Raw genomic sequence first — 72,089 nt, forward strand, 5'->3', positions numbered from 1 at the left:
CTACTGTGGAACTCTCGGTGGTCCCCCTCCAGTATACACCGAGTATTCCAAACATTAAGAACACCTTCCTAATATTGAGTTTCACCCCTCTTTTTGCCCTCAAAACATCCTCAATTCGTCGGGGCATGGACTCTACAAGGTGTCGAAAGCGTTCCACAGGGATGCTAGGCCATGTTGACTCCAATGCTTCCCACAGTCGTGTCAAGTTAGCTGGATGTCATTTGGGTTGTGGACCATTCTTGATACACACATGAAACTGTTGAGCGTGAAAAAACCCAGCAGCGTTGCAGTTCTTGACACAAACCGGTGCGCCTGGCACCTACTACCATACCCTGTTCAAAGGCACTTAAAAGTTTTATCTTGCCCATTCACCCTCTGAATGGCACACATACACAATCCATGTCTCAAGTCTTAAAAATCCTTATTTAACCGGTCTCCTCCCCTTCATCTATGCTGATTGAAGTGGATTTCAAAAGTGACATCAATAAGGGATCATAGTTTTCACCTGGATTTACCTGGTCAGTCTATGTCAGGGGTCTCCAACCCTGTTCCTGGAGAGCTATCCTCCTGTAGGTTTTCGCTCCAACCCCAGTTGTAAATAACCTGGTTCAGTTTATCAACTAGCTAATTATTAGAATCAGGTGTGCTAGATTAGGGTTGGAGTGAAAACCTACTGGACGGTAGCTCTCAAGGAACAGGGTTGGAGAGCCCTGGTCTATGTCATGGAAAGAATGTTTTGAATGTTTTGTATACTCAGTGTGTCAGACAGTTCTGTTTCATTGGGCCTTCCAGATAGGTATGTTTTCCTCATAAATTCACATTGCCTAATTGAGGACAGGCTCAATTATAGGACCCCTCAATGTAGAAATTCCAGACAGTTTTGGTTTCAGAATTGAATCACTTCACTTGAATATTCTTCATAAAATCTGCTGGTCTACACAGCTTTTCCTAACCAAAATCATAAAATGCATGTTATATATGAACATTATAAGTTATTACGGCAATATGCAATTTGTCAACCCAGGCTCCATTGTCACTTAACACACAGTTGCCAAGTTATAACACCATGCCAACAGAGTTCAAGATCCTTTTCATGTTCATATTACTATACATGTACTATCTATGTATTCAATTAAAATGTGTCTAAAATACAGTCCATTCAATTGCAAGATTTTTACACTTCCACCAACACTTTCACTACAACATTTAATACTCAGAAAAGATGACTGATTCAACTCGATACTGTTTAGCTATTATTGTGATAGCCAGGGAATTCCCATCAACGAGTATAAATATACTGGGTAAAGGCTATGATAGTATCTAACAACTTGTGTTCACTGGTCGGTCAATTGTATCAGCGAATTCCTTGAAGTGTCATCATCAACCCAAAGGCAATGAACATTCTGATTGGTGAGTAGTACAAGTCCCTCCTTCACTGTTGATAGACTGACTGCACAGCAACTGGATACGAGAAAGAAGGCAACAAGTACAGTAAAATGTGTCAAATTTTGGAATATATTCTAGTAGACAATTTATTAGAATGACAGCAATGTGTAACATTAGGGTGTTTTAACCAACATTTTAGACCAAGTCAAATATCTGATGGAATCAAGGCTATCATTGAGTTATCACTGTAAAAGATAACACAGTTTGAAGTTGTAGCTTTGAATCTATTTTTAATGTGGCAGGTATTTTTGACGGACAAACGGACGGGGGAGTTCATATTCCTCTGTTGCTATTTTTAACTAGGTTATACTCATGGGTAATGTGTGTAATTTGCTAGGGCAAAGGGGACAGATATTGCATATTCATATCAGCCAATAATCACACAGTTTCATCACACGGCCAACTTCGGAGCTATAACAGAGGCAACGTTGTTTTCTCTGCAGTTTTCGCCATTCTCTGCAACATGGCCAGCTACGGTCATAGCGCACCGATCTTGGAGTATTCTGGCGAGACCGGTCAACTAGTGGAGGATCCGGAATTCAACCTGTTAGTAGAAAACAGCCAGAGTTTGACCAAGAAGGTGTTGGATGCTATTCCTGAGACACACAAATCGTGCATTCATTCTGAGGTAAGTGGATCGGCCTCGGCTTAGCCCAATACTTCTGCCCGTGGCAGGCTGTACCAGACAGTACCGTTTCTGTCTCTCTGTGGGGAGAGTGAGCTGTATAGGCCTAATACAATCAGATGTCTCTCATTCTACACATGACAGGAAATTGATATTTAATAGCATACACTAACATTGAATACGCTATTACCATTCTGGACGATGTGTTTATGTCTGGTGGTCTGACCGTGCGCAAATTTTTTTTGCAACTGTAGCCTATATAGGCCTACTATTACGCACAAAATGTATCCATCATTTTTGATAGGTGGACTAAATGGTTTTAGTTGGAAATTCCACTCAATTTAAATGTAAATGTAACGTATTTAATGGACGTACAATAGGGCTCATTCTAAACATTGGTTTTCTAATAATGTCTTCTTTTGGCTCTCAGACCCTGATTCTTAACTCGACAAGTGAGAACAGGAAACTACAATACCTGGCGATCAACCTTGGCATCCCCTCTGCTCCCACACTCAAAGCCTTGACAGATAACTTTACCTTGGTGAGCATCAGACTCTGCACTATAGCCTCTATGCCTAATTCACGTGAATATGAAAACCAGGTTCAGGATGAAATATGTGGGGCCAGGAGTTTTGACTGACTCCCAAGAGTTACTACCTGGAGTCTATAGGACTATAGTGACTACTAGACCTGACCAGGAACAACTCTAGGCCCTGATTAGAAACTATAAGAAATATGGCATATGAAAATTATATAAGCCCTAGAAATAAGGCATTGCTTTGACATTTGAGGTCCCTCCATCAGGAGACCTGTCTGAGACGTATGTCGGAGGGACTGCAGCTGCACCAGGATCTGCTAAGAGCTGTCGTACAACGCCTGGCCAACACAGAGAGCCTCACTGCACTGCTGACTGATATCAGAGATCTCCGTGTCCAGATCAACAGGGTGAGGCTTCCTGTAAAACAACTTATACATCACGCACGCATACACAGTATTATAAAATCCATTGGATTCAAACACTGTTCAGACATAAATGCTGATTAATTAGAGTATTCTTTATCTCAGATGCTGAAAGCAGTCCAAGTGGTGGAGAGCCCTGTGGCGGTGCAGCCCACAGCCACAACAAGCCTGGCCTCTCATCTCACTGGGGACTATGAGGTTCAGGTAGCCACACATCTGACCCTGGTGCAGCTCCAAAGCTTTGGGCAGGACATAGTCCGCAGTCTAAGGAACATAGCCCAAGCCAATCGGGAGAGGGATTGACCCAAAACTGACTTGAAATTGCCATGTTTTTATGGTGATATATATTTTGTATTTATTTATTATCTATTTATTATTTAGTCTATTTATGATTAGATGTTTATTTATAAAAATGCTTGAAAAAAATAATTTAAATGCTTTTTAACACTTTTTGTTACGTTACAGTGTTATTCTAAAATTGATTAAATAGTTTTTTCCCTTAATCTACACACATAATACCCCATAATGACGAAGCAAAAGTATACAGACCCTTTACTCAGTACTTTGTTGAAGCACCTTTGGCAGCGATTACAGCCTTGAGTCTTCTTGGGTATGACGCTACAAGCTTGGCACACCTGTATTTGGGGAGTTTCTCCCATTCACTGCAGATCCTCTCAAGCTCTGTCAGGTTGGATGGGGAGCGTCGCGGCATAGCTATGTTCAGGTCTCGAGAGATGTTTGATCGGGTTCAAGTCCGGGCTCTGGCTGGGCCACTTGTGGACATTCAGAGACTTGTCCCAAAGCCACTCCTGCGTTGTCTTGGCTGTGTGCTTAGGGTCGTTGTACTGTTGGAAGGTGAACCTTCTCTCTAGTCTGAGTTCCTAAGCGCTCTGGAGCAGGTTTTTAATCAAGGATCTCTTTGTACTTTGCTCTGTTAATCTTTCCCTCGATCCTGACTAGTCTCCCAGTCCCTGCCGCTGAAAAACATCCCCACAGCATGATGCTGCCACCACCATGCCTCACCGTAGGGATGGTGCCAGGTTTCCTACAGACGTGACGCTTGGCATTTCATCAGACCAGAGAATCTTGTTTCTCATGGTCAGAGTCCTTTAGGTGCCTTTTGGCAAACTCCAAGCGGGCTGTCATGTGCCTTTTACTGAGGAGTGGCTTCCATCTCGCAACTCTACCATAAAGGCCTGATTGGTGGAGTGCTGCAGAGATGGTTGTCCTTCTGGAAGGTTCTCCCATCACCACAGGGGAACTCTGGAGCTCTGTCAGAGTGACCATCAGGTTCTTGATCACCTTGCTAACCAAGGCCCTTCTCCCCCGATTGCTCAGTTTGGCCGGGCGGCCAGCTCTAGGAAGAGTCTTGGTGGTTCCAAACTTCTTCCATTTAAGAATGATGGAGGCCACTGTGTTCTTGGGGACCTTCAATGCTGCAGAAATGTATTGGTACCCTTCCCCAGATCTGTGCCTCGACACAATCCTATCTCGGAGCTCTATGGACAATTCCTTCGACCTCATGGCTTGGTTTTTGCTCTGACATGCACTGTCAACTGTGGGACCTTATATAGACAGGTGTGTGCCTTTCTAAATCATGTCCAATCAATTGAATTTACCACAGGTGGACTCCAAGTTGTAGAAACATCTCAAGGATGATCAATGGAAACAGGATGCACCTGAGCTCAATTTCGAGTCTCATAGCAAAGGGTCTGAATACTAATGTAAATACGTAATATTATTTTTCTCCCCAATTATGATCTTGTCTCATCGCTGCAACTCCCCAACGGGCTCGGGAGAGGCGAAGGTCGAGTCATGCATCCTCCGAAACATGTGTGTAGATAAATTTAATATATTTTAGAATAAGGCTGTAACGTAATTTTTTTGGGAAAAAGTCAAGGGGTATGAATACTTAACGAATGCACTGCAAGCCTACTCAATTATTCGCCTGTATGCTTTGTGAGCAACCGTTGTAGTAAGCTTCATAAGCTGTTATCAACTTTTGTCCTAGGATGTCATTGAGGAACTATTTTTAGGGGTTATATAGTAGGACACACCTACTCATTCCATGGTTTTTCTTTACTATGAAATAACACATATGGAATCATGTAGTAAACAAAAAAGTGTTAAACAAATCAAAATATATGTTATATTTGAGATTCCTCAAAGTAGCCACCCTTTGCCTTGATGACAGCTTTGCACACTCTTGGCATTCTCTCAACCAGCTTCATGAGGTAGTCACCTGGAATGCATTTCAATTAACAGGTGTGCCTTCTTAAAAGTTAATTTGTGGAATTTCTTTCCTTCTTAATGCGTTTGAGCCAATCAGTTGTGTTGTGACAAGCTAGGGGTGGTATACAGAAGATGGGTCTTTTACCAAGTAGGGCTAAGTCCATATTATGGCAAGAACAGTTCAAATAAGCAAAGAGAAACAACAGTCGATCTTTACTTTAAGACATGAAGGTCAGTAAATCCGGAAAATGTAAAGAACTGAACGTTTCTTCAAGTGCAGTCGCAAAAACCATCAAGCGCTATATTGAAACTGGCTCTCATGGGGACCGCCACAGGAAAGTAAGACCCAGAGTTACCTCTGCTGCAGAGGATAAGTTCATTAGTTACCAGCCTCAGAAATTGCAGCCCAAATAAATGCTTCAGAGTTCAAGTAACAGACACATCTCAACATCAACTGTTCAGAAGAGACGCATATGATTCCATATGTGTTATTTCAGAGTTTTTCTACAATGTAGAAAATAGTAAAAATAAAGAAAAACCCTTGAATGAGTAGGTGTGTCCAAACTTTTGACTGGTACTGTATTTGAAAATATTTTGATACATGAATCCACCATTTGTATTACATAAGTTAGAAGAAAATGTACTGTTTTTATAGAGACAATTGCATGCAAGGATCTGTATGTTATACTTCATCTCGGAGTTATTGGTTGATTTTATTTTGTCAAATGCAATGCATTAGCTCTCACCAAATGTACACTGAACAAAAATGTAAACGCAACAAGTAAAGTGTTGTTCCCATGTTTCATGAGCTGAAATAAAAGATCCCAGAAATTTTCAATATGCACAAAAAGCTTATTTCTCTCAAATTTTTGGCACAAATTTGTTTACATCCCTGTTAGTGAGCATTTTCCTTTGCCAAGATAATCCATCCACCTGACAGGTGTGGCATATCAAGAAGTTGATTAAACAGCATGATCATTACACAGGTGCACCTTGTGCTGGGGACATGCTGACTGCAGGAATGTCCACCAGAGCTATTGCCAGATAATTGAATGTTATTTTCTCTACCATAAGCCACCTCAAATGTTGTTTTAGAGAATGTGGCAGTACATCCAACCGGCCTCACAACCGCAGACCACGTGTATGGCGTCGTGTGGGCGAGCGGTTTGCTGTTGTCAACGTTGTGAACAGAACGCCCCATGGTGGCGGTGGGGTTATAGTATGGGCAGGCATAAGCTACGGACAATGAACACAATTGCATTTTATCTATGGTAATTTGAATGCAGAGATACCGTGACACTATCCTGAGACCCATTGTCGTGCCATTCATCCGCTGCCATTCATCTTTCAGCATGATAATACACGGCCCCATGTCGCAAGGATCTGTACACAATTCCTGGAAGCTGAAAATGTCCCAGTTCTTCCATGGCCTGCATACTCACCCGACATGTCACCCATTGAGCATGTTTGGGATGCTCTGGATCGATGTGTACGACAGAGTGTTCCAGTTCCTGCCAATATCCAGCAACTTCGCACAACTATTGAAGAGGAGTGGGACAACATTCCACAGGCCACAATCAACAGCCTGATCAACTCTATGCGAAGGAGATGTGTCACGCTGCATGAGGCAAATGGTGGTCACACCAGATACGGACTGGTTTTCTGATCCACACCTTTTTTTTAAAGGTATCTGTGACCAACAGTGAGGGAAAAAAGTATTTGATCCCCTGCTGATTTTGTACATTTGCCCACTGACAAAAATGATCAGTCTATAATTTTAATGGTAGGTTTATATGAACAGTGAGAGACAGAATAAAATTCCACTCTAAAAGAGAGTGCTCCTAATCTCAGTTTGTTACCTGTATAAAAGACACCTGTCCACAGAAGCAATCAATCAATCAGATTCCAAACTCTCCACCATGGCCAAGACCAAAGAGCTATCCAAGGATGTCAGGATGCAGCGCCCGCAAGGTCCCCCTGCTCAAGAAAGCACATATACAGGGCCGTCTGAAGTTTGCCAATGAACATCTGAATGATTCAGAGGAGAACTGGGTGAAAGTGTTGTGGTCAGATGAGACCAAAATCGAGCATCAACTCAACTCACCGTGTTTGGAGGAGGAGGAATGCTGCCTATGACCCCAAGAACTCCATCCCCACCGTCAAACATGGAGGTGGAAACATTATGCTTTGGGGGTGTTTTTCTGCTAAGGGGACAGGACGATGGACGGGGCCATGTACCGTCAAATCTTGGGTGAGAACCTCCTTCCCTCAGCCAGGGCATTGACAATGGGTCGTGGATGGGTATTCCAGCATGACAATGACCCAAAACACACAGCCAAGGCAACAAAGGAGTGGCTCAAGAAGAAGCACATTAAGGTCCTGGAGTGGCCTAGCCAGTCTCCAGACCTTAATCCCATAGAAAATCTGTGGAGGGAGCTGAAGGTTTGAGTTGCCAAACGTCAGCCTCGAAACCTTAATGACTTGGAGAAGATCTGCAAAGAGGAGTGGAACAAAATCCCTCCTGAGATGTGTGCAAACCTGGTGGCCAACTACAAGAAACGTCTGACCTCTGTGATTGCCAACAAGGGTTTTGCCACCAAGTACTAAGTCATGTTTTGCAGAGGGGTCAAATACTTATTTCCCTCATTAAAATGCAAATCAATTTATAACATTTTTGACATGCGTTTTTCTGGATTTTGTTGTTGTTATTCTGTCTCTCACTTTTCAAATAAACCTACCATTAAAATTATAGACTGATCATGTCTTTGTCAGTGGGCAAACGTACAAAATCAGCAGGGGATCAAATACTTTTTTCCCTCACTGTATCTGTATTCCCAGTCATGTGAAATCCATAGATTAGGGCCTACTTTATTTATTTCAATTGACTGATTTCCTTATTTGAACTGTAACTCAGTAAAATCTTTGAAATTGTTGCATGTTGTGTTATATTTTTGTTCAGTATATTTATAAAAATTAGGTTTGCAATTGCCAAATATGACCAACAGGACAAGGGGTGTCTATTAAAAGCAGCAGTTCCTTAAAAGCCTTGTGTCTAGATGCTTGGTTGACCATATACAGAGGAAATGAAGGATGACGAGACAATGAGTAAGCATCTTCTGTAAACCAAAAGTAACATTTAGACTGTTACGTCTAATGATTTCACTTATTGCCCCCCTCATCAAGAGATTTAATTTAGGAAGTTATTTAAGGCTAGATGACTGATAAGCACGAGCTCACTAAGAATCACCAATGGGGTGTTCCTCCAAAGGCCTGGGGAATATCACTCACAGAGCATCACACCACCATGTGACAGTGAAGAGGTTGAACATGTGGGATTATTATGGTTACTTATTATGGTCTTTCGCAGGGTCGCATTCATTTGGCATCAAACGGAAGAAAACGGGCTGAAACAGAGAGACTACCAATAAGAAATGCTTGTTTTCATTTTCAGTTGCAAAACATTTTGCTACGATGTGCTCTAATGAATAAAGACCTGTATGTCTCAAAACAATGCCATGTGATCATCCGTCATGGGTAAGGCCCTGTGTTTTGGTTAATCATGTCATATGACCTAGATTTTTTCCTTTTCCAGAAATGAGAATTAGACCAAAAAAATCTGAGGATGGTGCAAGACCATCTGACATAAAAATGGGGACAGTTTGATGAAAAAGTTTTAAAAGGTTAAAATCCAGGTCATGTGACATGATTACCCAAAACACAGTGCTGGGATAGTGACATTCACCAGCCATATGTTTGATAACGACAAAAACAAAAGCAAGTAATGGGAGGAAGTCACTGTAAACAATGCTACAGGTAGGTAACCTATTACTCTCACAAGGAGTGCTGAAGGTCAATTAACGTATATACTTTGTATTTAAGTGAAAATATTAGAATTCTGAAAAATATCAGCATACTGAAAAAAAACCCTGAAAATATCTTTAAAAATAAATGTAGAAGGTATTTACATTTATTATAAAAATGACAATATGTACACCTTTTATGGATACTGATGCCAAGATAGTAATACAAAACAGTAAAAATGTAATGTTTTCACAGACCATAGAGACTATCAAAATGAAAGAAAACCTGCCTTCGAATGAATGATGACGCAATCAGGATTACATAACAGTTGTTAACCAACTCCGGAGTATGGTGAAACTGGCATTTCTATGCCAAACTGATGAAACACTATGCGGAGTCCCAATCTTTGAGGGGTGAATCCTAAACTTCCACTTTGTCAAATCTTCTCTTAGTCATGCATTAGTGTCAATGTGATACTATGTAAAATGCTGATTTAAGTGGAAGTGTGGTATCGACCCTGAGTGACTAGGGAAATATAATCCATGGAGAAGGCAGAGGTGGGTGAGCTGAGCCCTGGGCAGTGGAAACCATCAGGGGTCTATAAGGCTGAGATGGCCTTTGCTGCCACCCTCCTTCCCAGGGGCAGAGTCAGGTCAGTGATGCCCAGGACCACCTTGGGCTTGGCCAGTGCAGGAAGCTTCACAAGCTCTGAGACCTGGGGGAGGGCAGTCAGACACAGACACACACTTCTTACCAGCTGTGGCATTCTCCACATTCTTCAATTATAACTATTTATATAGCTCTTCAAATCATAAAATAATAAAAAATCAATAAAAGTACTAAAAAAAAGAAAGAAGAGGAAGGAGAAGTGAAGAAAAAAATGAATCATACATTAAAAAGCATCTTTATAAAAGTGTGGATGTAAGAACGAGGTCAGCTAGAGACTAGGGGACAGATCTACTCAAACAAAAACAAAAAATCAAACATAGAAGGTAGAATGAAATTGTTAACTTATCGTTATCAATTTTTTTTATATAAAATAACTAAAACTCATCATTGCGGGAATATGTCTTCCCAGAATGTGTTGAGTAAAAATCCCATGTCAGTGGTCACATATCTTACCAAAGTTGCGTAGAACTAACAATCAAAATATAATTATTGTAAAATTGACTGTGTCCATTAAATGTATATAGAATGTATAAGCTGGAAGTAGAGGCCTAAGCGTTGTTGTTCACTAGTTTACTCCAATTAGGGGAGGGGTGGTTGGGTTGGAAAGTAATAAAGGGAAATATATGTGGGAGTAAAAATAGTAAAAAATAAAGAAAAACCCTTGAATGAGTAGGTGTCCTAAAACTTTTGACCGGTAGTGTGTATATATACAGTTGAAGTCGGAAGTTTACATACACCTTAGCCAAATACATTTAAACTCAGTTTTTCACAATTCCTGACATTTAATCCTAGTAAAAAGTCCCTGTCTTTGGTCAGTTAGGATCACCACTTTATTTTAAGAATGTGAAATGTCAGAATAATAGTAGAGAGAATGATTTATTTCAGCTTTTATTTCTTTCATCACATTCCCAGTGGGTCAGAAGTTTACATACACTCAATTAGTATTTGGTACAATTGCCTTTAAATTGTTTAACTTGGGTCAAACGTTTCAGGTAGCCTTCCACAAGCTTCCCACAATAAGTTGGGTGAATTTTGGGCCATTCCTCCTGACAGAGCTGGTGTAACTGAGTCAGGTTTGTAGGCCTCCTTGCTCGCAAACGCTTTTTCAGTTCTGCCCACACATTTTCTATAGGATTGAGGTCAGGGCTTTGTGATGGCCACTCCAATACCTTGACTTTTTTGTCCTTAAGCCATTTTGCCACAACTTTGGAAGTATGCTTGGGGTCATTGTCCATTTGGAAGACCCATTTGCGACCAAGCTTTAACTTCCTGACTGATGTCTTGAGATGTTGCTTCAATATATCCACATCATTTTCCTTCCTCATGATGCCATCTATTTTGTGAAGTGCACCAGTCCCTCCTGTAGCAAAGCACCCCCACAGCATGATGCTGCCACCCCCGTGCTTCACGGTTGGGATGGTGTTCTTCGGCTTGCAAGCTACCCCCTTTTTCCTCCAAACATAACAATGGTCATTATGGCCAAACAGTTCTATTTTTGTTTCATCAGACCAGAGGACATTTCTCCAAAAAGTACGATCTTTGTCCCCATGTGTAGTTGCAAACCGTAGTCTGTCTTTTTTATGGCGGTTTTGGAGCAGTGGCTTCTTCCTTGCTGAGCGGCCTTTCAGGTTATGTCGATATAGGACTCGTTTTACTGTGGATATACAGTTAGGGAAAAAGGTATTTGATCCCCTGCTGATTTTGTACGTTTGCCCACTGACAAAGAAATGATCAGTCTATAATTTTAATGGTAGGTTTATTATAACAGTGAGAGACAGAATAACAACAACAAAAATCCAGAAAACGCACGTCAGAAATGTTATAAATTGATTTGCATTTTAATGAGGGAAATACGTATTTGACCCCCTCTCAATCAGAAAGATTTCTGGCTCCCAGGTGTCTTTTATACAGATAACGAGCTGAGATTAGGAGCACACTCTTAAAGGGAGTGCTCCTAATCTCAGTTTGTTACCTGTATAAAAGACACCTGTCCACAGAAGCGATCAATCAATCAGATTCCAAACTCTCCACCATGGCCAAGACCAAAGAGCTCGCCAAGGATGTCAGGGACAAGATTGTAGATGTACACAAGGCTGGAATGTGCTACAAGACCATCGCCAAGCAGCTTGGTGAGAAGGTGACAACAGTTGGTGCGATTATTCGCAAATGGAAGAAACACAAAATAACTGTCAATCTCTCTCGGCCTGGGGCTCCATGCAAGATCTCACCTCGTGGAGTTGCAATGATCATGAGAACGGTGAGGAATCAGCCCAGAACTACAAGGGAGGATCTTGTCAATGATCTCAAGGCAGCTGGGACCATAGTCACCAAGAAAACAATTGGTAACAACCTACACCGTGAAGGACTGAAATCCTGCAGCGCCCGCAAGGTCCCCCTGCTCAAGAAAGCACATATACAGGGCCGTCTGAAGTTTGCCAATGAACATCTGAATGATTCAGAGGAGAACTGGGTGAAAGTGTTGTGGTCAGATGAGACCAAAATCGAGCTCTTTGGCATCAACTCAACTCGCCGTGTTTGGAGGAGGAGGAATGCTGCCTATGACCCCAAGAACACCATCCCCACCGTCAAACATGGAGGTGGAAACATTAAGCTTTGGGGGTGTTTTTCTGCTAAGGGGACAGGACAACTTCACCGCATCAAAGGGACGATGGACGGGGCCATGTACCGTCAAATCTTGGGTGAGAACCTCCTTTCCTCAGCCAGGGCATTGACAATGGGTCGTGGATGGGTATTCCAGCATGACAATGACCCAAAACACACAGCCAAGGCAACAAAGGAGTGGCTCAAGAAGAAGCACATTATGGTCCTGGAGTGGCCTAGCCAGTCTCCAGACCTTAATCCCATAGAAAATTTGTGGAGGGAGCTGAAGGTTTGAGTTGCCAAACGTCAGCCTCGAAACCTTAATGACTTGGAGAAGATCTGCAAAGAGGAGTGGAACAAAATCCCTCCTGAGATGTGTGCAAACCTGGTGGCCAACTACAAGAAACGTCTGACCTCTGTGATTGCCAACAAGGGTTTTTCCACCAAGTACTAAGTCATGTTTTGCAGAGGGGTCAAATACTTATTTCCCTCATTAAAATGCAAATCAATTTATAACATGCTTTCTTCTGGATTTTTGTTGTTGTTATTCTGTCTCTCACTGTTCAAATAAACCTACCATTAAAATTATAGACTGATCATGTCTTTGTCAGTGGGCAAACGTACAAAATCAGCAGGGGATCAAATACTTTTTTCCCTCACTGTAGATACTTTTGTTCCTGTTTCCTCCAGCATCTTCACAAGGTCCTTTGCTGTTGTTCTGGGATTGATTTGCACTTTTCGCACCAAAGTACGTTCATCTCTAGGAGACAGAACGCGTCTCCTTCCTGAGCGGTATGACGGCTGCATGGTCCCATGGTGTTTATACTTGTGTACTATTGCTTGTACAGATGAACATGGTACCTTCAGGCATTTGGAAATTGCTCCCAAGGATGAACCAGACATGTGTAGTTCTACCATTTTTTTTCTGAGGTCTTGGCTGATTTCTTTTGATTTTCCCATGATGTCAAGCAAAGAGGCACTGAGTTTGACAGTAGGCCTTGAAATACATCCACAGGTACACCTCCAATTGTCAATTAGCCTATCAGAAGCTTCTAAAGACATGACATTTTCTAGAATTTTCCAAGCTGTTTAAAGGCACAGTCAACTTAGTGTATGTAAACTTCTGACCCACTGGAATTGTGATACAGTGAATTATAAGTCTGTAAACAATTGTTGGAAAAATTACTTGTGTAATGCACAAAGTAGATGTCCTAACCGACTTGCCAAAACTATAGCTTTTTAACAAGAAATGTGTGGAGTGGTTGGAAAACGAGTTTTAATGACTCCAACCTAAGTGTATATAAACTTCCGACTTCAACTGTATATACATATATATATTTGCGAAAAAAAAACCATAGGGGGGATTGGAAGTGATGCAGACAATTACATTGATGGAAGTTAGAATCTATCTGCAATATTAAAGCTGATCTACCCCCCCCCCAAAAAAAAAGAAAGAAGAAAAGACTACAAAATATTAAGAAACATACATAGAAAAATTAAATAAATGTTTTGAAAATGTTATCACGACTTAAACTTCTCTCCCTCCCCTAGACTACCACAGTTCATCACCCCCACTCCCATGCTCAACTCCCCTCTCTCCCACTCACCATGGTGAAAGGCATGAACTGCAGGATGCTCCCGCGGCTGCCCTGTTCCAGGCACTCTACACACTCCTCCATGAAGCTCTGCACAAACTGGGTGTGTGGCCCCGCTGTCTTGGAGCCCAGGATGGATGAGATCAGCAGGAACAGGTTGGCTTTAGAGGGAGAGAGAGAGAGAGAGAGAGAGAGTAAGGTGGATGGAGGGGCCAGATTTATTAAGCGTTTTTTTTAAATCACATTTTAACATTTTAGTCATTTAGCAGACGCTCTTATCCAGAGCGACTTAATCAAACATATAAGGTCGAATGAAATCGTTATGAGAAGCACTAAAACATTAAAGGCATGCCCTGGTAAGCCATACTGGTAAGCCACAATGCCTAATAGGTGCTAAAGATTTGAGACAGGTGCATGGTTCTAACCTAGGACGCGGTTGAGAGGGTCCCTCATGTTGACCGTGTGGAGCTGGGAGGCTGAGAGGGAGGTGGACATGGAGCGGTCACCTACAACACAAACACAGGAGACAGGGAAAAGATTAAAGTTTATTATAGTGACAATCATCGATAAAATGCAATTGTGTTCGTTGTCCGTAGCTAATGCCTGCCCATACCATCACCACCATGGGGCACTCTTAACAACGTTGACATCAGCAAACCACTCTCCCACACGACGCCATAAACGCTGTCTGCCATCTGCCCGGTACAGTTGAAACTGGGATTCACCCGTTAAGAGCACACTTCTCCAGCGTGCCAGTGGCCATCGAAGGTGAGCATTTGCCCACTGAAGTCGGTTACGACGCCAAACTGCAGTCAGATCAAGACTCTGGTGAGGACAACGAGCACACAGATGAGCTCCCCTGAGACTGTTTCTGACAGTGTGCAGAAATTCTTCGGTTGTGCAAACCCACAATTTCATCAGCTGTCCGGGTGGCTGGTCTCAGACGATCGCCGCAGGACATACTGCCAAATTCTCTAAAACGAAGTTGGAGGCGGCTTATGGTAGAGAAATGAACATTACATTCTCTGGCAACAGCTCTGGTGGACATTCCTGCAGTCAGCATGCCAATTGCACACATCTGTAGCATTGTGTTGTGTGTCAAAATGGTACATTTTAGAGTGGCTTTTTATTGTCCCCAGCACAAGGTGCACCTGTGTAAAGATTATGCTGTTTAATCAGCTTCTTGATATGCCACACCTGTCAGGTGGATGGATTATCTTGGCAAAGGAGAAATGCTCACTAACAGGGACGTAAACAAATGTGTGTACAACATTTGTAAGAAATAAGCTTTATGTGCGTATGGAATATTTCTGGGATCTTTTATTTCAGCTCATGAAACATGGGATCAACACTTTACATGTTGTGTTTATATTTTTGCAAGAAGAATGACTTCCCTAATAATCCTGTTTACATGGACACATCTGAAATCAGGCTACCTGACAGGTCTTTGATAAATGCCGAAAATAGGCAATAAAAATAAATGTTCTACCACAGCAACCATGTTATTTCTGTGAAAACTATTTGACTTTCCGATGACCCACTGACGGGAGAGGTTGTGTTTTCTCTAGCAGGAGGTAAGCTTGGCTTCTTATATGGTGTTGAGTAAAGCTTAAACCATGTATTTAGATTGTAGGTAGGTATTGTAGTTAGGTATTATAGGTAGTTTACTCAGGTAGTTATTGTAGGTAATTATTGTAGGTAAGGACTGTATTCGGCGGACCCCGGCGAAGCACGAGGCTAGCTTACCCACTACTTGGACCAACAAAGCTAGCTAGCTAGCGGGTAGCTACCGGTAACTTTTAGCAACTTTTAGCAACTGTGGTTAGCTGTTTCCAATGTTATTTCACGCTTAAGGGTGCCTGTAATTGAGCCAGCTAGCTGCCACCTTCAGCTGTTTTTCTAACCTCATTATCATTAACGTTAGGTGGTTGGTAGCTGCTGTACTTAATTTCGGCTACTGATTGCAGTCTGCCAGTTTGGCTTTATACATAGCTTGGGCTTTGTCGAGTAAGGCTTAAACTATGTATTTAGATTGTAGTTAGGTACTATAGGTAGGCATCGTGGGCTGTATATTATTAAGTAGTATAGGTAGGCATCGTGGGCTGTTGTGGATAGCTGTTGTGTAGTTATTGTAGGTTACTTTTGTATTCGGCGGTGCCGGGTGTAGCACGAAGCTAGCTAGCTAACTCACCTCCTGGATTAGCTGGCGAGTTGCTATTAGCAACGGTTGCAACTAAAAACAATATCCTTTTAAACAGCTACATTCGTTCGCAGCGACGCCGTTTTTCAAACAAAGTCAACACAGTAGCCATTGCTAGCCAGCCAACACTACCAGCTGGCTGTACTGTGGTAGCTAAATACAATATCTTTGTGCTAGCTACCCAACGTTTAATCATTGCTGCGTTATGAAAGGTAAGCTTGGCTTCTTATATGGTGTTGAGTTAAGCTTAAACCATGTATTTAGATTGTAGGTAGGTATTGTAGTTTGGTATTATAGGTAGCTTACTCAGGTAGTTATTGAAGGTTATTGTAGGTAATTATTGTAGGTAAGGACTGTATTCGGTGGACCCCGGCGAAGCACGAGGCTAGCTTACCCACTACTTGGACCAACAAAGCTAGCTAGCTAGCGGGTAGCTACTGGTAACTTTTTGCAACTGTGGTTAATTGTTTCCAATGTTATTTCATGCTTAAGAGTACCTGTGATTGAGCCAGCTAGCTGCTACCATTCAGCTGTTTTTCTAACCTCATCCGAGGCATTAACGTTAGGTGGTTGGTAGCTGCTGTACTTAATTACAGCTACTGATAACAGTCTGCTGTAGTTTACAACAATTCTAATTTCTAAAGTGGAAGTTGGGAGAGTTTTACTCGGGTGGTTCAGTGAAACAATTATAGTTTCTGAGGTGGAAGTTGGGAGAGTTATATATATATTTTTTTTTTGGTGAGGGAGGCCTGCTCTCTCCTTTCCCTGATGTTTAGTTCATTTCATTCCGATCTCCTCTGCATTATTGTAGCCATCTGCTGCAGCCTGTCAACTATGCCTCTGCCTATCCCTGTTCTCTCCTCTCCGCACAGGCTACACAAACGCCTCACACCGCGTGGCTGCTGCCTCTCTAACCTGGTGGTCCCTGCACGCACCACACACCTGGAGTTCCAGGTCTCAGGCAGCCTCTGGAACTGCCGTTCTGCCGCCAACAAGGCTGACTTCATCCCAGCCTATGCTACCCTCCAGTCCCTCGACTTCCTGGCGCTGACGGAAACATGGATTACCACTGAAAACACTGCTACTCCTACTGCTCTCTCCTCGTCTGACCATGTGTTCTCGCATACCCCGAGAGCATCTGGTCAGAGGGGAGGTGGCACAGGAATCCTCATCTCTCCCAAGTGGTCATTCTCAATTTTTCCCCTAACCCATCTGTCTATCTCCTCATTTGAATTCCACGCTGTCACAGTCACTAGCCCATTTAAGCTTAATATCCTTGTCATCTATCGCCCTCCAGGTTCCCTTGGAGAGTTCATCAATGAGCTTGACGCCTTGATAAGTTCCTTTCCTGAGGATGGCTCACCCTTCACAGTTTTGGGGGATTTCAACCTCCCCACGTCTACATTTGACTCATTTCTCTCTGCCTCCTTCTTTCCACTCCTCTCCTCTTTTGACCTCACCCTCTCACCATCCCCCCCCACTCACAAGGCAGGCAATACGCTTGACTTCATCTTTACTAGATGTTGCTCTTCTACTAATCTCACTGCAACTCCCCTCCATGTCTCCGACCACTACTTTGTATCCTTTTCTCTCTCGCTCTCCTCCAACACTACTCACTCTGCCCCTACACAGATGGTAATGCGCCGCCGCAACCTTCGCTCTCTCTCTCCCACTACTCTCTCCTCTTCCATCCTATCATCTCTTCCCTCTGCTCAATCCTTCTCCCTCCAATCTCCTGATTCTGCCTCCTCAATCCTCCTCTCCTCCCTTTCTGCATCCTTTGACTCCCTGTGTCCCCTATCCTCCCGGCCGGCTCGGTCCTCCCCTCCAGCTCTGTGGCTTGATGACTCATTGCGAGCTCACAGAACAGAGCTCCGGGCAGCTGAGCGGAAATGGAAGAAAACTAAACTCCCTGCCGACCTGGCATCTTTTCACTCCCTCCTCTCTACATTTTCTTCATCTGTTTCTGCTGCTAAGGCCACTTTCTACCACTCTAAATTCCAAGCATCTGCCTCTAACCCTAGGAAGCTCTTTGCCACATTCTCCTCACTGCTGAATCCCCCCCCCCCCCCCCCCTCCTCCCTCTCTGTGGATGACTTTGTCAACCACTTTGAAAAGAAGGTTGACGACATCCGATCCTCGTTTGTTAAGTCTAATGACACTGCTGGTCCTGCTCACACTGCCCTACCCTATGCTTTGACTTCTTTCTCCCCTCTCTCTCCAGATAAAATCTTGCGACTAGTGACTGCAGGCCGCCCAACAACCTGCCCGCTTGACCCCATCCCCTCCTCTCTTCTCCAGACCATCTCCGGTGACCTTCTCCCCTACCTCACCTCGCTGATCAACTCATCCTTGACCGCTGGCCATGTCCCTTCCGTCTTCAAGAGAGCGAGAGTTGCACCCCTTCTCAAAAAACCAACACTCGATCCCACTGATGTCAACAACTACAGACCAGTATCCCTTCTTTCTTTTCTTTCCAAAACTATTGAGCGTGCCGTCTTTAGCCAACTCTCTTGCTATCTCTCTCAGAATGACCTTCTTGATCCAAACCAGTCAGGTTTCAGGACTGGTCATTCAACTGAGACTGCTCTTCTCTGTGTCACGGAGGCTCTCCGCACTGCTAAAGCTAACTCTCTCTCCTCTGCTCTTGTCCTTCTAGACCTGTCTGCTGCCTTTGATACAGTGAACCATCAGATCCTCCTCTCCACCCTCTCCGAGCTGGGCATCTCCGGCGCGGCTCACTCCTGGATTGCGTCCTACCTGACCGGTCGCTCCTACCAAGTGGCGTGGCGAGAAGCTGTCTCCGCACCACGTGCTCTCACCACTGGTGTCCCCCAGGGCTCAGTTCTAGGCCCTCTCCTTTTCTCCCTATACACCAAGTCACTTGGCTCTGTCATATCCTCACATGGCCTCTCCTATCATTGCTACGCTGACGATACACAACTAATCTTCTCCTTTCCCCGTTCTGATAACCAGGTGGCGAATCGCATCTCTGCATGTCTGGCCGACATATCAGTATGGATGACGGATCACCACCTCAAGCTGAACCCTGGCAAGACGGAGCTGCTCTTCCTCCCGGGGAAGGACTGCCCGTTCCATGATCTCGCCATCACGGTTGACAACTCCGTTGTGTCCTCCTCCCAGAGTGCGAAGAGCCTTGGCGTGACCCTGGACAACACCCTGTCGTTCTCCGCTAACATCAAGGCGGTGACCCGATCCTGCAGGTTCATGCTCTACAACATTCGGAGAGTACGACCCTGCCTTACACAGGAAGCGGCACAGGTCCTAATCCAGGCACTTGTCATCTCCCGTCTGGATTACTGCAACTCGCTGTTGGCTGGGCTCCCTGCCTGTGCCATTAAACCCCTACAACTCATCCAGAATGCCGCAGCCCGTCTGGTGTTCAACCTTCCCAAGTTCTCTCACGTCACCCCCCTCCTCCGCACACTCCACTGGCTTCCAGTTGAAGCTCGCATCCGTTACAAGACCATGGTGCTTGCCTATGGAGCAGTGAGGGGAACGGCACCTCCGTACCTTCAGGCTCTGATCAGTCCCTACACCCAGGCGAGGGCATTGCGTTCATCCACCTCTGGCCTGCTGGCTCCCCTTCCTCTGCGGAAGCATAGTTCCCGCTCAGCCCAGTCAAAGCTGTTCGCTGCTCTGGCACCCCAATGGTGGAACAAGCTCCCTCACGACGCCAGGACAGCGGAGTCACTCACCACCGGAGACATTTGAAACCCCACCTCTTTAAGGAACACCTGGGATAGGATAAAGTAATCCTTCTACCCCCCCCCCCCCCCCCCCAAAAAAAGTATAATTGTAAAGTGGTTATCCCACTGGCTATAGGGTGAATGCACCAATTTGTAGTCGCTCTGGATAAGAGCGTCTGCTAAATGACGTAAATGTGCCCTTGAGCAAGGCACTTAACCCTAATTGCTCCTGTAAGTCGCTCTGGATAAGAGCGTCTGCTAAATGACTAAAATGTAAAAAATGTAAAATGCCATACTCGGCCTACTGTCATAATCAGTTTAAAATCTAATTATTAGCGTGCATGTACAGTTGAAGTCGGAAGTTTACATACACTTAGGTTGGAGTCATTAAAACTCATTTTTCAACCACTCCACAAATTTCTTGTTAACAAACTATAGTTTTGGCAAGTCGGTTAGGACATCTACAGTGGGGAAAAAATGTATTTAGTCAGCCACCAATTGTGCAAGTTCTCCCACTTAAAAAGATGAGAGAGGCCTGTAATTTTCATCATAGGTACACGTCAACTATGACAGACAAAATGAGAAAAAAATTCCAGAAAATCACATTGTAGGATTTTTAATGAATTTATTTGCAAATTATGATGGAAAATAAGTATTTGGTCAATAACAAAAGTTTCTCAATACTTTGTTATATACCCTTTGTTGGCAATGACACAGGTCAAAAGTTTTCTGTAAGTCTTCACAAGGTTTTCACACACTGTTGCTGGTATTTTGGCCCATTCCTCCATGCAGATCTCCTCTAGAGCAGTGATGTTTTGGGGCTGTCGCTGGGCAACACAGACTTTCAACTCCCTCCAAAGATTTTCTATGGGGTTGAGATCTGGAGACTGGCTAGGCCACTTCAGGACCTTGAAATGCTTCTTACGAAGCCACTCCTTCGTTGCCCGGGCGGTGTGTTTGGGATCATTGTCATGCTGAAAGACCCAGCCACGTTTCATCTTCAATGCCCTTGCTGATGGAAGGAGGTTTTCACTCAAAATCTCACGATACATGGCCCCATTCATTCTTTCCTTTACACGGATCAGTCGTCCTGGTCCCTTTGCAGAAAAACAGCCCCAAAGCATGATGTTTCCACCCCCATGCTTCACAGTAGGTATGGTGTTCTTTGGATGCAACTCAGCATTCTTTGTCCTCCAAACACGACGAGTTGAGTTTTTACCAAAAAGTTATATTTTGGTTTCATCTGACCATATGACATTCTCCCAATCCTCTTCTGGATCATCCAAATGCACTCTAGCAAACTTCAGACGGGCCTGGACATGTACTGGCTTAAGCAGGGGGACACGTCTGGCACTGCAGGATTTGAGTCCCTGGCGGCGTAGTGTGTTACTGATGGTAGGCTTTGTTACTTTGGTCCCAGCTCTCTGCAGGTCATTCACTAGGTCCCCCCATGTGGTTCTGGGATTTTTGCTCACCGTTCTTGTGATCATTTTGACCCCACGGGGTGAGATCTTGCGTGGAGCCCCAGATCAAGGGTGATTATCAGTGGTCTTGTATGTCTTCCATTTCCTAATAATTGCTCCCACAGTTGATTTCTTCAAACCAAGCTGCTTACCTATTGCAGATTCAGTCTTCCCAGCCTGGTGCAGGTCTACAATTTTGTTTCTGGTGTCCTTTGACAGCTCTTTGGTCTTGGCCATAGTGGAGTTTGGAGTGTGACTGTTTGAGGTTGTGGACAGGTGTCTTTTATACTGATAACAAGTTCAAACAGGTGCCATTAATACAGGTAAGGAGTGGAGGACAGAGGAGCCTCTTAAAGAAGAAGTTACAGGTCTGTGAGAGCCAGAAATATTGCTTGTTTGTAGGTGACCAAATACTTATTTTCCACCATAATTTGCAAATAAATTCATTAAAGATCCTACAATGTGATTTTCTGGAATTCTTTTTTTCAATTTGTCTGTCATAGTTGACGTGTACCTATGATGAAAATTACAGGCCTCTTTCATCTTTTTAAGTGGGAGAACTTGCACAATTGGTGGCTGACTAAATAATTGTTTTCCCCACTATACTTTGTGCATGACAAGTAATATTTCAAACAATTGTTTACAGATTATTTCACTTATAATTCACTGTATCACAATTCCAGTGGGTCAGAAGTTTACATACACTAAGTTGACTGTGCCTTTAAACAGCTTGGAAAATTCCAGAAAATGATGTCATGCCTTTAGAAGCTTCTGATAGGCTAATTGACATCATTTGAGTCAATTGGAGGTGAACCTGTGGATGTATTTCAAGGCCTACCTTCAAACTCAGTGCCTCTTTGCTTGACATCATGGGAAAATCAAAAGAAATCAGCCAAGACCTCAGAAAACAAATTGTAGACCTCCACATGTCTGGTTCATCCTTGAGAGCAATTTCCAAACGCCTGAAGGTACCACGTTCATCTGTACAAACAATAGTACGCAAGTATAAACATCATGGGACCACACAGCCGTCATACCGCTCAGTACGGAGACGCGTTCTGTCTCCTAGAGATGAACGTACTTTTGTGTGAAAAATGAAAATCAATCCCAGAACAACAGCAAAGGACCTTGTGAAGATGCTGGAGGAAACAAGTACAAAAGTATCTATATCCACAGTAAAACGAGTCCTATATCGACATAACCTGAAAGGCCGCTCAGCAAGGAAGAAGCCACTGCTCCAAAACCACCATAAAAAAGCCAGACTACAGTTTGCAACTGCACATGGGGACAAAGATCGTACTTTTTGGAGAAATGTCCTCTGGTCTGATGAAACAAAAATAGAACTGTTTGCCCATAATGACCATCGTTATGTTTGTCTTCCAAATGGACAATGACCCCAAGCATACTTCCAACGTTGAGGCAAAATGGCCTAAGGACAACAAAGTCAAGTAATTGGAGTTGCCATCACAAAGCCCTGACCTCAATCCTATAGAAAATGTGTGGGCAGAACTGAAAAGGCGTGTGCGAGCAAGGAGGCCTACAAACCTGACTCAGAAACACCAGCTCTGTCTGGAGGAATGGGCCAAAATTCACCTAACCTATTGTGGGAAGCTTGTGGAAGGCTACCCGAAATGTTTGACCCAAGTTAAACAATGTAAAGGCAATTGTACCAAATACTAATTGAGTGTATGTAAACGTCTGACCCACTGGGAATGTGATGAAAGGAATAAAAGCTGAAATAAATAATTCTCTCTACTGTTATTCTGACATTTCACATTCTTAAAATAAAGTGGTGATCCTAACTGACCTAAGACAGGGAATTTTTACTAGGATTAAATGTCAGGAATTGTGAAAAACTGAGTTTAAATGTATTTGGCTAAGGTGTATGTAAACTTCCGACTTCAACTGTAAATGTACTCATTGTATCATTGCGTCACTGCTCTGACATAACTTCCTTACTCAAAGAATCTCTTTACTTCTCAATTCTCTAATTTGCCCTAAATTGGGTCGTCACTAGTTACTACAGCCACAAAGTCATAATTATGGCTAAACCCCGCCTATTTCTACAATTTATCTTCTTAAAATCAGATTTTAAACCTAATCCTAACCTTAAATTAAGACCAACATTTTAGTTTGAATGAATTTTTTATAATATAGCCAATTTTGACTTGTGGCAGGCACCCTAAGTTTTCACTGGTCCTCTTCCCTTATAGATTTCAATTGAAGGACTGGTGTAAGAAATTAAAACAAAATGTCTTATCATATGAGTGAGTCTATAAGGACACTTCCTCCTATTTCAAGTCCATAGTGGGGAAAGACAAGTTTCTAAATGACCTTGTCCCCTCCAGTACTCTACACATGACATCCCACTTCATTTAAAGTGTGTGTTTTTCCTAAATGTCCTTCTACACCACCTCCTTGCACATTGGGTTTCTACCTGACACTAATTACTCCACTACACCTCGTCATTCAACAGAAGTGTACAATTGCTTTCCAGAGTAATGCAATATACTGTGTGATTTGACGCAGGGAAGTTTTGTTTCTATGCAGAGTGGCCACGATTGGTCAAATGTCAATGTACTCCGTGATCACAGTTTTTCCCAAATACCTTAAGGCAGGTTTAAATCATGTTAACGCAAGTCAATTACGGTTACCTAGTGGGGCTTTTGCAATTGCCCATATCACCCTGGTGACATTGGAAAAAAAGTTACCCTTTTTCTTTCGATATGAAAACCGTTGTTATTGTTGAGCACAGTTTTTTCCCAAAGTAACAAAAAGCTTTTGTTCGCCTGTCATTTGGTTTAGAGAACTTGTGTCTACTTGCTGTTGATGTCGGTTCAGAACCCTACTCTGTCTTAAAAACCTTAATGGAATGCAATCAACCCCTAAGGCACAGTAAAAAGTATTTTCAAACTTGGCTCTCCATAGATATGGAAAGTCTACCTTTTTCACATTTTGCTACCTTAAAATGTAATCTAACAAGGTATTAAATTATATATTTTTTCATACTGATCTACACAACCTCCTCCACATTTTCAAAATGAAAGAAAGTTATAGAAAATGTTCCCAATTTTTTGGGGGGATAACTCCATTAATTTCTACCAACTTTGCACAACTCATAGGGAAATATATAACCATTACTTTTGTCAAAATTGCTCAAGCTCATTAAATTTGGTTGGGAACATTGATGGATAGCAATATTCAAACCTTGACTCTGATTTTCAAGCACATTTAAGTCAGGACTGAGACTAAACAATTCAGGAACACTCAACACCCCTTTGAAAGCCATTCTGGTGTGTTTTTGGCATAAACAGTTGTGTAATTGTCTCGCTGAAAAATAAGATTTTCAGAAGACTGAGGCGAGGTTTCCTCTAACGTTTTACCTGGGCTTTGCTCCTTTCATATTTATTTTGATGATGACAAGCATACTAACAACATGCAATCACAATACTTGAAAATAGAGAGGGTTTCACTCTGTGTTGTATTGGATTTGACCCAACCCTGTAGTTTTTAATTTAGGCCAAAAAGTTAATTGATTTGCTGTGTTGTCTTGCAGTATTACTTAACAGCCTTGTTGCAAACATAATCAATGATTTGGAGTGGATTTCTTAACACAGGCCTCTTTCTTTTCACCTTGTCATAACGGCCAGTAATATGGAGTGAATGTAATGTTGTTGATCCCTTTGTATTTTCAAGTATTGTGGCGGCAGCATGTTCTATAACTTTCTTTCATAAAATGTATATCTGCAACATTCCACGTCTGCCTGCTGAACCTGTCCCTGCTGTACTTTGTTTGACACCAGAGGGCAGCAGACTAACCTGGACTAGAGAGGACCACCGGCTCGTCCTCGTTAGAGCTGAGCAGACGCATGAGCTTGGAGGGCTGTGTGTCGTCCAGAGGGAACAAGCTACTGTAGTCCTGGGGTTAACGAGAGGCATGTTAGACTACAATACCCATGGCACTGGGGAAACATGACAATATAGTGTGTGTGTGTGCGCGTGTATAAAGTGTGTTGTGACTTTGTTAAATTCACTTTAAATAAATTGTGATTTGGTCGGTTTGTCTGTCCGTCCGTCTGACTGTCTGTGGTGTTACCTCTATATCCTCCCGCTGCCTCTTGCGTTGTCGAGCCGAGGCCTGGCCTTTGTGGTGAGTGGAGAAGGAGCTGAGAGCACACCATACAGCCAGCCTGGAGAACAATTGGATAAAACTTTCAACTGGACATCAACAACGGAACACAGCCAAAGCCAACGACAGTAAAGATGCATTTGTTAAAATAAGGTTAAGGAAAAGCGACCTAACCGATTTATTCAGTAATTCATTACCTACATACTGTACAGCAGGGACTATCAACTAGATTCAGCCGCGAGCCAATTTTTTCTTGAGCGGATGGTCAGGGGGCCAGAACGTAATTACAAATAACTTGTAGACTGCAAATTGAACAGAAAACTTGGGGAGCCAAATAAAAACACCCGTGGGCCAAATTTGGCCCACGCTGCCAGTTGGGGAACCCTGCTGTACAGGGACCATGTATAACTAGGGCCGGCTTCCCAGGCACAGATTAAGCCTAGTCCTGGATTAATGGGGAATCTCAATTGAAAGTGATTTTTTGGCCAGGACTAGGTTTAATCTGTGTTCTGGAAAAGGGCCCCTACAGTCACCTATTAAGACAGGTAGCTAGTCCCTATGATTTAGCTAGCACATGGCACATTTCCATTGCATTGTCATTGAGAATCTGAGAAACTACACTAGGAGGACTCAGTCTTACTTGGCCAGGGCCTTGCCGGGCGGGTCTGCCAGGCTGTGCCAGTGGGCCGAGTCTGTGAGCAGGTTGGGCAGGATGTGGCCCAGCAGGGTGAGGGTGATCTGCTGGGTGTCCAGGCAGAAGATGCTGTAAAGCAGCTCCACCACCCGATTGGCCCACTCATGGCGAGTCTCCTTCAGCAGCTCCTGAGACACATAGAAAGTAGGAATGAGGAATGGATTGATACATACCCTAAATGATATACAGTTAGAGTAAATACACACACAGAGACAGAGACACACGTTCAAATAATTTAATATAAAAAAATTACTTTAATGACAAGTCATTTTTTGGGCGAAAAGTGTAGGCCATTTAAAAACATAAAAGCTTGGTCAAAATAAAAAAAATCTATATCCATGTGACTTTTGTTACATGCAAGGATAGACCATCCCATTACCAAAAAAAAAAAATACTACTTTTGAATGTAGTTATGACACGTGGCTTGGTTTACAATTAGGCTGCGTCTTTTGGTGGTTTTATACCACGTTCACGTGCTAGTTGGAACTTTGAAATGTCAGACTTGCTGACTGGTTGAACACGGCACGTGTATAACTACAACCAGTTAGCAAGTCGAACATTTCTGAGTTTCCTAGTTACGACTAGCACGTGAACGCGGCACATGTGCACACAATGCGATTGTGTTATCTTCAAGTTTATTTAAATTATCTTATGTTGTGTTTCACATGAAAAAGCAATGTATGTTTGTAGCGCATTTATCCCTCCAGTGAGGCCTGACACATTACAACTGTTTGATATTTTCACTCACTTCAAATAGAGGGATTAAATGACGTGCACCTAACTCAGTTTCCACAAAACTTTTGGGACAAATGCTAAACCATCGGCAAACATTCTATTCATACACTGTCGACTGAAATGCAACGCTACAGGCTTGCTAGCACTAGCAGCCACACAAAAGTAATTTAGTTAGCCAAGACAGGAACATAGGAAATGTTAGGCAAGAATATTAGCAGACAGAGTGCGACATGTTAAAAAGGTCTATCACGACGAACATCTGCTTCATTGTTTACAGCAACGCTATGACGTGCTCCTTTATTACAACAAGATGCTCGTCTTCAGAACACTCACATTTCAGAACTTAGACAGCAGTCGATGTACACAAGTTAACTCTTAATCAATAAAAAAATGATTGAAACTGTGTAATTTTGACATATCGACTTGAAATCAGTAAGCATAATCTAAATCAAAATCAATTGTATTATATTTCTCACGTTTACGAACACACATAAACCTAATGTCGATGCACAATGCCGTTGAATGAGTGGGAAAATGTAGGACGGAGATGGGCCGGCCACGGTGGGCCACAACATGGCAGTTCAGAACAGCAACAACGCCAAAGACAAGAACCTGAAGCGCCGCTCGCTCATCAAAATCAAGCGGAAGAAGTGCTCCAAGAAGGTGCAGCCCAACGAGAACAACCAGAACGTGATCCACCTCAACAACGAGACCCTGGAGAAGCCTCAGTCCTGCACCAACCTGTCCACCCTCACCCAGGATCAGTCAGAGCACCCCAGACTTAGTAAAGAGCTCTGACAACGACTCCTCACCGATCAAGAAGGCCCCCCTGAACAACTCATTTGAGGCCCCCGACACACCCAAGAGGGTGATGGTCCAGCTGCCTGGGTTAGTTCCTGTGCCAGCACTGCTACCGGCTCCAGAACCTGTCCCCCCAACGACCCAGGGCTGTGGCTGCAGAGCGTGGACCGCTTCCTGCTCGACCACAGCTAGGGAAACCAGAGCACCCTCGCCCCGGCCAACGTGGTTTTCGTCTAAATGCGCTGCCGCAACGTGGTCTCCTCGGAGGTGGCCACAGAGCACCAGCTGCAGGACGTGGTGATCACCTGCCTCTACCTGACTTGCTCCTATATGGGCAATGAGACCTCCTACCCACTGAGACCCTTCCTGGTGGAGAGCTTCAGGGAGATCTTCTGGGACAGCTGCCTGTCCATCATCAACCTGATGAGTGGCAACATGCTCCAGATGAAAACGGACCCGCACTATTTCTTCCAGCTGTTTGCCGACCTGAAGAACGAGGGCAAGCATGTCACCTATGCAACTAGAGGTGACAAAACTCTAGATTACTCTTTACAAGGCCCTCCCTCGCCCTCCATTTGGCAAATCAGACCATAGCTTTATCCTCCTGCTTCCAAGCAAAAACTCAAACAGGAAGTACTAGTGACGCGCTCAATACGGAGGTGGGCGGATGAAGCGGATGCTAAGCTACATGACTGTTTCGCTAGCACAGACTGGAAAATGTTCCGGGATTCATCCGATGACATTGCAGAGTTTACCACATCAGTCACCAGCTTCATTAATAAGTGCATCGACAACGTCGTCCCCACAGTGACCGTACGTACATACCCAAATCAGAAGTCATGGATTAGAGGCAACATCCGTACTGAGCTAAAGGCTAGAGCTGCCGCTTTCAAGGAGTGGGACACTAATCCGGACACTTATAAGAAATCCCGCTACGACCTCCGACGAGCCATCATACAGTCAACGCGTCAATACAGGACTAAGATCAAATCCTACTACGCCGGCTCTGATGCTCGACTGATGTGGCAGGGCTTGCAAACTATCACGGATCACGAAGGGAAACCCAGCCGCGAGCTGCCCAGCGACGCAAGCCTACCAGACGAGCTGAATGCCTTCTATGCTCGCTTTGAGGCAAGCAACAATGAACCATGCATGAGAACACCAGGTGTTAAGGACAACTGTGGGATATTGCTCTCCATAGCCAATGTGAGTAAGACCTTTAAAAAGAGGTCAACATTCGCAAGGACATGGGGCCAGACGGATTACCAGGGCGCATATTCAGAGCATGCGCTGACCAGCTGGCAAGGGTCTTCACTGACATTTTCAACCTATCCCTGACCCGGTATGTAATACCAACTTGTTTCAAGCAGACCACCATAGTCCCCATGCCGAAGAACGCCAAGGTAACCTGCCTAAATGACTATCGTCCAATAGCACTCACATCTATAGCCATGAAATGCTTTGAGAGGCTGGTCATGGCTCACATCAACACCATCATCATCCCAGACACCCTGGACCCACTCCAATTCGCATACCGGCCCAACAGATCCACAGATGACGCAATCTCGATTGCGCTTCACACTGCCCTCACCCACCTGAATAAAAGGAATACCTATGTAAGAATGATGTTAATTGACTACAGCTCAGCATTCAACACCATAGCTCATCACCAAGCTCAGGACCCCTGGGACTGAACACCTCTCTCTGCAACTGGATCCTGGACTTCCTGACAGGCCGCCCCCAGGCCGTGAGGGTAGGCAACAACATATCCCCCACATGCCCCTCAGGGGTGTGTGCCTAGTCCCCTCCTGTACTCCCTGTTCACCCACGACTGCAAGGCCACGCACGACTCCAACACCATCATCAAGTTTGCTGAAGACACGACGGTGGTAGATCTGATCCCTGATGACGAGGCAGCCTATAGGGATGTCAGAGACCTGGCAGTGTGGTGCCAGGACAACAACCTATCCCTCAACATCAGCAAGACAAAGGAGCTGATTGTGGACTACAGGAAATGGAGGGGCGAGCACGCCCCCATCCACATCGACGGGGCTGTAGTTTAAAAAAGTTCTACACTGCACCATTCAGAGCATCTTGACTGGCTGCATCACCACTTGGTACGGCAACTGAAAGTATGGCCCCAGTACATCACTGGGGCCGAGCTCCCTGTCATCCAAGACCTCTATACCAGGCGGGGTCAGAGGAACGCCCAAAAAATTGTCAAAGACTAGCCACCCAAGCCATAGACTGTTCTCTCTGCTACCGCATGGCAAGAGGAACCAGTGCACCAAGTCTGGAACCAACAGGACCCTGATGAACAGCTTCTATCCCCAGAGCTTGACTTTGGCCAGGGCTGTCCGGAGCGACTTAACGGCACCTGTAATTTTTGGGGAATTGTGTACCTGCTCCTCTATAATACAAAATAACTTATCGCCGGCCCAGATTCATACAGAGGCAAAAAAGTTTGATCAAAGCGGAATTAAGGCGGGATCTGCATTGAATAGCAATGAAGAGTGGGCATTCATTTCCTGATTCCACATTGTTCATGTTTATTTGCTGCTAAGTCTGAATCTGTGAGTGACAGTAGGCTGAATGAAGATTGCGCAGATTGAAAATGCGCTAGCCTGAATGCACATGATGCGCTGTTCCAAGTTGTCAAATTAGGATTTGTAAGGTCATGAAATGCCATGGAAATTAGTTTAATACATTTTGTTAATGTACAGTGCATTCAGAAAGTATTCAGACCCCTTGGCTTTTTCCACTTTGTTACATTACAGCCTTATTCTAAAATTGATTAAATTGTTTTTTTCCCCTCAGTCTACACACAATACCCCATAATGACAGAACAAAAACAGTTTATTTTCTATTTTTGCTAATTTATTAAGAAAGAAAAAAAAACAGAAATATCACATTTACATAAGTATACAGACCCTTTACTCAGTACTTTGTTGAAACACCCTTGGCAGCGATTACAGCCGCGAGTCTTCTTAGGTATGACGCTACAGGCTTAGCACACCTGTATTTGGGGAGTTCCTCCCATTCTTCTCTGCAGATCCTCTCAAGCTCTGTCAGGTTGGATGGGGAACGTCGCTGCACAGCTATTTTCAGGTCTCTCCAGAGATGTTCGATTGGGTTCAAGTCCGGGCTCTGGCTGGGCCACTCAAGAACATTCAGAGACTTGTCCCGAAGCCACTCCTGTTCAATGTGATTCCATCGCATTTTCAACTCCACCAATAGTATTGTCACAAAAACTGTTGCGTTACAGTGAGGGAAAAAAGTTTTTGATCCCCTGCTGATTTTGTACGTTTGCCCACTGACAAAGAAATTATCAGTCTATAATTTTAAATGGTAGGTTTATTTGAACAGTGAGAGACAGAATAACAACAAAAACATCCAGAAAAACGAATGTCAAAAATGTTATAAATTGATTTGACCCCTCTGCAAAACATGACTTAGTACTTGGTGGCAAAAACCTTGTTGGCAATCACAGAGGTCAGACGTTTCTTGTAGTTGGCCACCAGATTTGCACACATCTCAGGAGGGATTTTGTCCCACTCCTCTTTGCAGATCTTCTCCAAGTCATTAAGGTTGAGGCTGACGTTTGGCAACTCGAACCTTCAGCTCACTCCACAGATGTTCTATGGGATTAAGGTCTGGAGACTGGCTAGGCCACTCCAGGACCTTAATGTGCTTCTTCTTGAGCCACTCCTTTGTTGCCTTGGCTGTGTGTTTTGGGTCATTGTCATGCTGGAATACCCATCCAAGACCCATTGTCAATGCCCTGGCTGAGGGAAGGAGGTCCTCACCCAAGATTTGACGGTACATGGCCCCGTCCATCGTCCCTTTGATGCGGTGAAGTTGTCCTGTCCCCTTAGCAGAAAAACACCCCCAAAGCATAATGTTTCCACCTCCATGTTTGACGGTGGGGATGGTGTTCTTGGGGTCATAGGCAGCATTCCTCCTCCTCCAAACACGGCGAGTTGAGTTGATGCCAAAGAGCTCGATTTTGATCTCATCTGACCACAACACTTTCACCCAGTTCTCCTCTGAATCATTCAGATGTTCATTGGTTAAACTTCAGACGGGCATGTATATGTGCTTTCTTGAGCAGGGGGACCTTGCGGGCGCTGCAGGATTTCAGTCCTTCACGGCGTAGTGTGTTACCAATTGTTTTCTTGGTGACTATGGTCCCAGCTGCCTTGAGATCATTGACAAGATTCTCCCGTGTAGTTCTGGGCTGATTCCTCACCGTTCTCATGATCATTGCAACTCCATGAGGTGAGATCTTGCATGGAGCCCCAGGCCGAGGGAGATTGACAGTTATTTTGTGTTTCTTCAATTTACGAATAATCGCACCAACTGTTGTCACCTTCTCACCAAGCTGCTTGGCGATGGTCTTGTAGCCCATTCCAGCCTTGTGTAGGTCTACAATCTTGTCCCTGACATTCTTGGAGAGCTCTTTGGTCTTGGCCATGGTGGAGAGTTTGGAATCTGATTGATTGATTGCTTCTGTGGACAGGTGTCTTTTATACACGTAACAAGCTTAGATTAGGAGCACTCCCTTTAAGAGAGTGCTCCTAATCTCAGCTCGTTACCTGTATAAAAGAAACCCGGGAGCCAGAAATCTTTCTGATTGAGAGGGGGTCAAATACTTATTTCCCTCATTAAAATGCAAATACATTTATTACATTTTTGACATGTGTTTTTCTGGATGTTTTTGTTGTTATTCTGTCTCTCACTGTTCAAATAAACCTACCATTAAAATTATAGACTGATCATTTCTTTGTCAGTGGGCAAACGTACAAAATCAGCAGGGGATCAAATACTTTTTCCCCTCACTGTATATAGCAAATGTGCCTACTCTGGTCTTTGCACCTGCAAACCAGCCAACAGCTCGCAGATACAGTGTGGGTAGGCTATCTACATGAAGATATTATTATGGATAAGAGCAAGAATATTTTTATTTGTCAAACGTCAGTCAAGCATCGATCATGTCACCAGAATAAGACCCTCAATATTTATTGGAAAGCAGCATCAAGCTCATCACCGTGCACTTTCACCACCCTGTGAAGTTCATCATAACTTATTTCATCTGTAGCCTAATAAACTGTATGGTTTCCCAAGTGGGAGGACCACATACCATATCATCGCGTGACTCCAAATTTACTTTGATATATGATGGTTATTATATCAATATTTGCACAAAGGCGTTTCCAACGCACAACACATTTTATAGACACAAAAAGATCCCACCATGTCAAACAAACAAATTATCTGTCAGCATTTATAAAATTACACCGAAACTTCCCGTTTCCATCAGCTGTCGTGATTTGTTTTTTTTTATACGATATTACTTTACTCACATAAAAACTGTGGATGGAAACGTGGTTAATGTTGGCTTCATTTTTTATTAATCTACCAATAGGTGCCCTTCTTTGCGAACCATTGGTCTTCGTGGTTAAATCTGTGCTTGAAATTCACTGCTCAACTGAGGGACCTTACAGATCAATTTATGGGGTACAGAGATGAGGTAATCATTAAAGAAATCATGTTAAACACTATTATTGCACACAGAGTGGGTCCATGCAACATATTATGTGACTTGTCAAGCACATGTTTACTCCTGAACATATTTAGGCTTGCCATAACAAAAAGGTTGAATACTTATTGACTCAAGAAGTTTCAGCTTTTTATTTTTAATGAATTTGTAAACATGCCAAAAAAACATAATTCCACTTTGACATTATGGGATATTGTGTATAGATCAGTGACACATTTGAATACATTTTAAATTCAGGCTGTAACAACAAAATAAGGAAAAGGTCAAGGGGTGTGAATACTTTCTGAAGGCTCTGTAAAACACAAAGGACTACAGCTTTAAAACACCACTTTACACATTGAGCAGGCAAGGTGCTTTGGGGAGGTATGGTGCATCTAGAGGTCAAAACATTGACAGCCCTCCACTTCATTGCCACCATAGTTTTTACCCTAGCTTTAAACTCATTCAAAGAGACAAGCTCCTGTAATTGCATGTCATTTTGTAGCTTGTTCCAAGTGTAAGGGGCAGGCACAGTCAACAAAATACAGTCATGTGAGCGTAGGCGATTATTGTCAATTGTCTGCTAGACAATGTAGGTACACAGATAAAATGGGAGATGTCTGTGGAAGGCCAGCCCACTCTCATATAGAGGGTACAGTAATGGGTGAGAGCTTTGGAGTTCGTAACAAACCTCAGCTCCCCATGGAACCATAATAGACCATTTGATTACCAGGGAATTATTTTGTGTTTTTGTCTAAAGGTTGTGTCTAATCCATATTGTGCTATAAGCCATTAAGCATAAAAATGTATAACTAGTGCCATATCTTTGATGAAAATCTTGTAGGCTTGAAAACACTGAAAGACATCGTAGCCCATTGATTGTCACAGTAACTCCACTGTTGCATAGGGCAACCCCCACCTTCTGTTTACTTTCCCCTTCAATAACTAAGTTCACCATACGTCCGTCAAACAACATTCCCATAACGTTCACTAACCTTGACCAGGTTGTTGGTGAACCAGAACACCCCTCCCGTGTGCAGCAGGCTCTCGAAGAGGTGCAGCGCGTGGCTGTCCACCCAGCCCTTCCATAGTATCGAGCGGAACTGCTTTCTGAGGGCTTCGTGGATGGGCTCCTTGGCCGGGAGCAGGTTGCGGTAGGGGATGGGCTCCTGGCCCTCGATTGGCGGCCGCAGGGCCAGGCCTGTCTGCTGGAACACGTCAGCACACATGTGCTCCAGGATGGAACTCATGATCACCACCCTGTGGGAGGGAGGGAGAGAGGAAGGGTTAATGAACATGTCTTGAGCTTACATGATTTTCAGTCTGGCTACTATACACTGGTGGTGAATTATGTGAGCAGGGTTGGGGAGCAACGGATGACATGTCATCTGTTACATGTAAAGGATTACAACAACAAAAACGACCTGTAATCCGTTAGGTTACCAGCAAAAATGTGTAATCAGATTAACTAGATGATTACTTAGAGGATTAATTTTAAATTCCGAAAGGATGCTTGTGGAAAAAAAAAAATCGGACACTTCTCTGTTTTCTCAATGACATTCAAATCAGCATTGAAAAAAGGCGCAAGTTTAAGTTTGTTCCACCTCAGCGAGTCTGACCACAAGTTAGAGACCACTATGATGACACACCAAATGGGTTTGATGGATCGCGGGAAAATAGCAGGAATAGGCTTTTGTATGCTACAGTCCAAGCTATGTCTTCCAATGGTGCGACTGCTGTCGGCATCCAAAGATTATGCAATTTGACTAAACGCTTGAGGTAAGGATGACAGCAGTGGTGTAGTCTACGGCGATACGGATATCACTTATTATTGATATCTACATAGCGCATTGATGTGAATCACACTGCTGCGCTCTCATTTAGCTATTTGCGCCTTAGGGATTGTGGTTGTTGTGGATGGCTGTTTACGAATCTAAATGTGTATTTGAACCCAATAATGGTTGAATTCAAGAAGTTTAAGCTGCCTATCAATCATTGTTTTTGAAACCAGTGGACAGCCAGTGAAAAATGCGCTCTTGCAACAACTGCATAGTGTGGATCCCATCCTATGGAATACACACAGTACCAGTCAAAAGTTTGTACACCCCTACTCATTCAATGGGTTTTCTTTATTTTTTACTATTTTCTACATTGTAGACTAATAGTGAAGACATCAAAACTATGAAATAACACATATGGAATCATGTAGTAACCAAAAAAGTGTTCAACAAATCAAAATATATTTTATATTTGAGATTCTTCAAAGTAGCCATCCTTTGCCTTGATGACAGCTTTGCACACTCTTGGCATTCTCTCAACCAGCTTCACCTGGAATGCTTTTCCAACAGTCTTGAAGGAGTTCCCACATGTGAGCGTTTGTTGGCTGCTTTTCCTTCACTCTGCGGTCCAACTCATCCCAAACCATCTCAATTGGGTTGAGGTCGGGTGATTGTGGAGGCCAGGTAATCTGATGCAGCACTCCATCACTCTCCTTATTGGTCAAATAGCCCTTACACAGCCTGGAGGTGTGTTGGGTCATTGTCCTGTTGAAAAACAAACGATAGTCCCACCAAGCGCAAACCAGATGGGATGGCGTATCGCTGCAGAATGCTGTGGTAGCCATGCTAGTCAAGTGTGCCTTGAATTCTAAATAAATCACAGACAGTATCAACAGCAAAGCACCCCCACACCTCCTCCTCCATGCTTCACGGTGGGAACCACACATGCGGAGATCCTCCGTTCACCTACTCTGTGTCTCACAAAGACACAGCGGTTTGAACCAAAAATCTCAAATTTGGATTAATTTGTTTTTTGGCCCAAGCAAGTCTCTTCTTCTTATTGGTGTCCTTTAGTAGTGGTTTCTTTGCAGCAATTCGACCATGAAGGCCTGATTCACGCAGTCTCTGAACAGTTGATGTTGAGATGTGTCTGTTACTTGAACTCTGTGAAGCATTTATTTGGGCTGCAATCTGAGGTGCAGTTAACTCTAATGAACTTATCCTCTGCAGCAGAGGTAACTCTGGGTCTTCCTTTCCTGTGGCGGTCCTCATGAGAGCCAGTTTCATCATAGCGCTTGATGGTTTTTGCAACTGCACTTGAAGAAACTTTCAAAGTTCTTGAAATGTTCCAGATTGACTGACCATCATGTCTTAAAGTAATGATGGACTGTCGTTTCTCTTTGCTTATTTGAGCTGTTCTTGCCATAATATGGACTTGGTCTTTTACCAAATAGGGCTATCTTCTATATACCCCCCCTACCTTGTCACAACACAACTGATTGGCTCAAACGCATTAAGAAGGAAATAAATTCCACAAATTAACAAGGCACACCTGTTAATTGAAATGCATTCCAGGTGCCTACTTCATGAATCTGGTTGAGAGAATGCCAAGAGTGTGCAAAGCTGTCATTAAGGCAAAGGGTGGCTACTTTGAAGAATCTCAAATATAAAATATACTTTGATTTGTTTAACACTTGTTTGGTAACTATATGATTCCATGTGTGTTATTTCATAGTGTTGATGTCTTCACTATTATTCTACAATGTAAAAAATAGTAAAAATAAAGAAAAACCCTGGAATGAGTAGGTGTGTCCAAACTTTTGACTGGTAGTGTATATATATATATCCATTGATTCTTGAAGAATATAACTTATAAATGCCTCACCAGCTTAGTTCAACTGTCACACTCCATGAGAACCCAAAATATAAGCTTGTTTTTATCCAATGTTTGTAAACATTGTAAATATAAACAAACACTGTATAGCGTCATAACATGGTTAAAACAGTAATTTTGATATCATGGATGGTCAGTCCTTACATCCATAGCTCTGTCTATTAATCTGAGAGTGGTTACATTTCTCCAGGCCCATCCCTCAGCGTTTTACCAAAACAGAGGCAGGGCACCCGTTTGGTTATTGTTTCATCTGTGGATTTGCCCTTTAAACAGCTGCATATTATCAAGATATCAAAGTGTCACCAACAAAAAGGTAAACAATAGGCATATAGCAAATGGAATTCATTTTTCACATGTAAATAGCACTTTTCAGTAGTGCTCAAAGCATGCCATTCCATGATCGCAGCATTTATTTTTCAACTCGATTCAATGAGCCAATCAGTCCTCCATGACAACAAAATCATAAACAACAGAGTAGGGCTGGCTAATAAGTCCTTCGTTTTGGGGTTATGCTCATGTAAAACAATTTGGCTAATCTATACTTCCATGGGTTCGATTCCCACGGGGGACCAGTATGAAAAATGTATGCACTCACTAACTGTAAGTCGCTCTGGATAAGAGCTTCTGCTAAATGACTAAAATGTCAAATATTTCCAAGTCCTATTCTTGAAGATCAAGAAGTATAACATTTATTGGAATGACTGGAATTCTGATAGACTTTGGTTTTTAATGTAAAGATATAATTTAATCGTATTATTATATGTAGTAGAACGTGATGGGTTAGAAGAAGCCTACATAACCAACCCATAAAGTAAAACTTAACATCCATATATGGCCAGCTATGTAAACTTAAACATAGATTTATCCTGCAATAGATGTGGTTCAATTGGTAACATACATTTTTGTCTTCTAATGCCTCTTAAGGGGAAAGTAATCTAAAAGTAACAGAATGTAATCAGATTTCGTTACTGAGTTTGGGCAGCCCAAAAGTTACGTTACTGATCACAATTTTGGACAGGTAACTAGTAACTGTAACGGATTACATTTAGAAAGTAACCTACCCAACCCTGTATGTGACTTACCTGGTTAAGATGCGAAGCGGTTTGAACACTACGGAAGGCGCTATATAAATAATTGCACCATCTAAAATCGCTGTGAAATATATTTTTGATTTGAAAAACAAATGTTTTTACAGGTATTTGAAGCTGGTGGACCAAAACGAATGTTACTTTTGGTTTTGGTCCACCAGCTTCAAACTGCGGTTTTGGTCCACCAGCTTCAAACAGATGTAAAAACAATATTTTTTGTTATTGAAAATATATTTCACAACGATTTTGATCGTACAATAATTCCCTACACGATTCAGTAGAATTTTAGCAAGCAGGAAATTAGCAATTTCCACTACATAACACAGCCACAAAGTCAGAACAGATTTCCCAGTTTGATGGGCTCCCGAGTGGCGCAGTGGTCTAAGGCACTGCATTGTGCTAGCTGTGCTACTAGAGATCCTGGTTCGAATCCAGGCTCTGTCGTAGCCGGCCGTGACCGGGAGACCCATGGGGCGGCGCACAATTGGCCCAGCGTCGTCCAGGGTAGGGGAGTGAATGGCCGGCAGGGATGTAGCTCAGTTGGTAGAGCATGGCGTTTGCAACGCCAGGGTTGTGGGTTCGTTTCCCACAGGGGGACAGTATAAAAAAGAAAAAAAAGAATGTATGTACTCACTAACTGTAAGTCGCTCTGGATAAGGGTGTCTGCTAAATGACTTTAAAAAAAATTATAAATAAAAAATAACAGATTCCGCTCCGGCAGGAAAGATCAATAGGCGAATATCACAGCCAATCAGAACACTGGCGGGTACGTAATACTGTGAAACACTATCATTCCATTATTAGCGCCAGATATATATTTTTGAAATAATGCAAAAATTCAAAAAATGTGTAGCACCTTGGAGACATAATGCGCAGTTTGAGCTACTCCAGGAAGTGACATTGCAGGCTAGCTCAGTGCTGCCTCCTCTCATTGAGTAACTCAAGTCGAAGGCCGACCGGTGTACTGCAGGCTGCCATTAGCAACTAAATGATCCTTCTGTGTGCGATTTTTTGTATAATCGATTCAAGGACATACATCCGGTGTATTAGAAGCAATTATTGGTACCATGATTGTCTTCAATTATGTATTATTTTCACACGAAGATTGCAATTTTTCAGTTCACTATAATGGGCAAACAATGCCTGCAGTACCGCGGTCGGCCTTGAACTTCCATGGCTTCAATGAGAGGGGGCTGTCATTCTCCCCTGGTGTAAACAACTAGAATGTGGCTGGTTGATAAGACATCTGCTCAGCGGCTAAACAATAAGGCTAATGCTCTGGTTGTTAAACCATTGTACAGCGGCAGTGAACGTGTAGAGCGAGCTGTATGTGTGTGTCAGACCTGGGTTCAAATACTATTTAAAAGATCTCAATTACTTTCACATACATTTTGAAGTATTCAGATATGTTTAATTTGAATAGACAAATATATAGTTGAATATTGGAATGTATTTAGAAATACACTTGGAAAGTATTGGCATGTATTTGAAAATACTCAAATAAACTGACTCAAATACACTCCTATGCATTTAACCCAGGTACTATTGAAAATACTCAAATACACAGAAAATAAGTATTAAATAATAATCAAATACACATGTATTTGAGCCCAGGTCTTGTGTGTGTGTACCGAGCATCCATCCGTGTGTGCGTATGTGTACCGTTCGTTGTAGAACTGCAGTGTGTTCTCCGCGTACAGCGGGGTCATGAGCTGACGGATCATGGTCTGGGGCTTCTCCCTCTCGTCCAGCCCCAGCATCCTCACATGGGCTACCAGCCAGGCCACAGCACAGATAGCCATGCTGCACACCTTGCCCTTAATATTGTCTGTTATCTTCTACACTCAGGAAGGGGGTGGGGGAGAGGGCCAGAGGGGGAGGGGGAGAGAGGGGGAGGGGAGGGGAGAAAAGGGGAGGGGGAGAGGAGGGGAGAAAAGGGGGGAGGGGAGGGGAGAAAAGAAGAGGGGAAGATGACGTGTGAACTCTGAACATGCTTCCAGGCCGCTCATTCGACAAATGAATGAACTTTATGAATGGTTTAAATGAGGAAGTGACAAAAAATAACACACACGCTACCTCAAATCATGATGCCAGCAGAGTCATACGCTATGACCACTCATTTTCCCTATGGTAAGAGCAAGTTCACTTCTGTGATTCAACGGTTGACCGTCGACATGGTTTCGAGAGCAAAGTAGGCCAAAATAGACCATGACACATAATACTGGAATCACCTGCACGGCCTCCACAGACAGCACGCCGTTCTCCCAGGCGTTCAACACTTCCAAGATAGCCGCAGGTGTGCTGAGGCAGATCTCGTGCCACTTCATCTGACTGACACACACAGCGGAACAAAACAATCAGTACAGCTTCAGGAAAACAATGAGTCATGCCAATAGCTAGATTTCTACGAGGGAAAAGAGAAGGTGCAGAAAGGAATCACTGGTTTAAATTACGCTCATAAAAAAGAGTTTGAACATGGGGAACAACATTTTAACCATAGTCTGGGCTTCTTCCTTCCTCCTTATTCACCCAGCAGCTGAGAAACACTGAATGCCAGTCTGATTCTGACCCTAGAGTGAAAGATGACTCACACTAGCTTCATCTCAGTGGCGTTGTTGAGGAGGGCCACCAGGCTCTCCACCTTGCCAGACTCCGGCCTAAAGCAGGGGTGGTCTGGGTTCAGGGTCTTGCCCTCCTCCGGCATGCAGGTCTGCAGCCACGTCTCAAAGAACGGGGTCTCCCCCGAGGGGCTGGGGTCCGACAGGATCACCTGGAGGGGTCACAACGTAGATTGATATCATATAATAATATGGAGTGGGGGACATAACATCCATTTATATGAGGACAAGGTTTTGACCATGACACTTATGTTACATGAATCATACTACACATCATATAAATGTGGCAAAGACACTTGCAGCTGTGCCACTCAGATAGCACAGGCAGAAAGCTATTGGGTGTTTGGCCACCTAGTGGTGGTGTGCTGAAAGAGCAGGACAATGATGCAAACTCTTCAGGAAAAGTGTAATTGTTATTTGGCATGGACAGGAGGGACCTGATCCTACATACTTACCTACATCCCTATGATAGATAGCATTAGTACTAGGTGTGAGACCAACCTCTGATCCGTAGGTCTGCACCACGTGACATAGCATGAGGAAGGATATGTCGAACAGCAGGGCTCGCACAGAGGCCGACTTGGCTGCAACGAGATAGAACAAATAGTCACCAAAAAATTTGAAGATTATGTTGAATACTGTTTTATGCAATAGAATAGGGTTCTTAGAAACTCTCTCTTCTGTGTCTGTGTGAACTGAGATGAGCCTCTGAAGCTGGGCCTGGCAGTTGATTTAGGGATGGCTAGGTGATAAAACCAACAGCCACATTCCATTTCATGATTAATGGTGTGTGAGAGGGAGATGTCTCTGACCTGACTGAGCCTGCATTTTCATAGCCTGAATTTGTGATTGTGTAATGTAAGGTACCAGGGAGAGATGGCTCGGGTATGGATAATGTTAGTAAGAACCTTGTCTTGGGGTCCAAACCCTGGTTTCCACACAATGAGAACAGTCTTCAAAGCAGATACTGTCTGCTGTGAATTATTCATGTCTTTCATACAAATCCTAACCTTTTGACCCATTCCACACATCTGCTGTTAGTCATGTAGACTGAGACAGTGTATCTTTACTATAAAATATATTTGTATTGTCTGTATGTCAGAGTTCTCAACCCAACAGTCAAGAGTGTTGGGTCGACCAGCCTCACTTACTACCTTATTAATACGTTTTGAATAAAGTAATATCCTGATTGGTGATTGACCTTGTCTCTCCTCATTATTGATTAGAATTTCCACGACAAATGTCACTATCAAATCTGTTTCAACAAGTCCCACACTCAGCAAGTCCCCAACATTCATGTAAAATCTCATTCAAAAAGTCCCATACTCAGTAACACTGGAACTGTCAGACATTCTTAACTCATGTACTCACATCCTTCTCCACTGATGTGCTTCGGAAACTCATTCAGCCTGAAGAGCAAAGACAGAGCATCAATAAATAATAATAACATTATGTCCCTCTTACATCATTTGGACTTTCCCATTTGGCCCTTAAAGCCACAATCTGTCATTTGTTTCTCAACCAAAAAGGCAGCCCCACCACTTGGTTTTCTATTAAGCTGAGGAATGGGGCTGGAGTAACCAACACCAAATTACAGATTGTATCTTTAAGACTCTCCACAGTAACATAGTTTGAGTCTGTCAATACAGTGGATTGAACTGTCCTAATGGACTTTAATATAATACATGTCAATGGCTTGATGTCTGTCTCACTTGATGAACTTCCGGGCGAAGGATTTGAGTTTTCCCGTGGCTGCGGCTGCAGCCAGGAGGAGGTCCAGGCTCTTTCCAGACAGCATGTGTCCCAGCACACCCAGCAGGCCCTCTGGAGACTTGGAGTGGTCTGCGTCCACCGTCTAACACAACAGGGGAAGACAGATACAGTGATGACAGTGTGATATGGCTTTAGGACGAGGTGAACTAACAGTCTTATCATCAGTACTAATCCAGGGATATAGTAGCGGGTAAAAGTCAGCTTCGTGGTCATTAGGATACACCGTAGCAAAACATTTAGCAATGAACCTCCTCTTGAACAACATGACCCTGCTGACTGTAAGGCTAGGTTGGCATTGGGAGAAGGAGGACCTTGAGGATGTTGGTGACGGTGGGCTCGGCTCGCAGGATGAGGCCTGGGTTGGGCTGGATGTTGGCATTTTCTGCAGTCTTCAGCCGTGGGGCGTACTCCCTGTCCTCACCCCTGAAGAAAAGGTTACACACGAGAGAGAGCGAGAGGAGCGAGACTGACAGACAGACAGTGATTTAGTGAGAGGAAAGAGTGAAAGGAGGAGAGACAGAATGAAAGATATTAGCGCCAAACTTGATGTATTTATACTGTATCATTCTCTTCCAGTGATGTTACACATCTGAAGGGGCAGGATGGCTACCTGTACGTACCGTTTAGAAGTGAGGTTGGTCGTGTTAGAGTCCGATAGGAGACCCAGCTTATTGCACTCCTGCAGTAGCATGCTTAGACAGTCGCAGCTGTAAAAAAAGAGACATGGAGTGTTGGGCCAGTAACTGAAAGATCGCTAGTTCTAATCCCCGAGCCGGCAAGGTGGAAAAATCTGCTGTTTTGCCCTTGAGCAAGGCAGTTAACCCCCAACAACAACTGCTCCCCGGGCGCCGTGGACATTGATTAAGGCAGCCCCACCGTACCTCTCTGATTCAGAGGGGTTGGGTTAATTGCGGAAGACACATTTCGGTTGAATGCATTCAGTTGTGCAGCTGGCAAGGTATCCCCTTTCCCTTGATTATCCCTTTTATACCATGGCTATAATTAAACACATTTGCCACTAGAAATGTGTTCAACATCCACTGAAGTAGCTAGCAAGTTTACTAGATAGCTACAGTAGTTGCCTTGGCAACCAAACAAACAGACTTGCTAGTTTAGCCACAGATAGAACAATGAGACATATTTCACCAGAGGTGTAAATGTGAAGCATCCGCTTGGCGTTTCCACTCACTACCAAATATGGTAGTGAGAGGAAGCTTCCTCTCATTTTGTCATTGATTAAATATTTTCTCTCAATACAATTTTCTGTTCCCAAAACGACTATATGTATGGACAAAGTTTTGTATAGTTTCCCCTTTGTAAAAGTTTTTAAAAATTGCGTTGTTTAGGTGTGCAATGGAAAATTGAGTTATTGCACTTCACAGAGTAGGCGTTCCCTAACGGAAATAGGCAGACGTATGCTAGAACGTGCCAATAGGATCTCACTAACTCGTGCTTAGCTCTGCCCACCTCATTGGAAATGACAGGCTGTGGTCTCTTGGTCTAGTTATACAATTATTTGGTTTAGCTAACCAAACCATCAGTCCTAGCTTGCTATTATGAAAATAGAATTCAACAATGTTTTCAATTCGACTTTTGCTTTCAAAAGCAGCTCAAACATAGAACATGTAAGCATTAACTATAGCCATTGAATCCTACCGTGCTGATATACCGTGCGTTATAGGGAAATAATGCACGCTCTAGCATGCCCTTCAAGCCAATCAGAAACGAGTATTCAACAATGCCATTGTATAAAACATGATAATATGCTTCTTATGTTCTGTTTTTCGTTTTCACTCACTTGCATCGCTGGTCAGCCTTGTCCAGTAGTGGTGTGAGCTTCAGCAGGTACTCAAAGGCAATGTTCACGTCGTCCATGAAGTCCTGCTGCAGATTGACACAGAGACTAGACCAGCAGTATTCACTATCCTACATTCATATCATTCAGTGGTGATTGAGTAATTTTACCAATGTATTTATTACTGGTAAATAAACTTGAAACAGACATTATGATGTCAAGAGAATAACTCAGTACTATACCTGTACCTTCTCTCCCTGGGGATACTTCTTCAGCCTGAGGAGAACCTGGGGGATCTAGAGATGAGAGGAGAGATGGTAAGATGGTGACAATTCATCGGCTCCAATGAAAAGAAAACATTCACTAACTATCCAGTACCTTGAGGAACGTGAAGGCGGTCCACTTAAGTTCTTCAGTGCCCTCTGGTGACTCAATGAGGCCAGTGAAACATGCCTTCCAGATCTCCAACACAAAGAGTGGCGCAGGGATACGCTGCACAGGGGAACGCACAGGGGAACGCACCAGGGTTGGGGGGGTTGGGTCAATATTCAATTTCAAATCAGTCAATTCAGGAAGTAAACTGAATTACAATTTCCCTCAACTAAAAGTGAAACTCGCATTGCATACGTTAACTCTAGACCAGGGGTTCTTAAACTTTTTCAGCTCGAGATGCAAATTATAAGTAGACCGTCCTCCCGTGACCCAAATTAAGAAGAAATAGTGTGTGATTATAGATTTATTCTCATAACTCGTGATCCACCTCTCACATGCCCAGGGCCCACTTTGGTTCCAGACACATATTTAAGAAACCCTGCTCTAGACCAATCAAGGCTCACCTGCATCCTCTTGATCATCATCAGCTGTTCCACCAGTGGCTGGGTCTCGCCCGTCAGGTTCATGGTTCCTTCCAGCATGATGAAGGCGTGGACCGAAGGGAACGACGAGTGGTGCAGGGGGTCTGACTGTTCCGACAGCATCGTAGGAATACTGAAGGGGAAGATAGTTCAGATTATTATAAAAAAACAGCCATTGTGGCTTCAATTATTGTTTACAAAGGCAATGGCTTGTGCTCCAAAAGTGCTACATTCTCACCTCTTCACCAATGAAATACACTCCTCCAGCTTGCCTCTCAGTGTCTGATTGGTTAGACTGCTGAGGCCCTCTGTCACTTTGAGCAAAGCTTGCTCCACATTGGTCCAGGAGGCTTTTGAAACATATCAGTAAAATCGGTATAAGACAAAATAAGATTTATCCTACTAAACTGAAAGAATACACATACAATGGACGGAGCCAAGACTTGGGTGAAACCGAAGCCCTCAGATATGATGTGCAGTTAAACATACCAATGAAATTAATTCAAATCAAATGCTACAACAACAATATGAATATATTGTTGTTATTTCAGTTTGATCCAAATAATATGCAGCCAAGCACAGGTAGTGATAGGAAAACCCCTTAGAAGATTCCGTAGCCCCTGACTGACCTTGGTCCTCCAGGCGTGCAATGTGGACCAGGGCCCTGTTCTTGGTGCTGTTCACCAGGTCCCTTAGCCTCTCCTGGCAGGCCCTCAGGCTGGCTTCTGTGCTGGCCGACGGCCCCAGCTCCCTAAGCCTCTCGCAGTACCAGGCACAGCCTGTCAGCAACCACACTACAATGCCCAGCAGGGCCCGGCAAAGCCCGATGCACTCCTCCGCCTTCCCGTAGCAACTGGGGTGGAGGGTGGGTTGGGGTAGAATTGAGGTTTGGGATTATTCTGGGGATTCTTTTTCAATATCTAAAGGTGACTTGACATCAGAAATGCACTCACTCTCTGATGCTCTGAGAAAATCCTTCGACCAGCAGACTCATAACTATTAGTGCTTTAACCATATTTAATAACAAATGGTAAATGGAAGGTATGTCATCTTTGTCAGGTTGCATCTCTTGATACGCAGCGCCAGGATGAAACATTTTCCATGGCTAACACCACTGCCACATTTAAAGGAAGGACTAATATAAAAGGATGCGTACCTGAGACGGTGGGAGAACATGTCCATAATCTCCAACAGGGACTTGATGCAGAGCTCTCTGGAGAAATCATCAAACTTGGGAAGAAACAGGGGCATTTGTCAGACAAGTTGTCCTCCGATGAAAGTATGCATGTCTAGTAGCAGTCAGACAGTTGGTATTAGCCAGAGAGAAAGAAAAAGGAGGCCAAACTCACCTTACTGATGGCTAAGAGGACACTTGAATAAGACACCATCTGAGGAAAGACAATGGTTTAAATTTGTAATTATTGTGCATAATAAATCAAGCCCACCAGCAAATCTTGAACACTGTCTTTCCTACTATGTGCAGAATATGAAGATTAACCCTTTAATATCGCTACAACCAAAGAATACAGATCGTATATGTCTATTTTGACGCTATGTAAAGGGTAAAATACGGGTTTCAAAATGTCAACCTTACCTGGGAACTGATGGCATACTTGAGGTAGGACAAGATGAGTGGGTTGGGAGAAGGGCCAATCATTGCCTGCTCCATAATAGCCTCTGGAACATAGGGAAATAAAGAAATTACTTATTTCATACCCTGAAATCATATTAATTCATTGTTTACTTTCCACTTCGCATGCATTTACATGGATGATCAACATAAGTCAGCTGACCTGCCAGGTTGAGGTAGTCCCATGTGGCTCCCTTTGGGAAGTTATTTTTGATGTTGATGGCCCACTGGTAGTCGCTCCAACGCTCCTTCCAAGCCTGGAGGATGGCTTGTTTCAAATTGACCACCTTCATACCGACAAGAGCTAAACACATTATCAAACACATGCATGAGTTTTTAGCATGTGAAAATGTCATAAGATGCATCAGCTCCATTATGTACGTTTTTCTTGGTGAAACTGTAGCCACAAAGTTGTGCCTAGTGACACTGCTGGTCCACGACTTTGATGCAAGGCCATGCATGTCGGATGCGCAATGAAGCTCGTAGTGCAGATCCAACACATGCACATGAACCAGAAGTAGTCTGGCGGTAAACAAAATGTTCAAAAGTAGTTTATTTCGTATTTTGGATAAATGACACCCTGCATACACAAAGAACTAGCTTATTCAACCGCAACTAGCTCTGTCCCGCAACTAAGGGACTCTGCTGCAACTAAGGGATTCTGGTTCTGTATCAGCGCTGCGCAATGTCCCAGAAGAATCCCTTAGCTAACAGCAACTAACGCCTCGATCACACCTACAGCGTCATGGTACACCTGAAGTACATTAATTTCGAATGGAACGCTGCGTTTGCCTTTTGCATTGCATTGAAGAGGCAGTTGCAGTGCGTTCTGTGTGGTGCATACGCTGGATTTATCGAACGTATGCCTCAAATTGTATGCGAAGACGGCTAGACAGAAATGGTAGCAGAAGGTGAATGTTGAACTTTTGTTGCACACATATCCAGATGATGCTGCATACCATTTTGCGTAGCTACGCAACTATACTGACAGGACATAAGCCCAATGATCCCAGCAGCATCCTTAGTTGCAGTCGAAGTCAACAGAGAACAGTTCGTCCACACACTACCAACATCTTTACATTGGTGAGAAGTCTCTTTTCACTATTTGGTGAGTAACAAAAGTATATTGAGGCCAGTTGCTAAACAAAATTCTGGATAAGTGATGTTGATGAAGGCTCAGCCGCATGTAACGCCATGGACCAGAGCTACTATGCATGCACATCCTACCGTACTGAGTGTGGCCTTCTAGCTAGATTGTTGTTGTTCACCTTGTAGACTGTTTGCAAGAAAGTTGTTCACGTATTACAATGTACATTTGAGACATATCTACCAACAACAATGACTAGCTAGCAAGCAGTCTTCCCCAGCAAAGTAGCTAGCTAGCAAGCTTACTGTTATTAGCTAGCTAGCTAATGTTAGCAATCTGCAGGCAAGTTGCACGACGGGCTTGCAATGAGAGCCCTGTTGCACTCAATATGAATACTATAATACTTAGCTAAATAGATACATGACCAGTTAAATTAATACTTACATGAAACGTCGACTGCATTGGGAAAGTATTCAGACCCCTTGACCTTTTCCACATTTTGTTACGTTACAGCCTTATTTTAAAATTGATTAAATTGTTGTTTTTCTCATCAAATCTACATACAATACCCCATAAGGACAAAGCAAAAACAGGTTTTTAGATATTTTTGCAAATGTATAAGAAAAACAACATTTACATTAAGTATTCAATCCCCTTACTCAGTACTTTGTTGAAGCACCTTTGGCAGCGATTACAGCCTCGAGTCTTCTTGGGTACGATGCTACAAGCTTGGCACACCTGTATTTGGGGAGTTTCTCCCATTCTTTTCTGCAGATCCTCTCAAACTCTGTCAGGTTGGATGGGAAGCATCGCTGCACAGCTATTTTCAGGTCTCTCCAGAGATGTCCGATTGGATTCATGTCGGGGCTCTGGCTGGGCCAATCATGGACATACAGAGACTTGTCCCGAAGCCACTCCTGTGTTGTCTTGGCTGTGTGCTTAGGGTCGTTGTCCTGTTGGAAGGCGAACCTTCACCCCAGTCTGAGGTCCTGAGTGCTCTGGAGCAGGTTTTTATCAAGGATCTCTCTGTACTTTGCTCCGTTCATCTTTCCCTCGATCCTGACTAGTCTCCCAGTCCATGCCGCTGAAAAACATCCCCACAGCATGATGCTGCCACCACCATGCTTCACCGTAGGGATGGTGCCAGGTTTCCTCCAGATGTGACGCTTGGCATTCAGGCCAAAGAGTTCAGTCTTGGTTTCATCAGACGAGAGAATCTTGTTTCTCATGGTCTGAGAGTCTTTAGAGGTGCCTTTCGGCAAACTCCAAGCGGGCTGTCATATGCCTTTTACTGAGGAGTGGCTTCCGTCTGGCCACTCTACCATAAAGGCCTGATTGGTGGAGTGCTGCAGAGATGGTTGTCCTTCTGGAAGGTTCTCCCATCTCCACAGAGGAACTCTGGAGCTCTGTCAGAGTGACCATCGGGTTTTTGGTCACCTCCCTGACCATGGCCCTTCTCCCCCGATTGCTCAGTTTGGCCGGGCGGCCAGCTCTAGGAAGAGTCTTGGTGGTTCCAAACTTCTTCCATTTAAGAATGATGGAGGACACTGTGTTCTTGGGGACCTTCAATGCAGCAGACATTTTTTGGTACCCTTCCCCAGAACTGTGCCTCGACACAATCCTGTCTGGGAGCTCTACGGACAATTCCTTCGACTTCACGGATTGGTTTTTGCTTATGAAGACAGGTGTGTGCCTTTCCAAATCATGTCCAATCAATTGAATTTACCACAGGTGAAAAGTTTTAGAACACCGACTCATTCAAGGGTCTTTATTTTTTTTAATACTATTTTCTACATTGTAGAATAATAGTGAAGACATCAAAACTATGAAATAACACATGTAGTAACCAAAAAATGTGTTAAACAAATCAAAATATATTTTATATAGAGATTCTTCAAATAGCCACCCTTTGCCTTCATGACAGCTTTGCACACTCTTGGCATTCTCTCAACCAGCTTTATGCGGTAATCACCTGGATTGCATTTCAATTAACAGGTGTGCCTTCTTAAAAGTTAATTTGTGGAATTTCTTTCTTTCTTAATGCGTTTGAGCCAATCAGTTGTGTTGTGACAAGGTAGGGGGGGTATACAGAAGATCGCCCTATTTGGTAAAAGACCAAGTCCATATTATGGCAAGAACAGCTCAAATAAGCAAAGAGAAACGACAGTCCATTATTACTTTAAGACATGATGGTCAGTCAATCTGGAACATTTCAAGAACTTTGAAAGTTTCTTCAAGTGCAGTCGCAAAAACCATCAAGCGCTATGATGAAACTGGACCGCCACAGGAATGGAAGACCCAGAGTTACCTCTGCTGCAAAGGATAAGTTCATTAGAGTTACCAGCCTCAGAATTTTCAGCCCAAATAAATGCTTCACAGTGTTCAAGTAACAGACATCTCAACATCAACTGTTCAGAGTAGACTGTGTGAAATCAGGCCTTCATGGTCGAATTGCTGCAAAGAAACCATTAGTAAAAGGACACCAATAAGAAGAAGAGACTTGCTTGGGCCAAGAAACATGAGCAATGGACATTAGACCGGTGGAAATCTGTGTGGGTGAACGGATGATCTCCGCATGTGTATTTCCCACCGTAAAGCATGGAGGAGGAGGTGTGATTGTGTGGGGGTGCTTTGCTGGTAACACTGTCTGTGATTTATTTAGAATTCAAGGCACACTTAACCAGCATGGCTACCACAGCATTCTGCAGCGATACGCCATCCCATCTGGTTTGGGCTTAGTGGGACTATCATTTGTTTTTCAACAGGACAATGACCCAACACAACTCCAGGCTGTGTATGGGCTATTTTACCAAGAAGGAGAGTGATGGAGTGCTGCATCAGATGACCTGGCCTCCACAATCCCCCGACCTCAACCAAATTGAGATGGTTTGGGATGAGTCGGGCCGCAGAGTGAAGGAAAAGCAGCCAACAAGTGCTCAGCATATGTGGGAACTCCTTCAAGACTGTTGGAAATGCATTCCAGGTGAAGCTGGTTGAGAGAATGCCAAGAGTGCCAGTGATGGGAGGATAAACTGCATCGTTTACAGCAAATAATTTGCCAAGGATCAGAAGAGACAGAGTGAGCTGCCTGCTAGCCAGCTGCACAGCAAGATAGATGGACCTGTGTGAAACTACCCCATTCATAGACGCTAACTACTTTAGCGCCTATTGACGATAGTATCTTCTGACCGGGGGAGTTTTGTTAACGTCTTAAACTCTGATGCCCTCTGGTGGCATTTTCTAAACGACTCATAACATTATATACTACATTACGTTTACATTTTACTACCCTCATTAAGTACATTTCGGTTGAAAATAACGAAGTCCTACAAACACATGCTTAGTCCTGTTAGAAAGGTAATAACTGTGGGATTCTGATAAAGGTGTCAGAAACCATGGATACAAGGTCATTTGGATGGAGAAGGAAATGCATTGCTTTACAATGACCATCAGGGTGTACCCTTTCCATGCCAGGGTTTCCCTTAGGAAAATGTGGCGCCGGACAACGTGACCGGGAAGATTTTAATTTGTCGGCCATTTGAGAAATGTACCAGACCCATAAGCATTGGGTGCATAACCCATTAGGGCGTCCACCAACAGTGCTCAAAACGACAGAAATCACATTTATATTATGGTAATACATCTTAACAGAACATGCAAACGTCATTTTCAAACATTTGCCAAAATCCAAATTGCGGGAAAATAATTCTAAACAGCGCACCTGAGAACGGTTCTATATGTGACAGATGAAAATCTCTGTTAGAAACTTAGAAAGAGGGTGAATCTATAGATGCAACAACTAAGATGGGTTGCTAATGACTAGGATTGTGCCTTTGGCTTGGCTTCTGGACAACTAAATAAAGTTTATATTAATAGAACAGGAGAGAAATGGCATAGCGGTGTATATGGAAGTATATGGAAATACATTTGCCAAAATTATATAAACTGAACAGAAATATATAAACACAACATGTAAAGTGTTGGTCCCATGTTTCATGAGCTGAAATAAATGATCACATAAATTTTCCATTTGCACAAAAAGCTAATTTCTCTCAAATGTTGTGCACAAATGTTTACATCCCTGTTAGTGAGCATTTCTCCTTTGCCAAGATAATCCATCTACCTGACAGGTGTGGCATATCAAGAAGCTGATTAAACCGCAAGATCATTACACAGGTGCACCTTTTTTGTCACACAACACAATGCCACAGATGTCTCAAGTTGAGGGAGCGTGCAATTGGCATGCTGACTGCAGGAATGTCCACCAGAGCTGTTGCCAGAGACCTTAATGTTAATTTCTCTTCCATAAACCGCTTCCAACTTCGTTTTAGAGAATCTGGCAGGATGTTCAACTGGCCTCACAACTGTGTGTAACCACGCCAGCCCTGAACCTCCACATTCGGCTTCTTCACCTGCAGGATCGTCTGAGACCAGCCCCCCGGACAGCTGATGAAACTGTGGGTTTGCACAAACAAATAATTTCTGCACAAACTGTCAAAAACCATCTCAGGGAAGTTCATCTGACTGCTTGTCGTCCTCACCAGGGTCTTGACCTGACTGCAGTTCGGCATCATAACCGACTTCAGTGAGCAAATGCTCACCTTCGATGGCTACTGGCACGCCGGAGAAGTGTGCTCATCAAGGATGAATCTCGGTTTACATGTATGGTGTAGTGTGGGCGAGCAGTTTGCTGATGTCAACATTGTGAACAGAATGCCCCATGGTGGCAGTGGGGTAATGGTATGTGCAGGCATAAGCTACTGACAACAAACACAATTGCATTTTATCGATGGTAATTTGAATGCACAGAGATACCGTGACAAGATCCAGAGGCCCATTTTTGTGCCATTCATCCGCCGCCATCACCTCATGTTTCAGCATAATAATGTACGGCCCCATGTCGCAAGGATCTATACATAATTCCTGGAAGCTGAAAATGTCCCAGTTCTTCCATGGCCTGCATACTCTCCCGACATGTCACCCATTGAGCATGTTTGGGATAATCTGGATCGATGTGTACGACAGCGTGTTCCAGTTCCCGCCAAAATCCGGCAACTTCATACAGCCACTTTAGAGGATGGGACAACATTCCACAATCAACAGCCTGATCAACTCTATGTGAAGGAGATGTTACCAACAGATGCATATCTGTATTCCAAGTCATGTGAAATCCATCGATTAGGGCCTAATTAATTTATTTAAATTGACTGATTTCCTTATATGAACTGTAACTCAGTAAAAACGTTGAAATTGTTGCATGTTGCGTTTCCATTTTTGTTCAGTGTAAATACTTATTTCTATACAGTGTAATTACTCCTTTCTATACAGAAATAAATAAAATACTTCAAAATACTTCACCAGAAAGCATGACTTAGCCACAGAGGAATCGAGGATCATTAGCTTCTTTAAACAAATAGCTGTTGATTGTTTCAAATCACAAGCTCGTAAGCCTATGCCTATTTGGGAAGCCTGCAATTTGGCCACATTAATTTCATTCTCGGATTGGAAACGTTGTTTGCAGAGTTCACAACCTGCTCCCCTTGTGAGAAACAAGTTTTGGTTTATTTCATAACCATAATTTACTAGATGTGTCAATTTTTTCATTGTCTTTTGTTTGGAATGCGCCATGTGAGCAATGAGCATGTGTCTGGTTTCTCTGTCCTGATAATGTTGAGGGAGCGTGTACGCCTGAGCATGGATATAACTACCTGGCCTGCTGCTGCAAATGATAATATATTACAACTATAGTTCCTCACAGTAAGCTATATGAAAAATCTTTCCATCAAACTCCCCCTCCATAATCACCAATCCTCGGTGTGAAAGTGCAATGCTGCATTGGCCTATAGGGTACGAGTGCTCCACGAAAATGAGTATATGAAAATCATAACGTGCACGCAGAACTGTAGAAATTGTAGGATAAATTGCTCTTGTCCTTCTAGACCTGTCTGCTGCCTTTGATACTGTGAACCATCAGATCCTCCTCTCCACCCTCTCCGAGCTGGGCATCTCCGGCGCGGCTCACTCCTGGATTGTGTCCTACCTGACCGGTCGCTCCTACCAAGTGGCGTGGCGAGAAGCTGTCTTCGCACCACGTGCTCTCACCACTGGTGTCCCCCAGGGCTCAGTTCTAGGCCCTCTCCTTTTCTCCCTATACACCAAGTCACTTGGCTCTGTCATATCCTCACATGGCCTCTCCTATCATTGCTACGCTGACGATGCTACGCACAACTAATCTTCTCCTTTCCCCCTTCTGATAACCAGGTGACGAATCGCATCTCTGCATGTCTGGCCGACATATCAGTATGGATGACGGATCACCACCTCAAGCTGAACCCTGGCAAGACGGAGCTGCTCTTCCTCCCGGGGAAGGACTGCCCGTTCCATGATCTCGCCATCACGGTTGACAACTCTGTTGTGTCCTCCTCCCAGAGTGCGAAGAGCCTTGGCGTGACCCTGGACAACACCCTGTCGTTCTCCGCTAACATCAAGGCGGTGACCCGATCCTGCAGGTTCATGCTCTACAACATTCGGAGAGTACGACCCTGCCTTACACAGGAAGCGGCACAGGTCCTAATCCAGGCACTTGTCAGCTCCCGTCTGGATTACTGCAACTCGCTGTTGGCTGGGCTCCCTGCCTGTGCCATTAAACCCCTACAACTCATCCAGAATGCCGCAGCCCGTCTGGTGTTCAACCTTCCCAAGTTCTCTCACGTCACCCCCCTCCTCCGCACACTCCACTGGCTTCCAGTTGAAGCTCGCATCCGTTACAAGACCATGGTCCTTGCCTATGGTGCAGTGAGGGGAACGGCACCTCCGTACCTTCAGGCTCTGATCAGTCCCTACACCCAAACGAGGGCATTGCGTTCATCCACCTCTGGCCTGCTGGCTCCCCTTCCTCTGCGGAAGCATAGTTCCCGCTCAGCCCAGTCAAAACTGTTCGCTGCTCTGGCACCCCAATGGTGGAACAAGCTCCCTCACGACGCCAGGACAGCGGAGTCACTCACCACATTCCGGAGACATTTGAAACCCCACCTCTTTAAGGAATACCTGGGATAGGATAAAGTAATCCTTCTACCCCTGTGTCTGTGTGCGCATGCAGGTGGCAAGGGCGCAGAGTTGGGCATATTATTTGTCTCTCTAGGCCTAATCATTTGGGCTACTGAATACAACAGAACTGTGACATATACAGCCAAAACGTTACTAATTGGTAAATAGTAACTCTGCTTTTTGTTCATGAAAATCCCAATTATATGTAATCTGTTACCACCCCTGGTGTGTGTGTATTTTACTTTTATTTGAAATCATCAGCCCTGAAAATGTCATAACAATATGACCACTGTATCTTGAGATATTGGACAAAAAGTGTTGAATTCTGAACACCTCCCTCTGCAACTAGATTCTGGTCTTCCTGACAGGCCGCCCCCAGGCGGTGAGGGTAGGCAACATCACATCCACCACCCTGACCATCAACACAGGGGCCCCTCAGGGCGTGTGCTTAGTCCCCTCCTGTACTCCCTGTTCATCCACGACTGTGTGGCCGCTGAAGTTTGCTGACGACACGACGATGGTAGGACTGATCACCGACGACGATGAGGCAGCCTATAGGGAGGAGGTCAGAGACCTGGCAGTGTGGTGCCAGGACAACAACCTTTCCCTCAACGTCAGCAAGACAAAGGAGCTGATCGTGGACTACAGGAAACAGAGGGGCGAGCACGCCCCCATCTACATCGACGGGGCTGTAGTGGAGTGGGTCGAGACCTTCAAGTTCCTGCGTCCACATCACTAAGGAATTAACATGGTCCACACACACCCACACAGTTGTGAAGAGGGCACGACAGCACCTCTTCCCCCTCAGGAGGCTAAAAAAAGACTTGGCATGGGCCCTCAGATCCTCAACTAGCTCTACAGCTGCACCATTGAGAGTATCTTGACTGGCTGCATCACTGCTCGGTACAACAACTGTAAGGCACCCGATTGCAAGGCGCTACAGAGGATGGTGAATACGGCCCAGTACATCACTGGGGCTGAGCTCCCTGCCATCCAGCACCTTTACATCAGGCGGTGTCTAAGGGTCTAAGAAAGGGCCCAAAAAATTGTCAAAGACTCCAGCCACCAAAGCCATAGACTGTTCTCTTTGCTACCACTTGGCAAGCGGTACCAGTGTGCAACCAACAGGACCCTGAACAGCTTCTACCACCAAGCCATAAGACTGCTAAACAAGGCTGCTAAATAGCTAATCAAATGGCTACCCGGGCTACCTGCAGTCACCCTTTTTATTAACAAACTCTTTTGCACTGACTATGCACACACACTGGACTCTACCCACACACATACTTACACCCCAACACACACACACACTACATACGTCCACACACACACATCACATGCGCCCACATGCATTCTGACGACACACACACTCTGCTGTTACTGCTACACATACGCTGCTGCTACAGCTCATTCTTATCTATCCTGTTGCCTAGTCACTTTACCCCTACCTATATGTACAGTGGGGAGAACAAGTATTTGATACACTGCCGATTTTGCAGGTTTTCCTACTTACAAAGCATGTAGAGGTCTGTAATTTTGATCATAGGTACACTTCAACTGTGAGAGACGGAATCTAAAACAAAAATCCAGAAAATCACATTGTATGATTTTTAAGTAATTAATTTGCATTTTATTGCATGACATAAGTATTTGATCACCTACCAACCAGTAAGAATTCCGGCTCTCACAGACCTGTTCGTTTTTCTTTAAGAAGCCCTCCTGTTCTCCACTCATTACCTGTATTAACTGCACCTGTTTGAACTCGTTACCTGTATAAAAGACACCTGTCCACACACTCAATCAAACAGACTCCAACCTCTCCACAATGGCCAAGACCAGAGAGCTGTGTAAGGACATCAGGGATAAAATTGTAGACCTGCACAAGGCTGGGATGGGCTACAGGACAATAGGCGAGCAGCTTGGTGAGAAGGCAACAACTGTTGGCGCAATTATTAGAAAATTGAAGAAGTTTAAGATGACAGTCAATCACCCTCGGTCTGGGGCTCCATGCAAGATCTCACCTCGTGAGGCATCAATGATCATGAGGAAGGTGAGGGATCAGCCCAGAACTACACGGCAGGACCTGGTCAATGACCTGAAGAGAGCTGGGACCACAGTCTCAAAGAAAACCATTAGTAACACACTACGCCGTCATGGATTAAAATCCTGCAGCGCACGCAAGGTCCCCCTGCTCAAGCCAGCGCATGTCCAGGCCCGTCTGAAGTTTGCCAATGACCATCTGGATGATCCAGAAGAGGAATGGGAGAAGGTCATGTGGTCTGATGGGGCAAAAATAGAGCTTTTTGGTCTAAACTCCACTCGCTGTGTTTGGAGGAAGAAGAAGGATGAGTACAACCCCAAGAACACCATCCTAACCGTGAAGCATGGAGGTGGAAACATCATTCTTTGGGGATGCTTTTCTGCAAAGGGGACAGGACGACTGCACCGTATTGAGAGGAGGATGGATGGGGCCATGTATCGCGAGATCTTGGCCAACAACCTCCTTCCCTCAGTAAGCGCATTGAAGATCGGTCGTGGCTGGGTCTTCCAGCATGAAAACGACCCGAAACACACAGCCAGGGCAACTAAGGAGTGGCTCCGTAAGAAGCATCTCAAGGTCCTGGAATGGCCTAACCAGTCTCCAGACCTGAACCCAATAGAACATCTTTGGAGGGAGCTGAAAGTCCATATTGCCCAGCGACAGCCCCGAAACCTGAAGGATCTGGAGAAGGTCTGTATGGAGGAGTGGGCCAAAATCCCTGCTGCAGTCTGTGCAAACCTGGTCAAGACCTACAGGAAACGTATGATCTCTGTAATTGCAAACAAAGGTTTCTGTACCAAATATTAAGTTCTGCTTTTCTGATGTATCAAATACTTATATCATGCAATAAAATGCAAATTAATTACTTAAAAATCATACAATGTGATTTTCTGAATTTTTGTTTTAGATTCCGTCTCTCAGAGTCGAAGTGTACCTATGATATAAATTACAGACCTCTACACAGACCTCTTTGCAGGTAAACCTGCAAAAATCGGCAGTGTATCAAATACTTGTTCTCCCCATTGTAGATAGCTACCTCAGTTACCTCGTACCCCTGCACATCAACTCGGTACTGGTACTCCCTGTATATAGACATTGTTATTTTTACTCATTATTAATTCCTTGTGTCACTATTTATATTTTAATTTTATCTTTAACTCTGCATTATCGGAAAAGGACCCCGAAAGTAAGCATTTCACTGTTGGTCTACACCTGTTGTTTAGGAAGCATGTAAGAAATACAATTCTATTTGGAATTTAAGATTCCAGACAGGTGATTTGGTGCCTTATTGACAAGGGAATCAATCATTGACCTGTCCGCTACCTTTTTACCTTTTCTGATCACATGAAAATAAGATATCTCATAGCAAGTCCTAGCTCTTGATCATGACTCTCACTTCCATTACATTACACATAAGAGTCATTGGAGGAAGGCCTCTTCTGTATGGGGGGGGTTTGTAAAGAGCCCCAACCCTCTGGTTTTGTAGGCACAAGGACCTTATCTTTCATATCAGCAATAAATAATTTTCCAAAAAACTTAATTGTATTAATTTTTATTCTCATAATTGATGGGATGACTAACTTAGAAAGAATGCATTCTAGACTGTGCTGATGTGGGTTGTGTCACCTGGCAAGCTGTGATTGATGTGAAGAGCTGTTTTAGGGGGTAAAATGAGATAAGAATTTGTGTCTCCAAATACTAGACTATACTGGTCCTTTGTGATCTGTGAACCTTCCTTGGACGTAGGAATGGTGTCTAGGGGAGCTGGCTCTTCTCACCATGACAGGTTGTTATGATAAACTTATGCCTGGCAACCGGGATGCGCCAAGGGTCTGGGACTAGCCCGTGCGTCAACGGATAGGCTGAGTAAGTCTAAACCACGCTCAGCCTCTACTCTGATTGGCCAGCAGAGAGCGGGAACTGAGAACTGTCAAGAGTATTTGAAGAACAATCTGAAACAATGGATTAGTTCTCTGTCTGCCCTGCGAGGTATTTCAAGGAGCCCGTATATACGAACATCATATTTACTATTGAAGGTTTTGCATTAATTAAAATACTAGTCTGTCTATTTAGAAGACGTGTATTGACCTCTTTTGTTCCTAATGCCAGATTTGAATTGACGCAACTTTGACAATACAGAATTTTATAGGGTTAGTGTTCCCACACAGCCATCTCCATGTTACATCGCGTGTTTAAGTAAGCCAGAGGACCACCTGTGCTAATTAGCTATTCGAAATGCTCTGAACACCTGTGTGTAACAGAAGGCCGCCAGAAACGTGTTGTCACTGAAAAATACTGTTGGCTGCAACTGTGATAAAGCTGGTTAAAACAGTGTACAAAGTGTGTATTTTGCATTTGTGAAAATATTTTGATGTGATATGAAAGTAAAGGGCCGTATCGCAATTGAGATTCGATGCACTTTTAGATGGAGTATTTGGCTGTTTTGGCTGCCAGAGCCAGTCTCTCTCTGAAAAGAACATAAGGACCACCTTAAGAGTATATGTCAAATCAAATCAAATTGTATTTGCCACATGCGCCGAATACAACAGGTGTAGACATTACCGTGCAATGCTTACTTACAGCCCTTCCAACAATGCATTTTATTTATTTATTTAGGTATATTGACCTAAATAAGTCATATCCTCGTGAGAAAAAAAGTGTTCTGTGTTCCTGAAAAGTTGCTCTATAACACGGGATACAAAGTACAACACCAGAACCAAAGTTTCATTTTGACCCCCAACACCCTTCCAATGCAATGTCCCCTCAGAATCCTTAGTTGCGGTCGAAGCTAACAGATAACAGTTCGTCCACACACTACCAACATCTTTACTTTGGTGAGAAGTCTCTCATCACTATTTGGCGAGTAACAAAAGTATATTGAAGCCATCCCTAAACAAAATTCTGGAAAGGTGATGTTGAAGAACTTCATAGAGAAGGCTCAGCCGCACGTAACGCCATGGACCAGAGCTATTATGCTCATACACGTCCTACCGTACGGAGTGTGGCTTTCTATATAGCTTTTTTGTTGTTCACCGTGTAGACTGTTTGCAAGAAACTTGTTCACGTATTGCAATGTACATTTGAGACATATCTACCAACAACAATGACTCGTTAGCAAGCTGTCTTCCCCAGCAAAGTACTTAGCATAGCAAGCTTACTGTTGTTAGCTATACACAGCAAGTTGCACGAGGGGCTTGCAACGAGAGCCTTGGCGTACTCAATGTGAATACTATGAGATATGTAGCTAGCTAGATAAACAACCAGTTAAATTAATACTTACATGAAACGTCGAGAATGTTTGAATTTTATAGATAAATGTTGCCTAATATTGGATCCAGATTTACAAGACAATGAATGCCATCTATTTTAAAACTAAGAACAACATCGTATGCACTGATTGGTCAAGATAAACAGTTCTGAGTGAACAACAGGCCCATTGGTTACTTTCGTTCAAACCGCTCATTAACCATTTTTGGCACTAGATGTCACCACTTTCACACTTATGTTGAGCTCCTTGCCACTGTTTAGCTGAGAACTGTGAATGCGAACAAATCATCAGAGGACAGGTTAGGTGTAGAATAACAATAAAGCTGACATGGAAACACAATTACTAATTTAATGGTATATCATATCACACTAAAAAGGCCACAATAGACCTACTGCCCCCCCCCCCACCCTTCAGAGGTGTTTTGAATATTCGGCCAATAGACCATGACTAGTTAAATTAATGTTGGAAAACCTAAGAACAACAACAAGTGTTATCTGACATCTTACATAATGTAACTATACCACAGTAGATTACCAAAGAGTGAATGAATGACTTGAGAAAGAATGGAATTCTTATGTAATAGGGCCATTCATTTTTGGGGTTCTCAGTAAGGTCCTTGTCTGTAGCAATGGGGAACTGTCACTGTGTGTCTCCAGTTTCACTTGTCTTTGTCAACAGCAATGCCCTCTGTGTGCCTGTCTCAGGCGACATATTAGAGTTCTGCCAATGGCCCATCCTTAAGTGCCCTTAGTGACCATACAAACCATTGGAGTTGAAAGGTAGTGAAGTGCATGCCATTAAATGCAGGACTCCATTTGACTGGCAATCTTGAATGTTACTGGCAAGTTTTAGCATATTTTTGCTTGTGCCAAACTAGACTATTTTATGCTCAACATGATACCATATCGTCATGATTATCACTAATAGGGTAATAACATCAGTCCTATCATGACTATGTTTTGAAAGTGGACCTCCCACACAAGTGAGGTGTCCTGTGAGGTCAGGTTTCCTAAATGTTGTTGTGCCCGCATTAAAGGGATATAGCCATAGACGGGTTGGACGAGGTGCTGTCTCCCCCAAACACCCCTCGCCTCCAAAGCAGCCTGTCTTTGTGTGGACGTTCTGTTCCCCAGAGCCCCCCTCCACAATGGCCCCCATTCTGCCTTACACAGGAGACTCTGTCTGGGCCGGAGCAGGGCCTGTGTCCACCTGGAACACAGTGAGATCTGTAATAGAAAGACGCTACTCCTGCTGGCATGGATGGAGAGAAGGGAGGGGTGGATGGAGGGCTAAAGAGATGAGAATCCCATCCCTGCTCTTTCCCAGTGAAAGGGCTATTAGAGCAGGTGATGACAGACGCCAGTCCACTCCCAGACAGACCAAAGAGCTGCTGGTCTTTTCTCATGACTTCACCACACAGGGCACTATACTTGGCTGAGATAGAGCTAACTAAAGTTACTCAAGAAACCATTGATACTGAATTTCATTGTGATAAAGTTGGCTAATGCTTCTCATGTTAGAATAAATGGATCATGTTTTGCTACCTTGGTGCAAAGCCCCTGGATTCAGGGCTATGTTTACCACTTAGATTAGGCCTAATTGTGATGCAAATGCACTTATGATAATAATCCAGCACCTTGTGGTATCAAACACTCCTCACAAGGTGCTCGATTTGCAGTGGAAGAATGTTCTATTACTGTATTTAAAAGCGGAGGTAGGCTGATTGAATAGCTAGAGACCTCCGAGCTAAAAGTCTCTATCACTCAGGGATATCATCTCGGTAACTAATAGCGAGTACTTTGAGCAATGAAATCGGCCGGAGAGCCGTACAGCTTGACATGGTAGTGCTTTATATAGCCCCTTCAACACGACTGCCCATCGTTTTACTGTCACCAAGAGCCCCTGCCAGAGCCCCAGCCATTGGGAGTGTGATGTGGGGCCAATTAACCTATATGGCAGGCACACAGCGAGCATGGCTGGCTATACAGTAATGTACCACACACTCTGGCTCCCATAGTCAGTCAGTCTCCTCTCTTCAAAAATGTGTGTTCCTTGTTTCATAGCATGTGAATCAAAGGCTCCAGCTGGCATGGGCGTGTGTGGATATGCTAACTTGGACTACAGAAGGGGCAGACATTCCCTTGGGGGTCATGGGTATCATCTTCACTCTTTATACATTTTAGCAGAATAGTAGGACGTTTTGAGTGCATTAATGGTCAAAACCTGATGACATATTTTCTGGGTGCTTCAAAAAACAGGGGGGAAACGTATAAAGCAGAGGGCCAGGCAGGCACACATTGGTGAGTGGGTCTCAGTGTTTGGGTTGTGTTTGGTTCCCCAGCTGCGGGCTATTTTTTCTTGGCCGGTGGGTCACGTGGCAGGCGGGAGCCTCCATATGTTAATTACAGTTTTTCTCAATTGCGTACAAACATTTTTTTGTCGATTTTAAAAACAGAGTTCACCGTCACAGAACTCTGGGGCCTTTTGCAAAACAGTGAATGCGTTTTCAAAATGTAGTTGCCTTCTCAAAACATAAATACAAGTAGATTCATCAAAAGAACACTACTGCCTGCAAAAAGATTAACGCTTGAGTCCAAGCAGACAAAACAGAGAGTTAATCTGTCTTTAAAAAATCCCAGTAAATCAATACATTTTCTTTGCAGTCACTAAATGATGATCAAAATTGGAAGTACAACTATCCAAAGCAGGGCCGGCTCTAGCCTTCCTACCCCAATTTCATGACAAATTTAATGTAATTCTACTAATTTTGCCATGGGGCAGAGATCTTTTTTTTCAGTTTTACAGCAAATGTCCTGCAATTCTATACATGTTGCTATGATTTATGCCATATTGATGATATCTAAGTGAGAGTGACTAACAAAATCAATGGGGGCCCCCTGGATGTCAGGGCCCCTCGGCACGTGCTCTGCTTGCCTGGTCGGTATTCGGCCATGAGTTTAGGTAGCTGGCTAGACTAACTTACCAATCTAAAAATTAGCTGACATGGCTAATTGAGTGACTGTCAGTGACTGACATAACAAAATAAAAATTGGTGATACAGAACCAAATTTTGAACTTGCACCTTTTGTATTCTACTATTCTAACTCTCAATAGTAAGTTGAGACCCCGACTGAGTTCCTGGGGCCCTAAGCGACCGCTTATGTCGCTTATGCCTGGAGCCGGCCCTGAGCCAAAGGTGCAAAACTATGGGCAATTACTCTCCTTTTATGCATATTTCACCAAACAATTTCATACACATCAAATAAAATATTATTCCTGAAAAAAAAGCACATTGTGTGCAGGATTAATTCATTGGTACCATAACAATCTATTTCCATGTATTCAATACAAAGGCTGATTTGCTCATTGTTTTGTAGACTTTCAATTGGTGCACAGAAACACTATTGACAATAGAAATAAGGAAAGGTGAATACAATGGAGGAACATAGTATGATATGAATGATATGAATGTATAGGTCTCAATCTGATTACTTACCGATCACTGCACCTGTACACAGCCCATCTGTAATTAGCCCACCTAACTACCTCATCCCCATATTGTTATTTACATTGTTATTTATTTTGCTCATTTGCACCCCAGTATCTCTATTTGCACATCATCTTCTGCACATCTATCACTCCAGTGTTAATACTAAATTGTAATTATTTAGCACAATGGCCTATTTAATTCCTTACCTCCATAACTTACTACATTTGCACACACTGTATATAGATTTTCTACTGTGTTATTGACTGTACGTTTTGTTTATTCCATATGTAACTGTGTTGTTGTTGTTTTTATCGCACTGCTTTGCTTTATCTTGGCCAGGTCGCAGTTGTAAATGAGAACTTGTTATCAACTGGCTTACCTGGTTAAATAAAGGTGAAATAAAAAATAAAAAAATCCACATCAGAGCAAAGCTCTATAATGGAAGGTCACAATGTCGAAGATGATGACTTGGGAGTAACCCAACTTTATTCTCTGCATCTCTGCATCTCTGCCTGTCCGCAATATTGTAAATAATCATAACAATCAGACAGTCCCCATTGCCTAGATCTTTCCAAATATTGTACATGGCATGACACTGATGGGTTTATTTAAAATGTTGTGCAGTAGTATTTACTGATTGGCGGAAACAGTGAACACATTTGCACACATTTCTGATTTGTTGAAAACATTGTGTTATATTCTGTGAACAGAACACTTAAAGCTGCAATATGTAACTTTTGTATTTTTTTTTTATGTTCAAAAGCTCCAATAAGTCACTAGTGGTCATCCAATGTGATGCAACAGTAACAATAGTGCACCCCTTGCCTGCCTGAGAACCGCTGTATTCACTGATATTCATTTTCCCAGTTGGGTCGGATTTTCCCACCAGATTTTGTGGCACGCACAATGAGTGACGTGTTTTCCGTCAGTGAGGAGGGGGTGTGATAGCTAGCTAGTAGCTTAGCCCATGCCCAACACTTGGCTAATGGCTAGCAGAGATAGCTAGCTTACAGACATTGCAGATGCGATGGCCAAACAACCTGACCCAGCAACAATGATGCATCGGTTCTTAGGCAGACATTTGGAGAGCATACAGGTAAAAAGGGAAAGCGACAGAGCCCGGGCCAAGATGAGAATAAACCTCGGATTTGCGTTCACACATTGGAGAGAACTAAGGTGAGTTGAAGGGATTCATAACCGACACAGAATTTGATATTTTTCTGCTGAAAAGGTAAGACATAGCTAGCTCGAGGATATATCTTGCTAGGTATAAAGTGAAATGTTGATATTTAGTTGTAAATATGTATGCGAGTAGTATTTTGGATGACTTGTTTTGATTGTTTTCAAGACACGCGTCCAATAGTTTGTATTAGCTAGCTAATGTTAGCTAGTAGCTTGTTAGCAGACTGCGACATTGGTTTGTTTCATTTGAATATAAAATGTTGCTTCACTAGTTAGTTGTAACTAGCTACCTTATGTGATAATGTTACTTGACCTTGTTACATTTCTGATGTCTGTGGCCTGAAAACCATGCTGATATTGGCTAGCTAGCTAGCTACTTCAGTTCACACAAGTGTACTGGCACGGAATAGCCACAAAGCCCAGTTCAGATACATAAGATGAGACACGACGCAACAGTTTGTTTGATCTGAACGGTCTAGTTTTAGAACGTCTCATGTCATTGGCTGGAGTATTCAAGATTCAACATATCAACTTTAGCCAAAGTCTTGCGATGAGATGGATCCATTTAGCCATTCAAAGAACAGTGCACTAACATTCTGTGTTCAGCTAAGCAGCTAACTAGCTAGCCAAGCAGAGCGCTAGCTAGCTATTTTGCTGTACACAGCTAGTCTGGCTTGCTGACATTTCTAAAGTCTAAAACTGTAACCTGTTTCTGGTGCATGTATTTCATGACACTCGTTTGCTACAACAAGTGGCAACCTTGTTTCAAAGTTTCATCACGAAATTGTAAAGCGGCACCGTTACCATGGAAACATTCTCAACTGCACATCTCCTGTTCTTGATCTGAATGCCCAGTCTTTAGTCAGCTGTTGTACAACACAACATTCTAAAACTAGCTAGTTTTATCTCTGATCTAGGTCAGAGATGGTCAACTCCAGTCCCCGGGGGCTTGATTGGTGACACAGCCCCAGCTAACACAACACTCCAATAATCTACAATAACAAGTCTCGAAGGTGAAGTGTCTACGCATTGAAAACTGCAAAGGACTACAACGACATCCCAGAACTTCAGAGAGCAGTGTTGAGAAGACAGGGCTCTCAGTTGGGGTTACAAAGGAGAATGGTCCTGAGATCAGATGACCCAAGAGGACCTACAACTTAGAGGAGACGTCACCACGCAACACAGGGTGCAGTAAGCACACCTTTGAGCTGGGAAGGACCGGAACTTTCCCTGTTGTCAGACTTCGTGGTTCCAGGGAAGTGTGAACCTACAGAGTACTCCAAAATGAGTTTGAAAGAGGTGGGCCTACAACCAAACATATCAATCCTATAAATAAAGGAACTTTGTGTGGGCAACAATAGCCTTGTGTGAGAAACAATATCTGTGAATTTTTTCATCTAGCATATAGTCATCATTATCAGTTAATTTTTTATTTACTGATGACCTTTGTATTTAAAGTTTTGCAAAAGGTGGTTTAAGATATGCAAGAGGAACTAAGACAAGAAAATTATCAGAAGTTCTGTAAATGTATTTAAGCATTTGACCATTGCTGTTCTGCTATAGATACTTTTCAACACAGATCCAAAAATTGCTTGTACGCGATTGAGAAAAACTGTAATAGGTTTTATTCACAGGGACCGTGGCGTGGGTGTCAAGGGAGAGGTCGGGGCAGTGGTGACACTCTCACCTGAGGGGCTCAGACTGCTGCTAATAGACCTATTAGAATTCAAGCCTTTTCAGCCACAGGGGGTACAGCTAGGAACATGCTGGAATCTGAAGAAAATGACACCTTTCGAATGTTTTTGTGGTTTAGTTTTTTACTTAACTTTTGCCAAATATTAAGAACACAGAACACATTCAACCTTTTTTCCTTGTAATATTCTGCCATGTTTGGTTCCCAGCACCATCAAACTTATATGTGTAAGGGTAATGAGTAGAATAGACAAAAAGCAGACTTTGCTATGTTTCATAGGTTTCAATTGAAACGGGCACCAGCTGCCCAGGGGGCCAACACTCACTGATTTTGAATGCAAAAGTGTTAAAAACAGCTGTATATGGCCTATATAGTTCATTATTTTTAACAGCATTTTGAAACGCGCCCCCAAACTGCTAAATCCGGCCCTGGAATAGACATTGCAAGTTCAAACAAACATATATCATTCTTGTTAACCAAAGTAGATTTGTAACCCTTCCAAATACTCTGATATATTAACCATGAATAGGTCCTTTAGGTCAGAGTTTTTCAGAGTGACATGTGTCTGACATATCTGAAATTAAAGTGACCCTTGTCTCATTAGTCTCAGTTACAGAAGAGCTTATCTTCTCCCATGTAACACAAATCCATGTTACAACATTGCTTGAACTTTGAAGCAGCATGACAGCTATTATTAACATTTTGCGATGATAGCCATTTTGGATCTGTGTGTGCTACCTTTCATGCACAGAACCTCACTGACCATGTCTTGCAGTTACCGTCATAGAGGGCTGTTTTCATGTGATACCGTATGTACCCATTATTACTATCCACCAGTAATCCAACATATGGCAGCTTCCCCCATACGTGTGACACTGACATCCCAAAACCCCCCAAAGCCTCTCATCAACACAACAAAACCCCATTATATAACTCCATGAGCTGATTCTTCTCCAGACCCTGTGATCCATGTGTCACTTCCTCCCTGAGCTCACCACAACCCAAGCTAGCTACGCTAATCCTACATCTGTCACTCACTGGAGGTTGACTTAATCACTCCAATCTCAATTATTTACTAGAGTTGGTGTCCAGGGCTCTAATGCAAAGCACGGCGGATTATTTATCACAAGACAAAAAGTTGTTAATGTACACCAATGACAAAGCTTGCCTAACTAGGAGCGAACGGCTCAACTCGGCTGTCATGTTAAACCCACTGCGATAAGTGGAGGCTCCTCAGAGGAGGAAGGGGAGGACCATCCTACTTAGTGAATTTCAGAAAAATATAAAAATATGAAACATAAAAAAGTTTTCCTTTTTAGATAAAACTATACTAAATATATTAATGTCACCAAATACCTAATTAAAACACTGTTTTGTGATGAAGGTCTACAGTAGTCTCAACAGCACCGTCTAGGGTATCACCATGGTGTAACCGGAGGACAGCTATTTTCTGTCCTCCTCTCGCTACATTGACTTCATTAGAAAACCTAGGAGGCTCATGCTCCTCAAACACTTTTCATAGACCTATATGGTAATTATGTCGACTTCTGGAGGATGTCCTCTAACCAATCAAAGCTTTTTCAGTATGAGCTGAAATCCAATCAAAGGATCAGAGAATGAATATAGTACTACGCATGTGTGATTTAGAAACTTGGTGAGTTGATGACATTGTTGGATAGATTGAGATAGTGAATAGTGATAGTTGAGCATTTTAGGATATTATTCAATTCAAATTTGTTTCTTCAAACGACAGGAGACGGAGGAGGTAGATTATATATTGTTTTCTTGGTTTTAGGACTTTATTTCAAATGAGTACAATTTATTTCAATTTGTCTTGCTAACTTTAGTAGCTAGCAGAGTGCAGTTTTCTCTGCCAGAATGGCTAGCTAACACTAACGACAATGTAGTGGATTTTTTGTTGAAGAACCCCTTTCATAGCCCACATCAGATACAAGCTTCTGGGAAAAAGATGCATTGATCATGTAATGGAAGAAGGTCTGCGTATTCAAACTGCGCAACACAATGAGAAGGTAAGAAGAAACAGGGATGTTCTCAAGCAGCTCATCAACACTACTGCATTTTCGGACATGTAAGAGTTGGCTTTTACGGGAGGGAAAGTTCAGAGTTAATTGCATGTTACTATGCTTTACTTGCTGAGCATATGGAAGTTTCTACTGTCTTCTCTGGGATGTCGAAATCAATTCAGAATTATTTGATAGCTTCCATTGCATCATCCATTTAAAAGTGAGATTAAAAGAGGTTGAAGCGGTGACATTTTTTCGCATGGCAAATGGATGAAACTACAGACATCAGCTGTCACTCGCAGTTGTCAGTTATCGTCAGGTATGTGGATAATCAGGGCTTTATTCAGGAACGTTTCTTGGGCAGTCTATTTGACTTTGTGAATTCTTAGATGTCTGAGTATAACTTCATGGAGAAACTTGTAATGGAATGTGTCTGCTATTTTTATTTTAATGTGATTTTAATCCTTGCTTTAACTAACTCATTCTTAGCTCTTTTGTCTAACTATCTTGTTATTTTTTTTGCCTTCCCAGGAAAATCCTGTCCTGCCCTCAGTTGAAGAGTCGAGCTCTTCTCCTACACCATTCATCCATGATGAGCCTGTACTGCACTGAAGCCTCTGAACACCTCAACCCCTGTCCTGCACTGAAGTCAAGCCTCTGAATACCTCAACTCATGCCTCATACCCTCATTCAATCACTGTTGTGATCCCTTCCCAAACACTGTGCAGTAGCCCTCTCATTTCCATTCCATTCCCCATAATATTATTACAGTGTTTTAGGTTAACCTTTTACTGCAGTGGGCTAAATCAGGGTGACACAGTGTTTCTTGGTAGTCTTAAACAAATCTATTTTTAAACAAAAGTATACACCTCACACACATGGTTATGGGCTTAAAAAAATAAGACACATGTACCACGTCAGATATAGAGTTGAATGTTTTCAATTTTGAGTTTGCATCTCAATATCACATGTTCCGTGATTCATCCAATGGCATTCATCCAATGGCATTGAGGAGTATACCACCTCAGTCACCGACTTCATTAATAAGTGCATCGACGACGTCGTCTCCACAGTGACCGTACGTGCATATCCTAACCAGAAGCCATGGATTACAGGCAACATCCGCACCGAGCTAAAGGCTAGAGCTGCCACTTTCAAGGAGCGGGACACTAATCCGGATGCTTATAAGAAATCCTTCTATGCCCTCAGACGAATCATCAAACAGGCAAAGCGTCAATACAGGACTAAGATTGAATCCTACTACACCGGCTCTGACGCTCATCGGATGTGGCAGGGCTTGCAAACTATTACGGACTACAAAGGGAACCCAGCCGCGAGCTGCCCAGTGACACAAGCCTACCAGACGAGCTAAATGGCTTTAATGCTCTCTTCGAGGCAAGCAACACTGAAGCATGCATTAGAGCACCAGCTGTTCCGGACGACTGTGTGATCACGCTCTCCGTAGCCGATGTGAGCAAGACCTTTAAACAGGTCAACATTCACAAGGCCACAGGGCCAGATGGATTACCAGGACGTGTACTCAGAGCATGCGCGGACCAACTGGCAAGTGTCTTCACTGACTGTCTTTCCAAACTCTCCCTGACCGAGTCTATAATACCTACATGTTTCAAGCAGACCACCATAGTCCCTGTGCCCAAGAAAGTGAAGGTAACCTGCCTAAATGATTACCGCCCCGTAGCACTCACTTCGGTATCCATTAAGTGCTTTGGAAGGCTGGTCATGGCTCACATCAACACCATCATTCCGGAAACCCTAGACCCACTCCAATTCGCATACCACCCCAACAGGTCGACAGATGACGCAATCTCAATCGCACTCCACACTGCCCTTTCCCACCTGGACAAAAGGAACACCTATGTAAGAATGCTGTTCATTGACTACAGCTCAGCGTTCAACACCATAGTGCCCACAAAGCTCATCATTAAGCTAAGGACCCTGGGACTAAACACCTCCCTCTGCAACTGGATCCTGGACTTCCTGACGGGCCACCCCAAGGTGGTAAGGGTAGGCAACAACACATCTGCCACGCTGATCCTCAACACTTGGGCCCCTCAGGGGTGCGTGCTTAGTCCCCTCCTGTACACTCTGTTCACCCATGACTGTGTGGCCAAGCACGACTCCAACACCATCATTAAGTTTGCTGACGACACAACAGTGGTAACCCTGATCACCGACAATGATAGGGAGGAGGTCAGAGACCTGGCAGTGTGGTGCCAGGACAACAACCCCTCCCTCAACATGAGCAAGACAAAGGAGCTGATCGTGGACTATAGGAAACGGAGGGCCGAACACGCCCCCATTCACATTGACAGGGCTGTAGCGGAGCGGTTCAAGAGATTCAAGCTCCTTGGTGTCCAAATCACCAACAAACTATCATGGTCCAAATACACCAAGATAGTTGTGAAGAGGGCACGACAACACCTTTCCCCCTCAGGAGACTGAAAAGATTTGGCATGGGTCCCCAGTTCTACAGCTGCACCATCGAGAGCATCCTGACCGGTTGCTTCACCGCCTGGTATGGCAACTGCTCTGCATCTGACCGTAAGGCGCTACAGAGGGTAGTACGTACGGTCCAGTACATCACTGGGGCCAAGCTTCCTGCCATCCAGGACCTATATACTAGGCGGTGTCAGAGGAAGGCCCAAAAAATTGTCAAAGACTCCAGTCACCCAAGTCATAGACTATTTTCTCTGCTACCACGGCAAGCGGTACCGGAGCGCCAAGTCTAGGTCCAAAAGTGTCCTTAACAGCTTATACCCCCAAGCCATAAGAATGCTGAACAATTAATCAAATGGCCACCCGGACTATTTACATTATCGATGCATAGTCACTTTACCCCTACCTACATGTACAAATTACCTCGACTAACCTGTACCCCTGCACATTGACTCGGTACTGGTACCCCCTGTATATAGCCTCATTATTGTTATTTTATTGTGTAACAGTTTTTTTTTTTTTTACTTTAGTTTATTTAGTAAATATTTTCTTAACTGCATTTCTTGAACTGTGTTGTTGGTTAAGGGTTTGTAAGTAAGCATTTCACGGTACACCTGTTGTATTCGGCGCATGTGACAGAATAACATTTGATTTGATTTGATTTTTTTTATCACAGAAGACTGAAATGTAACAAAACAGTTTGACATAGAAACTGCGGATTTTCGACGTTTTTTTTGAAATAATGTTTATTAACTATGAAAAATTAGGCTGCAGGAAAGGGTTCTAAAATAATTTGTCTTTGATGATTTTTGAAACACGTTTCGTCGTTTCCGTGTGGTCCGCGCACATAAAGCGGGTCTCCCATCCTCCTACATTTTTCACCAGCCTCCACTGTTATACTCTACACAGGTGTATTTTACCACATGAGTGGTGTAAAACTAAGCATGTGCTTTTTCAACAACATAGTATCATAAGAAAATGAAAAAATACTTTAAAGGCTGGTTTCAAAGCAGCAGAACTTAGGGTTACTTGCATAACCCCGGTTCTATGAGAATATGAGTGAGATGTCTCACTTGTGGGATTTGCTCTAGCGGATTATTAACTTGAAGAACCAATCACACAACGCCTGTTGGAGACAGACAGGTCGAATGAGGTGAGCCCCTCCCCTCC

At 43.5% G+C, this 72,089-nt stretch overlaps 2 protein-coding genes and 1 pseudogene across 3 annotated transcripts; 2 read left to right on the forward strand and 1 right to left on the reverse strand.

Annotated features, from left to right (window-relative positions):
* The first annotated feature begins 1,340 nt into the window (after positions 1-1,340).
* On the forward strand, positions 1,341-6,102 carry LOC311141072 (uncharacterized protein). Its single transcript, XM_084176349.1, has 5 exons — positions 1,341-1,410; positions 1,890-2,074; positions 2,502-2,612; positions 2,876-3,016; positions 3,137-6,102. Exons 1-5 carry the CDS (start codon positions 1,395-1,397, stop codon positions 3,332-3,334), a joined length of 651 nt encoding a protein of 216 aa, XP_084032475.1. The 5' UTR covers positions 1,341-1,394; the 3' UTR covers positions 3,335-6,102.
* A 3,112-nt stretch (positions 6,103-9,214) lies between these two features.
* Positions 9,215-60,197, reverse strand: LOC311121446 (mediator of RNA polymerase II transcription subunit 24-like). The gene is made up of 26 exons (XM_084157963.1): positions 60,086-60,197; positions 46,794-46,934; positions 46,595-46,677; positions 46,350-46,388; positions 46,157-46,230; positions 45,630-45,853; positions 45,239-45,350; positions 44,983-45,133; positions 44,525-44,638; positions 44,389-44,442; positions 44,150-44,235; positions 42,972-43,058; positions 42,663-42,762; positions 42,291-42,433; positions 41,950-41,987; positions 41,080-41,162; positions 40,552-40,730; positions 40,192-40,291; positions 39,623-39,798; positions 34,196-34,460; positions 26,072-26,253; positions 25,399-25,492; positions 25,122-25,221; positions 14,355-14,435; positions 13,942-14,090; positions 9,215-9,779 (listed from the first exon to the last, which is right to left on the reverse strand). The coding sequence occupies exons 2-26, from the start codon at positions 46,921-46,923 to the stop codon at positions 9,663-9,665; spliced, it is 2,961 nt and encodes a 986-aa protein (XP_084014089.1). The 5' UTR covers positions 46,924-46,934; positions 60,086-60,197; the 3' UTR covers positions 9,215-9,662.
* LOC311117346 (cyclin-dependent kinase 5 activator 1-like) lies at positions 26,981-28,255 on the forward strand (annotated as a pseudogene). The gene is made up of 2 exons: positions 26,981-27,022; positions 27,401-28,255. The product of its transcript is annotated as a cyclin-dependent kinase 5 activator 1-like (transcript).
* Positions 60,198-72,089: the final 11,892 nt, after the last annotated feature.

The sequence above is a fragment of the Coregonus lavaretus genome (assembly GCF_964263955.1).
Source record: "Coregonus lavaretus genome assembly, chromosome: 1".
Classification (NCBI taxonomy): domain Eukaryota; kingdom Metazoa; phylum Chordata; class Actinopteri; order Salmoniformes; family Salmonidae; genus Coregonus; species Coregonus lavaretus.

Excerpts from the sequence above, each read along its gene's own strand:
- LOC311121446 (XM_084157963.1), bottom strand. The coding sequence starts at position 46,923 with ATGAAGGTGGTCAATTTGAAACAAGCCATCCTCCAGGCTTGGAAGGAG. Across the intron at positions 45,134-45,238 it reads TGTATTTCATTGGTGAAGAG|TATTCCTACGATGCTGTCGG; the intron begins GTGAGAATGTAG and ends CTTCCCCTTCAG. Across the intron at positions 34,461-39,622 it reads CTGCAGTTCTACAACGAACG|GGTGGTGATCATGAGTTCCA; the intron begins GTACACATACGC and ends TCCCTCCCACAG.
- LOC311141072 (XM_084176349.1), top strand. Across the intron at positions 2,075-2,501 it reads AATCGTGCATTCATTCTGAG|ACCCTGATTCTTAACTCGAC; the intron begins GTAAGTGGATCG and ends TTTGGCTCTCAG. Across the intron at positions 3,017-3,136 it reads TCCGTGTCCAGATCAACAGG|ATGCTGAAAGCAGTCCAAGT; the intron begins GTGAGGCTTCCT and ends TCTTTATCTCAG.